The sequence below is a fragment of the Jatropha curcas genome, chromosome 3, assembly GCF_041381405.1.
Source record: "Jatropha curcas cultivar XTBG-Jc1 chromosome 3, XTBG_Jcur_1.0, whole genome shotgun sequence".
Classification (NCBI taxonomy): Eukaryota; Viridiplantae; Streptophyta; class Magnoliopsida; order Malpighiales; family Euphorbiaceae; genus Jatropha; species Jatropha curcas.
Window position 1 is genome coordinate 25,868,462 of NC_143153.1, and position 71,280 is coordinate 25,939,741.

At 31.8% G+C, this 71,280-nt stretch overlaps 6 protein-coding genes across 8 annotated transcripts; 3 read left to right on the forward strand and 3 right to left on the reverse strand.

Annotated features, from left to right (window-relative positions):
- Positions 1-2,083: 2,083 nt before the first annotated feature.
- On the forward strand, positions 2,084-3,727 carry LOC105636551 (alkane hydroxylase MAH1). The gene has a single exon (XM_012219851.4). It carries the CDS (start codon positions 2,181-2,183, stop codon positions 3,654-3,656), a length of 1,476 nt encoding a protein of 491 aa, XP_012075241.1. The 5' UTR covers positions 2,084-2,180; the 3' UTR covers positions 3,657-3,727.
- Positions 3,728-16,965: 13,238 nt separating this feature from the next.
- Positions 16,966-18,638, forward strand: LOC105636550 (alkane hydroxylase MAH1). The gene has a single exon (XM_012219849.4). It carries the CDS (start codon positions 17,045-17,047, stop codon positions 18,524-18,526), a length of 1,482 nt encoding a protein of 493 aa, XP_012075239.1. The 5' UTR covers positions 16,966-17,044; the 3' UTR covers positions 18,527-18,638.
- Positions 18,639-26,154: 7,516 nt separating this feature from the next.
- On the reverse strand, positions 26,155-32,338 carry LOC149497800 (programmed cell death 2 C-terminal domain-containing protein). Of its 2 annotated transcripts, XM_089718926.1 has the most exons (9): positions 31,638-32,338; positions 31,458-31,560; positions 31,303-31,386; positions 31,123-31,220; positions 30,663-30,955; positions 30,137-30,371; positions 27,103-27,307; positions 26,389-26,537; positions 26,155-26,308 (listed from the first exon to the last, which is right to left on the reverse strand). In XM_089718926.1, the coding sequence occupies exons 2-8, from the start codon at positions 31,551-31,553 to the stop codon at positions 26,412-26,414; spliced, it is 1,137 nt and encodes a 378-aa protein (XP_089575052.1). In that variant the 5' UTR covers positions 31,554-31,560; positions 31,638-32,338; the 3' UTR covers positions 26,155-26,308; positions 26,389-26,411. The 2 variants fall into 2 exon arrangements, with proteins under 2 accessions (XP_089575052.1, XP_089575051.1); XM_089718925.1 differs by having other exon boundaries at positions 26,155-26,537; positions 31,638-32,336.
- A 556-nt stretch (positions 32,339-32,894) lies between these two features.
- ABCF5 (general control non-repressible 5) lies at positions 32,895-40,591 on the reverse strand. The gene is made up of 9 exons (XM_089718924.1): positions 39,480-40,591; positions 38,638-38,979; positions 35,576-35,716; positions 35,296-35,475; positions 35,019-35,174; positions 34,511-34,612; positions 34,305-34,433; positions 33,922-34,026; positions 32,895-33,299 (listed from the first exon to the last, which is right to left on the reverse strand). The coding sequence occupies exons 1-9, from the start codon at positions 40,371-40,373 to the stop codon at positions 33,204-33,206; spliced, it is 2,145 nt and encodes a 714-aa protein (XP_089575050.1). The 5' UTR covers positions 40,374-40,591; the 3' UTR covers positions 32,895-33,203.
- A 2,388-nt stretch (positions 40,592-42,979) lies between these two features.
- Positions 42,980-49,349, reverse strand: LOC149497802 (ras-related protein RABF2b). 2 transcript variants are annotated; one of them, XM_089719383.1, is made up of 7 exons: positions 49,067-49,346; positions 46,902-46,979; positions 46,641-46,808; positions 45,041-45,089; positions 44,683-44,756; positions 43,440-43,533; positions 42,980-43,273 (listed from the first exon to the last, which is right to left on the reverse strand). In XM_089719383.1, the coding sequence occupies exons 1-7, from the start codon at positions 49,103-49,105 to the stop codon at positions 43,173-43,175; spliced, it is 603 nt and encodes a 200-aa protein (XP_089575509.1). In that variant the 5' UTR covers positions 49,106-49,346; the 3' UTR covers positions 42,980-43,172. The 2 variants fall into 2 exon arrangements, with proteins under 2 accessions (XP_089575509.1, XP_089575508.1); XM_089719382.1 differs by lacking the exon at positions 43,440-43,533 and having other exon boundaries at positions 42,980-43,394; positions 49,067-49,349.
- Positions 49,350-55,818: 6,469 nt separating this feature from the next.
- On the forward strand, positions 55,819-58,275 carry LOC105636546 (sorbin/SH3 domain protein). Its single transcript, XM_012219844.4, has 3 exons — positions 55,819-55,970; positions 56,756-57,004; positions 58,141-58,275. Exons 1-3 carry the CDS (start codon positions 55,953-55,955, stop codon positions 58,186-58,188), a joined length of 315 nt encoding a protein of 104 aa, XP_012075234.1. The 5' UTR covers positions 55,819-55,952; the 3' UTR covers positions 58,189-58,275.
- The last annotated feature ends 13,005 nt before the right edge of the window (positions 58,276-71,280 follow it).

Here is a 71,280-nt window from a genome sequence, read left to right on the forward strand (position 1 = left end):
TAAACAGAAAGATACCGTTACTAAAAATTCTTATAAATATAGCAAGCCGTGGCCCCTTGCCCCACATCAATAATGATAGTAATGATGGTAGAGACGGTGGTATGTTAATTACATTATATATCGATTTTCATTTTAACATTTAGTAAGAAAAAATAATAATCCTTACATTAGTCTTTTTATCCATTGCCGTACTAAAAATAAAAAATAAAATGAAGTACCTAAAAATGTATCTTTGGTGACCAAGAACTACGAGATTGCTTTTCACCATATCGAAAGCAGACCAAAAGCATTCCCCTAGAAAAACTAGGCTTCCCTATTACACTGTTTACAAACAAACATAAAAATAGAATGACGATTACATTTTATAAATTTTTTTTTTTATTTCATAACCAAACATAGTAATGGAATATTAATTTACATTCAAGTACAATACATTTCTCACTGCGTTACATATCTAATGACATCTGACCAAACATAGGCTAGGTGTAAATGCTGCAATGAATTGATTCTGCCATTGACAGACACTACACTAATTTTTGGAATGTCATTGCTGGTCTTTGGGCTTAAGTTAATGCAATGCTCTACCATATTTGTCTTGATTACGATACATATTTTATTACATCTCACCAAACATAGTTTAGGTGTAAATGCTGCAATTAATTGATTCTGCCATTGACAGACACTGAACTAGTTTTTGGAATGTCATTGCTGGTATTTGGGCTCAAGTTAATGCAATGTTCTACCATATTTGTCTTGCATGCATGCCATACATTGATTGACAATGAAATTACAGTGATTTTGGAAGTAAGAGAAAGGGGAGAGATTGAGAGGAGGAGGTGGAAAATAAAGAAAACGAATATTGGGAACGGAATAGAAGTTAAACATCTAATTAGCTCCTCTTTCCTATTGAAAGGTTCTAAAAAAGGTTTGTTTAGACTACTAGGAAAGGCAAAAAACTATAGTACTAAATTGACATGGAATTAAAACAATTTATTTATTGCATTTTTTTTGGGTAAAATAAGAGAGTATAGCTCTAAGAAGACACGTACAATTTCCCTATATACGAATGAGTATATGTAGACATGAATTTCACTAAATACAAACCCGATGATGATTTTGTTTTTCTTTTGAAAAGAAATAAGAGTTGATTTTGAAAAAAAAAAAAAAAAACTTAGTACATGTAGTTGAGTGGCAAATTAATACTTGACACTCTATATTTCATAATCAAACATAATTGAAATACAAAATTAAACAAACTGAATAGACCAAATAGCATGGTTGGGTTCAATTATTCGGTTTTTACTTGAATTATGATCAACCCTAATTTCAAGTTTATTCCAAATTACGTAAAAAAAAGTTTAATTCCAATGAAATATTGATGTTATATTCTTTATTAATGAATTAATGAATTAGTATTATTTTTCTTTAAAAAAAACATTGTTAAACATCAATAATTTATAATAAAATAATACTTTCTATTTAAGTAAATTTATTAAATAATCTAATAAATGCAAAGTTAAAAAGTAATAATTTATTACTATGATCATAAAATAGTAAAATATAATTTAATTAGGAATCTTAAAACGTATTCATATTTCTCATCACTTAAATTCAATTTATTCAGAATAAAATTGAAATGTCAAATTTACTATTGAAAGTGCTCATAGTTTTTTAGTTAAGTAGTTATTGTATATCTCATCAAGTCCTAAGGTTTTTAGTATTATAAAAACGATTTATAATATTATAATATAAATAAAAATTTATATATAAAAATTAAATCACAAATAACTACAACAAGTATAAGCACATGAAATAGATCAACTCATGATTCACATTCATGAGTCAATGTATCACTTATAAGTCACGGTAACAATCAATTGTTGACAAGTTTTTCTTTTGTGTTAAATGTTTTTTTAGTGAATAATTAGAAATATCTTCATTTTTTTATCAGTTTAGTCTATGCATGGATTTATAGACCCGGTCTAAATAATTGAATCTCGTCTTTTATTACTTAGTACATCGTCATGTGTGGATGTACTCACATATAATTGCTATATGATCTTAAAACATTTCATATGCAAGGACAGTGCAGTTTAAAACTCCACGTCTATAAAACAGTACTCATTTCATAGTTTAGCTGTCCAATACTACAATCCAAAACAAACTCACTCTTAAAAGCAATGGCATTGATAGGTATCTTTGAAATCCTCTTAGCAACTCTTTGCTACGTAGCCGGTTGCTGGTTACGCAACCGCAGAAAATTAATAAGAAGCTGGCCGTTGATCGGAACGCTGCCATCTCTTTTACGCAACATAAACCGGTTACCGGACTGGATGATCGAGCTTGCCGGTCGAAAAGGCGGCACGACAATCTACAAAGGTTCTTTTACCGGCTTGTACGTAATATGCACTACTGATCCAGAAAATATAAAGCATATTATGAGTACAAACTTTAGCAACTATCCAAAAGGGTCAGAATACAAAGAAATCTACTCCGATGTTCTTGGAGATGGGATTTTTAACTCTGATTCTGAACTTTGGAGGAATCAAAGAAAGAACGCTGTTTCTTTAATCAACCACGAAAAGTTTCGCAAGTTTTTATTCCGCACTGCCAATGTTAAAGTCGAAAAAGGACTTTTTCCTGTTCTTGAGCTTATCTGTAGTGAAAACAAAGAAATAGACTTACAAGATTTGGTTCATAGATTTACTGCTGATATTACTTTCACTTTAGTTACAGGTTATGATCAAGAAACTCTGTCTACTGGTTTACTCGGTGATAAACTTGGAACTGCGCTAGAATATATTGAGGAAGCTTTATTTTATCGCCATATTCAGCCCAAAATGCTGTGGAAGTTTCAAAATTGGTTAGGGTTTGGCACAGAAAGAAAAGTGAAAGATGCTTTAAAAATGGTTGATGACGTAACCGCCAAATATATATCAATGAGACGACAAGGAATAGTAGAAGAAGGAGGAGGAGTCAATTTGTTAACACCATATGTTAATGAAAAATCGGATAAATTTTTAAGAGATACTATTTACAACTTTATGGTTGCAGGCAGAGAGAATTCTTTGAGCTGGTTTTTTTGGCTTCTGTCGAAAAATCCTCGCGTGGAAGCCAAGATAAGAGAGGAGTTGAGTTCTATAGTACCGGAAAGCGAAAGAGGAGAGAAAAAGATTCAGCTTCTTGAGTTAGAAAAGGTAAACAAATTATTATATCTGCATGCAGCTTTATGTGAAACATTAAGGATCTATCCTCCAGTTACATATGAGTACAAGGCACCATTGCAAAATGATATTTTACCAAGTGGGCATTATGTAGATCCAAAAATGAAAATACTTTTATCTTCTTATTTGATGGGGAGATTGAAATCTCTATGGGGAGAAGATTGTTTTGAATTCAAGCCGGAAAGATGGATATCTGAGCAAGGGAGGATTATACATCAATCGCCTTACAAGTTTCTTGCATTCAATGCAGGCCCAAGAACTTGTGTGGGAAAAGATATTGCTTTCGTCCAAATGAAAGCAATGGCAGCTTTTCTACTTCATAATTATAATATCGAGGTAGTTGAAGAACATGCTGTAGTTCCTAAATATACTTCTATTATTCTTCACATGAAGTACGGTTTAAAGGTTAGGATTAGTAGGAGATGGGCTTGACTTGTTACAATGTTTAATGTTTACTGTGTTCTGCATTAAATGACATAAGTTTTTACATGTTATTCTCATTACTCAGCCAGAGTTAAACGATCGGATTCTCCATTATATTTATGGAATTGCTTATTTTAAATTGTGTATTATTTAGAAACTTTGTCTCTCTCGTAATATAGTGTGTGTATATATATATATATATATATAATCAATAAAATCATACTCCTCCGCCCATTGAAATTTGAATATTAATTAAAAAAACTATTGAACTATCTCAATTTTAAAAAAAAAAATACATAATTGGCTAAATTACTATTATTAATTCTCTAAATAGTTAATGCTTATTTAATTGTGAAACACAAAGATAAAGGCAAAGTTAAAAAGCAACAATTGATACTATCTTAATTTTCTAATGTGATAGATGAAATGAAATAAAATAAAAAAATTGAAAAAGTATCAATTTAACGGTTAGGATTAGTAATGCGACATGGAATAACTTGATCGCACATATTACAGATCAATGGGGATATTTAAGTAATATCATCACTATAAAAAACTGTGTTTTGATACTGTCTCCCTTTTAGAATTTTGATTGAGGAAAATTATAGTCTTGTCCAAAAATATTTACTTTGTCTCATCAAATACAAATTTGACATAGAAACCCACCAATCCCATCATTTCTACAAGAAATATGATATTGTTATATTGAATGACAATGGAGGCAAAGGCGGTGGCACAGCGGCTTGTGACGGGAGGTGGCTGCTGGTGGTGTAAAGAAAATTTGATGAGAGGTGGCTGCTTCTTGTGGAGAGCTTGTAAAAGATGAGGGGAAGCATATATCAGATTTAGACAGAGAGAAAAAATAAAAGGAAACAGGAGGATTCAGAGGAAGATAGATACAAGGACAGTAATTCTAGTACTAGTGCATCGTTGAACTACTACATTCTTTAATCTTGCCATGTACAGCAGTACTTAATACATTAAAATAACAATATAAACCTTAAAAATTCAGAAAAATATACATTGTACTTAATAATATATAAAAATAATTATTTTAACAGTGATTTTACATTTTACTAATAATTGCTACTAAAATTTTTACCACCAATTATTCACCATTACCCGTGCGAAAGAATACGGACACTTAGACATGTAGTTCGATGTATAGTCAATACAAGCCTATTAATATTGAAACATTAATAAAATAAAAATGATAATTTTTTTTTTTATAAGACAGATGTCTAAATGCTATTTTATAAGAAAGAAAAATTAATTTTAACAGAATTTGTCTTTTTTATTACTTTATTAAATTTTTTTCACCAAAGATCATTTGAATTTTCTGACAGAGATTAATGCATAAAATTAAGAATGGATATGATACAATTTTATTTTTGTATAAACATAAAAATAGTTTTGTTTGGATAGAAAAGTAATTTTATTACGTCTAACTCCTTTTTAAAAATTTTTGAGGTATTAAAAATTTAAGTTAATATTCCTCAAAAAAAAAAAAATTTAAGTTAATATGAAAATTTAGTCTAGCTAGTTCAATTTAGTTAATTGAATAATCACTATGATAATTAAAATAAAAAACCAACTGGGTAGCAAAAGGGTGTGAACACTCGTTGAAAATTAAAAAAATAAAAATAAAAAGCAACCTAATAAGATATAAATGTCTAAAGTTTTAGATCTCAGTGATATGGGCTTGATTTTTAGATCTCGTAGTAGATGTAGAGAGTGAGAGCTCTCGAGTTCGAGTCCTCTTCATCACAAAGTTATCACAAATTTAGTGAATGTTATTTAAAGGGGAGACTGTTCCCTGCTGTGCAACCCACAATGTTATTAGGATCTATTGAGCCTCGTATGTGTAAAAAAAAAATAGAATTTACTAATTAAATGAGCAATAGCAATTTTTAAAGGATATAATATATATGTCAGTATAAAATAATTTTTTTAAATACAATATAAAATAGTTATTTCAAAATACCAACCTAAAATTAAATTAAATTAAATTATTTAATCAAAGAGTTTAATAGGTGAATTCAAAAGTTGAAGTGTGCATATCTATCGTATTAAACCATCATTTTGGAAGAAACGCGTTGCGAACCGCAAAAATATTAATGCATGTTCTAGAATACTGTTCTGCAGTTATTGCTGCTGCAATTATTTACCTTCTTCTGTTCACTTTTGCAGTCCTTGCTGATTCTTTATTTTACACCTCTGTGGGTCAACTATCCATATTAATTACATCTATCAATCCACTCCCACCTCCTTTCCATTAATTTTTACATTTTTTTGAACTTTTTACAAGAATTAAAAAATAATTAAATCACCTAAAGTTTAGAAAAATAAAAATAATTGAATAAATAACTTTTTAATTAATTTTTCTCATTAAAGAAAATAAAATTCAGTAGAAATATTCAGGTAAGTGTAAAGCTAAAATAAATAATTAATAATATCTTGATTTTTTAGAAATACTCATTTTGTTTCAAAATATAAGTCGTTTGATGATGATTGTTTTATCTTAAGTATGTTCTAAGTATTTTAAGGAGTAATAAATGAATTTTTTTTTAAATAAATCATATTAGAATTTCATTAAGAGAAAACTATATAGAGATATGAGATACATTTCAATATGTTTTTGTATTTTTGTATAAAAAGTCTAATAATAAACTATTTATACAAAGAATAAAAAAAACACAATATTGATTTGAAGTATCTGATCAAGTTGACAAAACATGATATTTGTGTCATTGACGATCACTTGCTCCATTTGGTGGCTATTTATGGCCACTGTTTGACTGTATGGTCTTTCTACAAGTCCGATCTGATCACCTTCAAATTTCTTCCTTCTCTTAGATAAGAGATATGTACTTCTTTCTGTATAACTATCCAAATAACAAAAGACGCTAGACAAAATCACCATCATGATGACAACAATAACTCAAAACTAGAATTGAGAACAAAATTTTAAGATATGAGCAACAATAAATGTCAATATTTGGACGATAATAACTCGAATCTATATGTAGATATGAGGATTATTTGCAAAAAAACAAACAAAAAAAAGGAAAAAGAGTGACCATGGGTGACTGCCTGTGGAAAAAAAGAAAAGAGTTTTTAAGTTTTAGGTCTTTGGAGAGGGAGAGAGCGCTCTTAATTTTGGAGAATCAATTTTGATTTACTCTTATTATATTAGATACAATAATAATTATCTTTACAAGTTAGATATAATAAGATAATTATCTTTGTGTTATTTAAGAGAATCAATTACTTTTTTAATTTTTATGCAAAAACTTTAAAAGATTTAAAATTTGAATAGGAAATAGTAATACAACACTCTAAATAAAGTTGTGTTTAATTCTCATTATATATATTCTAACTAATTGATATTTATTTATATTTTTATTCTATTAACCATATAATATTAATGGTATTCAAATTATTTGTTTTCGAATTAATAATTTTATATGATCATTTTATTTATAATCATTTAAAAATAATAAATAATTATTAAATATTCTTATAAAAATTAATTAATACCTTTTTATTTGTATACAATAAAATGGAAAAATAATATAGTTATCTCAGGAATAAAAAAATATATGAATTTGATAATTCATGAAATAATGATATTATTGATAACTATGTTACATATTTCAACAACAACTGCTATTAAAATTCACTAAACAACTAGCTCTGATTAATAAAATTTACTAAATTCACTGGCATCATTGACTCTATCAGTTAACAGTTAAACATAAACTTAAATCTTACAAGTTCTAACTGCTTGAAAATTTTTACCCTAAAATAGACATAGACCAAGAAAATAGTTGCACTCTTGCCGTAATCTTTTGAACAATTTCTATAAATTTTACTATAATTTAAAAATTGTTATGTATTAAGTTAGTTAAGTAATAGTAAACGACTTAATGCATAAATTTAAATCTGTATTTTCAACAATTATCTCTTAATCCTTAAACTTTACAGGAGCTATCCTAATTTTGCATTTTATATATTTTAATAATAATTATATCTCTGAATAAAAGGTAAAGTCATGGGCTATGATGGGCTTTTCTCCTTGGGAAATCGAAGGGTATACAGCTCTGTAGTCGTTGACAGCTCAGATGCATTATGGAGGCTCCAGGGGTTTTTAAAGCATTTGGTCGAGACAGTTAAGGTACTAGTATTCTCCAATCCTTGGAGGTGCAGTATTTCGCACATATACAGAGAAGCAAATACGTGTGCTGACTGGTTGGCTACTTATGCAGGTATCGTGCCTTTGGGTTCCCATTCCTTATATGAGTGCCCTGCTGATTTGAAGTAATGGATTAGCCACGACACTAGGGGTATTGCCCATTGTAGGCTCTGTGGGTAGCTGTGTTGCTTCTTCATTTTCTTACCCAAAAAGAATAAAATAAAACATAAAAATGTAAAGTCACAATTCAACCTCTCAGCAAAGTTATTTTATTTTGGTGAAGGGTAAAGTTATTATTGAAATATGAAAGCACATCACCGTAAATAGGGATGGAAGCGGGACGAGTATTTTAGATGTTCACCCTTCTCCGATCTGTTTCATAAGGGTACGGTAGTTTTAAACGGATTAAAGATAGATACAGAGAGTGAAATTATCACCCGTAATAAATACGGATAGAGTCCGAGTATAGGTTGGTATCTACTATATTAAATGGGTTTGATCATGGTACCTACAGGTATCCAACCTATTTATTAATAAAAAATATTTTTTTTAAATAAGTATGAATTTTTAGATAGTTTAAAATTCGCAGACATCATACATGTTTAAAGTGTACTTTAAACTGATTTGAAACACAGATGGTTACTGAAATTTTAAACTGGTTCAGATAATGTACTTAAACAGATATTTAAATAGATTTAGAACATATATAGATAGTAAAATTGAAAATAGGTATGAAAACAGTTAGATTAAAATCTATAGATACTCATCTCATTTTCATTCCTAGTCATAATTGAACCCCCACAAAATTTAGAGTAAAAAAGAATCGGCAAAGTTCAACATCAAATTCATGCATCAGAGCTAGTAGTAAACTAATTTGAGAATATCGTAATGTCTAACGTAGAATTACACAATTAATATAATTTATTTATGAATTTTATAATCATGATAAAATAGCTGCGGTCGCTGGGTAAATTATATCGAACACTTAATTTTGCATTTAGTTTTATTTAGATAACATAATTTCAATTTTTCATTCTTTAATCATTTAATTTTAATTTTTATTTCAACGGAGTGTCATTTACTGAAATTCGGTAATCAGAACAATAATATAACATTAAAAATTACATATATCACAAAAATAAAATCATGATTACAAAGGAATAAAATCAGAAGTGACATTATGTGTTAAATAAACTAATAGGTAGATTTCAAATTAATATATTAGGAGAAACTACGAATTTTTTAAAATAAAATTTTTATTTTTATTATCATATTTCAAAATGAAGGTATTCCAGTGAGTGACGTCACGTTGAAATAGTCATCAAAGTTTAACAATTAAAAATGACAAATTAAAATTATATGACCTTATAAAATTAAATATAAAGTTAAGTGACCATTCGTATAATTTCTCTAATAATTTAGCTCACCTAATTAAAAAAAACTCACTGGTTAACTGGTTTATCCATATTAAATTAGGAAAGGTAATTAAATTCTGAAAATAAAACATTAATGGCCAAGATGTGAATATGTTCAATAAATGAATCTTTCAACAAGGCACTATAGCAAACACCTAAGGAAAGAAACGAGGAAAATAGTTGGCATGGTTCCTGTACATTGAATATTATGGTATGGTCATCAATTGAATGGTATGGTCCATGTGTATTGAATTCCATATCTAATTTTCAATTATCCACCCATTCTACCTTGTTCCTCCTGTCAAATTATTCAACGTAAATTACTCAATACAATAAGTGTTGAAATAAATTATTTTTGAGGAAAGTGTTGAAATAAATTAATGAACGTAGAGCTAGACGTCTGGTTCATTGAACCAATAATTCCAGGGTGGCAAGATTTTGAAATTACAATTAATATCAATTCTTTTGCCAAGAATCACCAATTCAACTAGCAAAAATTCTGAAAAATAGAGAAGAAAGAAAATGGTTCCCTCAAATCAGTTCACAATTGCTAGTTAAATTGGTGTTTCTTGGCCAAAAGACATGATGTCAATTCTAATTTCGAATTTTACCTTTCTGTAAATCGGATTAGAAATAAGGAAAGAACTGAAGTCCGTAAACCAGTAATTCCAACTAGGCTCAGAATCGAAATTATTGAACTGGATATGATCGATCCAATCTTTAGTTAAGTCAATTCCAATCCAGATCAGACTGATGGCTAGCTCTACTTCAATGCAATCCACATGCTATTCCCTTTCGTCATACTATTCAATGCATTAAACGTGTTTTTATTTATTATTGCATGAAAAACGCAAAACGAGGTTATTCGTCACAAAAAAAAAAAAAAAAAAGGAAAAATAAGAATTTCTTTAAAGGAAAAAGTAATATATCATAATTAAATTCAATCCAACTCGGTTCTACCTTAACAGGAAACATTTTATCTTTTCATAAAAATTAAGTAAATAATTGGAATAGATTAATTTTCTAAAAATATATAATAGAATGTTTAAATTGTCGCTCTTAAAATTAAATATGGGTAAAATTGGAAATCAACTAGTTTTCCCCAATTAGTTTTACTAAAAAATATCTAATAAATATGGGTAAAATTAGAAAAAAAAAAATTTAATTAGTATACTCTCAAAGTCCTAAATGAGCCCTTAAAATAGAACAAGCTAAAATGTCTCTTTTTGCTATTAAGTGGAGCTAATGGAGTAACTATTGGCACCATTTGCTGAAAAGTGGTTCTTTTATTTGGAAATAAAAACACAAGTTATGTTAAATGATTAATTTGTTATGAACCAACTTTTAAGTTCATAATTTTTTTTTATCAACAAATAGTATTTTAGTTTATTAATATAGTTCAAGAAAAACTTAATATAGCAGAAAATTAAATCTAAGCCGATAGGCTTACCAAATACACCTCGAACTAACTTAGTTATGTTAGATATGCTCAAAATATTCATATATAAATTGAAATCGCATAAAATAATAAAAATAACTTTAAAGTTATCTTGTTAGCTTCCATTGATGCAATCTTGATCCTTAACAATAAATAGAAAGAAGTTAAAATAGCTAGACACAATTGTCCGCGGAATGACTAGGTGCATCCTCTTTATGTCTACAATCTCCAAATGGATAGAGAATAATTTATTATCATAACGGCATAGATTAGAGAAAGATGACATAGCCTATATATATATAGTAGACTATTATCCCATTATAACCCTAATAGAATATACAATCCTAATCCAGATTAAGATTTAACCACATTTAAACCAAACAAATTTAACTGACTAATTAATTCTTTTAATAATCACTTTTTAATAATACACTTCAAATTAGAACTTTTAGACTATTAAACTTAACTCAAATATTTTATAAACCAAAATAGATACAATCAAAAAGCCCAATAGAAATGAAATCTCTAACAAGTTATTCCAAGGGAAAAATCAATTTAAGCTAATAGGTGGAGAGAGACTCAATTATATATGTATAGTGTTAATATTTTTTGTTTTTAATTCATAATCATGTAGAATCTTTAAATTATAATTTAGGTCGTTACACATCACTGAATTAAGAGACATATTAGGTTTTAGAGGCAGAAAAGTAGTGAAATAAGAAGACGGAGCAGATTACTGTAAATGTTAAAGCCCGATTAATCCTAGACATTATGACAGAGCTGAGCCGGCTCTAACATCATATTTGAAATTCTCATACAAAATTGATCCAATAGTGACATATGCAATGTAAAATTAATAGCATTTCATTCAAATATGTTTTTCATATTAATAATGATATGGCTGTAGTCATGGAGTGGTGATAGTGGTAGTGTTCATGGTGATGGTGATGGTTGTGGTGATGGTAGGTGGACTAATGGTGGTGGTGTATTAATTGCATTATATATTTATAAACATATATAAAAATGGAACAATGATTATATTTCATAATTATTTCAATTACATAACCAATTATATTAAAGGAATGTTAATCATTCCATTATAATATATTTTTCATCACATTACATCTTTGATTATGTTACATTACATTATATCCAATCAAACACGGTCTAAGTTAAAATTTTGAAATAAACCATTGAAATCTCATGTTGTGATCGAGCCTACATAATTTTTAAGTGTGTTTACTTTAATTGTTTGAGCCATTTTTAAGAAAACTATTTACTGAAATTATTGATTGAGGATTACAAAAATATTTTGTCGTAAAAATAATTTCAATCTTAATATCTCACCAACTTTAATATCTAATATATATGATATTAGATATATAATTTAGATCTTGAATTGCATATGTATGTCTTCAATCAATGGAGTCTCGAGGTGCGGCTTGTTCTTTTGTTGATGCTATTGATGTATAGTAGCAAGAATTTATCTGTGTACGTCATATGCAACCAGTTTTTGGAAGATTTTGATTTTGTACGTCATCTGAGGTCAGCTAATAGTTTTGCAGACTCTCTAGCTAAACAAGGTAACTCCATATCAGAAGATTTTATGCTAAGCTTTGATTATTTAGATCCTACATGTATCGTTCCCTATTTTACAGCTATTTTTCACATCTCTGCTGAGTTTAGTTCAGAACTTTGCTTAAGTTCTATTTCGAAGAATGCTGCAGATTTTATATACTGACCTGTAATACATCATAGTGCTGCTATTTTCTATTCTCTATTTTTACTTTTAATGTTGTTGCAGCTCAATGGGATTTTTCTCAATCCCAAGTCTATAGGCTTTGGGTGTTTTTGGGTGAGTCCATTTGGCTCAGATGTAGTTGTCTTGGCCACAAGTTGTTTTTCCCTCTTCACGATTAATAAAGTTCTTTGCTTATCAAAAAGACATGTTTTTGAAAATATAATGCAAATATAAAATATCTAAAGAAGTTATTTTGTCGTCCAAACAAATTAAAGAATCAGTTATTACTATAAAGATTTATATCTACTATCAGTGTATCTTTAGGCAAAAAAGTCTAATATTGTATCTTTAATTTTAGTTTATTATTTAAAAGAATAGTTAAAAGATTAAACTCTCTACTTATTATGTCTGATTTAATTTAGTATTTGTAATACTTGATATATAATACTATTGATGAATTACATGTGTCAAAAAAATAATTAAAAATATTATAATAATTTTTAAAGCATTCATCATTGGCACAAAATATAAAACATTGATGTAATATAATATATTTTGATATTTTTAGAATTAAATTTTTTTAAGATTTTATTAATTAAGTAAATGAATAATTAACAAATAATTGATTATAGTATAACTATTTTAAAATTGATACACCATATTAGAGTTGATCTTTTAAGAAAAATTTAGACTACTCATTTATAATTTTTTGACATTTTATTTATTATAATGATACTGATATATTTGGTGTTTGAGCTTTCTAATTTTTTCTATTTTAGTGTAAAAATAAAACATTTGCAACTGAGTATCTGGACTTTTAAGAACAATAATTAGGTGTCTAGGATACCCGAAATTTGACTCACTCAAAATGAGCCCCACATTTGCCCAGTAAGCTGCATAGGTGGACTGCCATGAATGTGTTGACATGGAAAAAGACTTGGATGAAGTGGAAATCACAAGGAAAATATCGTCTCCTTCGACTTAATCTCCATTAATAAGGCTTGTGCTCCCTGTAAATGCATATTAATTAATTAATGTTATTATTATCAAAACAAATAAATTAATAAATAAACAATACAGCGGTAGTAGTTTTTTGTTTACTCTTTTGATTAAGTATACATTATGCTTCAAAATAAATAAGTTTGGTTCGTCTCATTAAATATGACTTTCCTTTGTTATTGCCACTTCATCTAAAATGTTTCCATGTCAGCACCTTCATGGCAGTCCACGTATGCAGCTAACTGGACAAATGTGGGACCCATTTTGAGTGAGTCAGATTTTCAGCATCCTATTCAACAAATAGACTCTTATTATATTTTTTAAAACATTCAAAATTCGATTGCAAATGTTTTCTATTTAGAAATTGCAGACACCAAATTTTATCATTATCCCTTTTTTATATGAAATTGTTTTAAAAAAATAAGTTAGTAGATTAAGTTAATTTTTTAAAGAAAAATTTTTCAGGAAAAAAAGAAGTTGGCAGATTTGAAGATGGGAGTTCTTTAATAAAAAAAAGTGGTGAATTCTAACATTTGAACTCATAACCTTAGAGAATGAATTTTTATGTCTTAATAACTTCCTCTAATTAGTTTATGTAATAAAAAATTAATTTTTCTTTAAAATTAAAGCAGCTTGGTTTGCAATAGAAAACCGGACACAAGCTAACCGGTTTGGTCCAATTTTCAAAATACAAATGCTAATTTATATATAACGTTCATACGCACATTCCACTCCTGATGTGTGAATATAATTTATAAAATAAAGTTTTAAGCATAAGAATTTTTACCAATTTGGTGAATTAAGAGAAGGCTATCATTTATTGTTAGCACATGGTGTTATTCTAGCTCATCTATCCTCTTAAGAAAAAAAAAAACTATTTCTATATCTACCTGTCCGAGTTCATTGATTTGAATTTAAGACCTTTACCTAACCAAAGCAAACCCTAATTGATAACTAGCAGCAGCTTGTTAGATTTAGGAACTAAGTGAAAGGACTACAATTAATTGATTCTGCCATTGACAGATATGCCAACCTGGATGTTATAAAATGAAATTACACTTATTGATTGAAAGTGAAATTGCACTTATATGTTTTAGGAGTAAAAGAGGAGAGGAGGAAGGTCCAAATTAAAGAATGGGAATTAATGGAATAGAAGAAGTTAAACATCTAATTAGCTCCTATTACCTATTGTAAGATTCTAAAAGATTTCCGTAGACTACTAAGAAAGGCAAAATTCCATAGTACTAAATTGACATATTAGAAGCAAATGGATATGTATAATATTGTCGAGACTTGTGAGTTATGCCATAAATCGGTACGAATAATTTTAAATTGTTAATGTTTCGGTGTTTTAATATGTTAGTCTTTTCTTTTGTATTAATTTTCTATTTTCATGGTTGTTTCTTTTTTTTTTTTTTAGTATGTTAATATTTTTCTGCTGCTCTTTTTTTTAGTATTCATTATTTTTTTATCGTTTTTTCTCATTTTGTTATCGTCCATTATTTTTTTATCGTTCTTTCTCTTTTTGCTATTGTTCTTCTCATTATTGGTGTTATTAATATATCTATCAATTTTTTATAAAATCAGTAAATAATGTAGAGACAATATAGGACTCTTGATTCTGTTTAGATTGATACTCGTATAGTATATTATATATATATATATATGTTGCAGTTGTTGCAGTTGCCGGTCCTCAGTTGCCGTCACTGGTTGTCATCATCGTAATTGAAACACATAAGTTGTATAGGGATTTACTCTTACAAATTTTGTATTTCCTTCTTTTAGTGTTTCCTTTTTAGAGTGTTTCCTTTTTTTTCCAGTGTTTCCTTTTATCGTAGTTTCCCTTTTTTATCATTTCCTTTTTTTAGTGTTTTTATTTTTCAGTTTTTCTCGTTTCTCTTGCAAGATCAATTTTGGTATTATTGAAATTTTTTTTACCGAATTTGTTATTATCTTAATATGTATATTTTCTGACATTTTGTTAAAATTTAAACCTCATATATGACATTTGTTAATTGCCACGGGATATTGTACTAAATGTCAATTTTGAAACTTAATTTTAAAAATATTAGTTTGACTTTAAAATTTAAATTATTATCATTTATGATATACTTTTACTATTGTGCCCTTTTTTATTAGAAGAGCATTGGTTTGTTAACATTTCAGTGTTTTAATATGTTAGTATTTCCTTTTGTATTAATTTCCTATTTTCATGGTTATTTCCTTTTTTTTAGTATATTAATATTTTTTCTGCTGCCGTTTTTTTTTGCTCTCATTATTGTCTTATCGTTTTTTTCTCTTTTTGTTGTCGTTTTTCTCATTATTGGTGTTATTCCATAGTTTTGTTTTTTATTCACAAGATATGTTGATTTCTGTTTTTCATCTATTGTTTATTGTTGGAAATATCTCTATCAATTTTTTATACAATCAGTAAATACTATAGAGACAATGTAGGACTCTCGATTCTTTTTGATTGATACTGATACAGTATATATATACACCGTATTTCCTTAGTTTGATCTAATATGTTAATTGGTTTACATATATCTATTTTGTATTTAATTAATTTTACAGTATTTACTAATATAGTACAGTGTATACATATATACACATACACAATGTATTTACTTGGTGATCAAATGTGTTAATTGGTATATATATATTTATTCTGTATTTAATTGATTTTACAATATTTATTGATACAAAATATATATATATATACACCGTATATATCGTATTTACTGTCCTTATTATCGCAGTTGCCGATCGTCAATTGTCGTCACCGGTCGTCATCGCCGTGGTTGAATCACATAAGCTATATAAGGATTTGTTCTATAGATTTCATGTTTCCTTTTTTGAGTGTTCCCTTTTTTTGTGTTCCTTTTGTGTTTTCTATTTTTATCGTTTCTTTTTTTTCAATGTTTCCTTTTTTCAATATTTCCTTTTTCCAACGTTTCTCGTGTTTTTTTGCAAGGTAAATTTTGGTATTATTAAATTTTTTTACCGAATTTATTATTTTTCTTTTATAACATTTTGTTAAAGTTGAAACCTCGTGTATGGCATTTGATAAATTGTCCCTTTAAGTTTTGATTAGAATATTATTCCGGTCTCTAGCAAAATAAATCTAACCTAAGAAGAGGCCAAAGGATCTAGGGCTAAAGATCTCAGGAAATAAATCTAATCTAAGATTTTAATGCTGTACCGGACCTTAAAACTATTTTATTTTTGGCGAATTTAGTCTTATCGGTTCATTTAAATATAAACCAAACTGATAATCAATATTTGAAATTCTATATTTCATAATCAAACATACAAAATTAAACAAACTGAATAGACCAAAAATAGCATGGTTGGGTTCAATTATTTTGGTTTTTACTTGAATTATGCTCCACCCTAATTTCAAGTTTATTCCAAATTACCTCACAAAAAAAAAATAAAAATAAAAGTTTATCCCAAATCAATATGATGCGACATTGTCACATGCACGGAGTACACTTAATAAAACTCCCGACATCTATAAAAGAAGACTAGTTTCGTAGTTTAGATATCCGATTCAAAAAGCCAAAAAACAAAAAACAAAAGCAAAACACTTAAACACTTAAAAAAGCAATGGCATTGGTAGGGATCTTTGGAATCATCTTAGCAACTCTTTGCTTAGTAGTAGCCCGTCGCCGCCTGTCACGCAACCGCAGAAAAGTTATAAGAAGCTGGCCACTAATTGGAATGCTACCATCCCTTTTAAGCAACATGAACCGGTTAGCGGACTGGATGATCGAGGTTGCTGGTCGAAGAGGCGGCACTTTAGTCTTTAAAGGCCCTTGGTTTACCGGCTTGTACGCAATATGCACTACTGATCCAGAAAATATAAAGCACATTATGAGTACAAACTTCTGCAACTATCCAAAAGGTTCGGAATTCAAAGAAATGTACTCCGATATTCTTGGAGATGGGATTTTTAACTCTGATTCTGATTTATGGAAGAATCAAAGAAAGAGTGCTGTTTCTTTAATCAACCATGAAAGGTTTCAGAGGTTCTTATTCCACACAGCTCATGTTAAAGTCGAAAAAGGACTTTTTCCTGTTCTTGAACATATTTGTACAGAAAACAAGGAAATAGACTTACAAGATCTGGTTCATAGATTTACTGCTGATGTTACTTTCATTTTAGTTACAGGTCTTGATCGAGAGACTCTGTCTATTGGTTCACTAGATGATAAACTTGGTTTTGCGCTGGACTGTATGGAGGAAGCTTTATTTTATCGCCATTTCCAGTCCAAAATGCTTTGGAAGTTCCAAAATTGGTTAGGGATTGGCACAGAAAGAAAAGTGAAAGCTGCTTTAAAAACAGTTGATGAAATAACCACCAAATATATATCAATGAGACGACAAGGAAGAGTAGGAGAAGGAGTCGGAGTCGATTTGTTATCATGGTATATTGATAGATCAGATAAATTTTTAAGAGATACTATTCTAAATTTCATGCTTGCAGGCAGAGAAAATTCCTTAACTTGGTTGTTTTGGCTTGTGTCAAAAACGCCAGGCGTGGAAGCGAAGATAAGAGAAGAGTTGAGATCTATAGTCCCGGAAAACAAAAGAGAAGAGAAAAAGGTTCAGCTTCTTGATATAGAAAAGGTAAATAAATTAGTGTATTTGCATGCAGCTATATGTGAAACATTAAGGTTTTATCCTCCAGTTACGTATGAGTATAAGGTACCCTTGCAAAATGATATTTTACCAAGTGGGCATCATGTAGATCCAAGAATGAAAATTATTTTATCTTCTTATTTGATGGGGAGATTGAAATGTATATGGGGAGAAGACTGTTTTGAATTCAAGCCAGAAAGATGGATATCAGAGGAAGGGAGGTTTATACAGAGATCACCATACCAGTTTCTTGCATTTAATGCAGGCCCAAGAATTTGTCTGGGAAAAGAAATTGCGTTCGTTGAAATGAAAGCAATGGCTGCTTTTCTTATTCATAACTATAATATTGAGGTAGTTGAAAAACACCCTGTGCTTCCTAAATATGCTTCTATTATGCTTCATATGAAGTATGGTTTGAAGGTTAGGATTAGTAGGAGATGGGCTTGAAATTGATACAAAAGTAATAATGAGAGTTTGTTGTTTTCTGCATTAATTAATATATGTTTTCTTTTGTTATTCTCTATCAAAATGATATATAATATATGTCTCTTTTCCTAGACATTGTAATTAGTTGTTCTTAAGATATTTGCTTTCCCTCATTAACAAAAAACAAAAATATGTTTGCACCAAAAGAAAAAAAAAAAAAAAAAAAGCTCTTTCTCAATAAAATCTTTATAAAACAGATGTCTTATTAGGTAAATCAGTGTACTGTATTAAATTGAATGAAAGTTATTAGGGTTTTGGTTCAATTAATTGGTATTCCTTCCATCTATTTTTGTTTATTATTTTATTCAAGATATTTTATATTTTTGTGAAAATTAAGTAATAGTGAATAATTTTTTTTTCTAATTTTACCTTTTTCTCTATTTATACATGTAAAATGAAAATTAAGTAAACTGATATTGAATTTATACAATCACAATTACTGATTTTGTATAATATATCAAACAAAAGATACCGCGGCGCTTGTTGAAACACGCTTAAATGAGTCTGTCATTAACTATTAAGAGATTCAATTAATTATTTACAAGCCAAATAAGCCCTTAGAAAGATAATATTATATAACATCAGACATCATAATAGAAACGCAAGTGATATGCATCCAAGTGATGAGATGAGATGAGATGGTAGATGTTCATCTTCTTTTAATCAAAACTCTTGAACTCGAACTTAGATATGTCTGAAGTTCCTTTTAATACTCTGGGAGGAAGTGTTTTATCCTTTTTCATGAGCCTGTCGATGCAGTATCATGATTGGATGAATTATGAATACAAGACAAGTCATATGAGCTTTTTTGATTTGTTGGATATGTTTCCGGACTAAGTTTTTACTTATCATTCTTTAATTCAATTTAATTCGGTTTGAGTATATTGGAATGTCTATTGACTCCATTTAATGCTGGGATGTGATTAATTTTTCTTGATAATTCATCATAAAATAAATTTATTTACTGATTAAAAAAAAAAAAAAAAAAAAAAAAAAAAAAAAAAAAAACAGACAGCATGACACATGAAGGCATGTAGCGAGAGAAAAGAATGATTCTCATTGATAATTGACCAAATACATAAACATATTCCTGTACTTTGTGGAAAAAAATTTTTTGGTACTCCAAACTTTGAAATATGCCCCTGAAGTTATGGATTTTGCTAACTGTGTCCTTCTCTATACTAACAATAACATTTTTTTTTTTTGGTGTGTTTGACATTTATGTGCAAGATATTCGGTTCATGTGTGGTTAGTATAATATTTGGAATAATAATTTTTACTTTTTTCAATTATCTAACAAGTGTTTAATTGATCTAATTTTAGAAGTTTGAATATTTAATAAAATAGTTTTTGCAAGTTGAAGTATGTAATTAGTACAATTTTATAAATTGAAGTGTCAAATAAATCAAAATGAAAGTTGAGGGTGCCACGTGCCAGGAGAATTTTAACATAAAATACAAGGATGAATTTAGACATTTATCCATTGATAATTCATTTCAAACATTACACCAAGCCCTGATGTGCGGCAGGAGAGAAGTGTCATTATAGTTAAGTCATTGCTCCTCTAAAGGCTTGTTTTCACTGAAGGTTCCTCAATTTAGGGATCCTTATTTTACCGTTCCTCATTTTTAATTTCTTCTTAAAATTTAGTTATTTTCTATATTTGTAATACAAAAAGAACTCTTAACTATTTCCAAATATATGATCAGAAATACTTTCATTTCAATAAAATTCATTAATTTTATTAATCTGATTTATAAGTGGGTTCATAGATCTGATTTAGATAAGTTTTTCCAAAATGTAAATGGAAAAAAGATAAAAGTGAAATGGACAAAAGAGGCCATTTGCATATCCATTATCGTAAAGTATAATCATTTAGATCAATGGTAGCCTTTACATATCCTTGCACTTCAAAAATCTCATGCCGTTGCATGGCCTCATTTTTAGGTCAGATTTTGCTATTCTTTGGTGGATATTCTCATTTTAAGTTTTTAAAGATCTGATATGTGATAGACTCGACGAATCTCATATTGATTAAGCATAAAGTGAAAGTTATGTATATAAAGATGAGCAAATTTTAGACTAATAAGACAAGTTTTGACTTATAAAGAGAATGTTACATCATATTTGTTTTATAAATTAAAAGAGGGAAAATTTGTAAAGTTACAATTTTTATTTTATTCAAATGGTGAAAGAAAGGCAGCAACTTTGTCGGGCATTAATGATTGGCATGTGGGTCTGTGATTGTTGTGGAGTAGGTTTAAGATGCAAAGCCAACCATTAATAGTAGTAGCAGATCCTAAACTTTTGTAAAGTTGGAATTAAGAAATTCAAATACATTTCAAATAGGACGCTCAAAGCTTGGATGAGGTGAGGGAGGAGCGTGGAGAGGAATTAGGGCATAGAAATTAATTGTTTAGATGAAGTGAGAGAAAGCAAGCCTGATATTTTATTGCTGAGCTGGTCAAAAATCAATTCTTTATTACCTGACTTGCCATGTCAGCTGTCCGACAATTTTTTCAGACATATTCAGTTTTGTGTTATAAATATAGAAAATGAGACAGTTTTAAGAAACAAAATTAAAATGGAGGAACTCTCTATGAAAATAAGCCCACCTTTTAAAATAGGAAATTTAAATTACAATTTTATACCCTTCACATTACCCAATTCTGTAATTGATTCGTCTGTGATAGCAAAGTGTACCTTAGTTGAGGTTTAATAACAAATTGTAGAATTGCAAAACAAGCCCGCATAGCATTATGAATATTGGTAGGTTATTGGGAAAACAATTCTACAATTTGTAGAATTGTAGAACTACTTTCTATTTAATATATTTCTAATTCTTCTTTTTTAATTTTATTTTCCCTATAAATAGGGTATATACTTTCTATTATTTGATGATGAAGTGAATTAATTTTTGCATTACAATTATAATTCTGTTTTACTTAAAAAATATGTTTTTAACAATTTTAGTATGTAATAACAATAATAACTATATTTAAATTGTAATTTCTTAAACCCTGTTGATATGAATATGAATATATATATATATATATATATAATGAAATGGTTTAATTAATTTTTGTTGTTGAGATAATTTATTGTTGCTCCAACAAACCCTCATTTATTTTGACTGGTCCAGAAGTTTCATAAATTTATGGATACAGTGATTTAATTAAATAAATAATCTGGAATAGCAAAAGAAATACAAAGTCTTTATCAGAGACAAGCAAAAGCATGGAGGCACTGAGCAAAATTAAACATATTGTATAAGTGAAATATACAGAAGAAACATTAATGATATGTTGATATTTTCCAGTCTTTACTCTCTTGTGCATGTGGACAGCAGGATCTGGTTTAAGGCCTGTACCTTCATCAGATCACTTGCATGTCTAGAGATGCAATGGCTGTCAGCTTTTTTTTTCTTTAACAATAAATTTCTTTCCCCATCATATTTAAAGGAAAAAAAAATCTCCTTTTAGCAGGCTCTGAAATCGAAATCAGCGGTGTCAATTTCATTTAAGAAAATACACGTATAACTTTAAAAAAATATTACGCGATTAATTCATTAAATTGATAAAAATTTTTAATATTTAATAAGAATAGATGTTTGCTGACAAAAAAAAAATTAGAGTATTGACTTAAAATTTTAAATTATGGCCACTAAAGTATATTGGAATATTGATTTAAAATTTTAAATTATGGCCATAGAATTGAAGTCAACTCATCAATTAAATAAATAAATAAATATATATATCTATATATATATATATATATATATATATAGTGACAAGTGCTTTTTTTTTTCTTTTATAAATTATTATCATATATTTTTGTTTTTTCCTTTGTTCTATAATAAAAGATTATTTCTTGTAAAATTGAAATGAAAAGAAGAAAAAAATATATATTTTTTGTAATTCTTTTTTAGTTTTGACATGAGAAATAACAAAATAAAATAATTAAAATGATATATATTCCTTGAGATTTGAAAAAGAAAAATCAAATAAATAACCGAGTCCTAAACTCAAAGAATAGCTATAGAGAGTAGACTACCTAAATTTTAGACTTTAAGAATAGTAGAAAAATAATGGATATAGTGTAAAAATAAAATAAAATGTAAAATGCTAACAGAGATATGAAGGCACTGAGCAAAATTAAAGCAAGCACATATATACGTATGGCTAAACATATTGTACAAGTGAAATACACAGAAGAAACATTAATGGCATTTTGATATTTTTCCTCTCTTTATTCTCATCTGCAACTGGGCAACGGTACATGGTTTAAAGCCTAAACGACATTGGCCAGATCACTCATATTCCAATCCAGGGTTGCACTGGACCGTCCATGTCAGGATTTATTTTCAACTGTTTCATATTTATTATTACATGTTCTTTAATCATGGCAGTGGATGCTGCTATTTATCGAATTAGATTTGGTGCTTTTATTGCACCTATCAAATTACAGTAGAAATATTATTGGATACTTGAGCATGGCGGAGATTAATGGAGGTCCAAAGGGGCACGATCCATCCCAAGAAATTTGAAAAAAGAAAAAAATTCCTTATAAAAAATTACATTCTATTCTTAAAAACATAGCAAATTTATATTTGGCTCCCCTAAAAGCTTTAAAAAAAAAAATTTAGAGTTCGGACTAACCCAAGCATGTTATATGCTGAAGGAGTTTATATGCTCGGCTCAATAGGATTTAGCTTGGCTCGAAAATCAACGAATCTAAATATTTTACGTTCGAGTATAGCTCGATGAAAGCTCGAGTTCGGTTTGAGGTTTGAGGTTAGAAGCTCGATTAAGATTAAAATGAATATCATATATATATATATATATATATAGGTTTGTATTTATGTATTCCATTTTTATACCAAGGTAGGTATCATCTCTACAAATGGATTAAATGATCACATGCCTAGTTTCTTGCTGGTAGCTCAAAGTTTTGAATTCTTTTTACATTTGCAGTATTTTTTGACTTCTCACTACTCTTGGTACTACTATGCTTTTAACATTAGATGACTGATAACGATAACCCACCAATATCCATAAATAAACAACAATAAATATGTTTGGCTCAACTTGTGCATCATCATAAATTGCTTGGAAATGCCTATAATAATATCTTTCATATATGATTCCATAAAGGTGAGAAAGTCGAGTGAGAAAAACAAATTCAAATACGCTCTCTCTCTCTCTCTTAATAAAATTAGTCTTTTCTATTACCTGCGGTTATACGTTGTTATCATTCGTTATTTATTCATTGTCATTATTCGTCAATTTATACTTGTATAATATTAAGTATGGTTATAATTTATCTGTTATATTGCCTAAATTTTTATAATATTAAAGCATGATCTATGTAAAATAATTTTAAATTAAAAATTCATCTCTATTTAGATAATATTCATATTATAAGTGAATAATATTATTTTTAAACTAATTTTTATATGATAAGATGATATTAAAAGTCAAATATATTTAATAAAATAATTTTATACGATAAAATAAAAAAAATTGTTAATTATAATATTAGATTTCACTTAGCATCTAAGATTTTATTAAAATAATATTTGATTAGAAATAAATAACTAATGGTGAATTGGATTTTGGCTTTTCATTCATTCTTATGCAATAAAAAGAGTAATAACAGCATAATAAATAGAAATAGAAATATATAAATTAAGCAATGTTAAATATCTATTAGTATTGCATTACAATTTTAAAATATATAAATTAAATAAAAAATTTATGGATGATTTAAAATAAATAGATTAGATTATATAAAGTAATAGATACTAAAATTTTTTTAATCTATACTATATATTCAAATACTTAAAGGTTGTAACCATTTATTTATATATTATTTATTAATTAATTAAAAATAAAATTTTATAAAAAATAATAAAAATTTATATATTTATCTATTTATATATTAACTATTCAAATACTTCATTCATTCTAAAATTTATCCATATTTCTATTTTTAGATGTCCTAAAATAATTATCGAATTAATTTGAGTGATATTTACTTTTTTTTATGCCTCTCATTATAACTCGTGTTGATGCAAATTCTTAAGAATAACCATTTTATTTTAAAAGACAGTTTTAGAAAGTAGAGATATTTTGTATGACGTGTTACTATAACTGTTTTGTTTCTTAAACTTTATGTAAAAATCAACGAGAAAAACATTTTGGAACAGAAGGAATAATATATATGTTGATATTACTGATGATGGGAATCAATACTAATATTCAATAGATTTATGGTAGAAGGCATGCCACAAGTGGTTTATTAGGATATTTAAATGTCTAAATATCCATATATTAGACTGTTAAATCTGATTTAAAAAAAAAAAAAAAAGCTATATCAATATGATTACTGGGATGAACTTCGTTTTGAGTTTGTTGTTGTAATGTCTAAAATATATTTTATTAAATATATCGAGAGCATAAGCTATTAATTAAAATTCCACTAATATTATTAAAATAAAAATTATTACTATTTATAACTTTTAACTATTTATTAATTAAAAATATTAAATGTAGCTGTTATGTTCAATTATTTACTATAATGCTTGAAATTTAATCATTAAAATAATTTTTATTTTAATAAATTTTACTAATTTCAATTCATTTTAATTTACTCTTACTGATTTTTCATTTTAATTTGCATATATTATGTTTAACAAATCTTATTAACTGTGAATTATTTTATTTAGATATGTTTAATTAAATTACAGTTCAATCTTAATTATCCATTTAATCCTTGATCCTCTGTTTTGACTGGTCAATGATTGGGCCGGATATGAAAACTTTGGTTAGGTCTTTTGGTCTTTCATTTTGTAATTTGTTATTTTCAGACTACAATTTGAATTGTATTTGGGAATTTGGACTTTACTATTTTTCTTTATCAGAGATTGAAGTATTATTTTTTAATTTATTAATTTTAAATAGTGTTTATGCATTAAGATGTATTTTTTTTTCTTTTATTAATAATTCAATTGTCATGTTAATAATTTATATTTTTTTCCAAAAATCATATATTAGGATTTTATCAATCGACTTCAAATTAATACAAATAATAAAACATAACGGAATTTATTGATTTAAAAAAACAATCTTAACGGTACATATAAACCTTCAACAAATAATCTTTTGGAATGGGATTGGAAAAATATCGTTCCACTCCAAGTTCCAACTGAATTAAAATCGTACATCCAGCTATTTACTGGGAATTTGAGAGTTGATACCTCCAAGGTCTGATTAAAATCAAGCAATTCAAAACTAGAATTCTGCAAATTTGGACTGGCAATCCACGACCTAGTCCCCCGATTCAAGTATTTGGATTTATACAGTTATAATTTTTGGGATGAAAATGCACATCTTCGATTTAGGGATAAAAGCGAGATGGGTATTTTAGAATCCCGTTCTACTCTAATTGTTTGATAAAGGCACGGATGATTATGAATACCTGTGAATAATATACTCCTTATTAGTAAAAGATTTATTTTTAATAAGTTTAAATTTCAATAGTTTAAAATTTACAAATATCCTATACATTTAAGGGTTCTTTACTCGGAGTTAGGAAAAGTATAGATAATAAGATTTTAATCGAGTTTGCATATGAATATTACAAATACAAATACGAATACGGTAGCTCAAAATTCACAGGTTCCTGCCCTGATTCTCATGGAAAACTCCTGCCTCAGTTTACAATTGTAACTCTACAAAAACTCTGCAGCAACCAGGCCAAGGGATCATATCAATATTTGAAAAAAGCCTTTACATCAAAAACAAAAATATCTGGAAATATACTTTTGATTTCATATTGTCACGGATCATGAGAAATAAGCAAGATGAGCCAACTCATTCAAAGATTTCTCGAATTGTACTAAAACAGCCTCCTCAGCCATTGTCCAGCCACCAGTCCTCGATTTCTCTTCATTTGAAGAGTTGGAACAACTCTGTAAATGACAATTAAATATGAGAGTCTTTGCCCACAAGCACTTAAAAGTAAATAAACAAGGTCTCTAAGCGTATTAAGTATTCAATTTTTCACATACAAATTACTTGATTTTCATTTTTGCTTTAACAAGGTTACCATTGTCATATTATAGTAGAAAATTTTGATATATCTTTTTTCTTCTTTAATGTTATACAATTGTACAGATCACAGAACTTCTCTACTTGGCCACTACATCATAAATCCTGCTGGACTCCAATTGAAATTTAAGTTGTTTACAATTGAATTCCAAAAAGATTGGAATTTCAAGTATCTACGTCTGATATTTATAAAAAATGTTTATTTTATTTCTGAAACTAAATTTTATAGAACTCAGCATAATTGAAACCAAGTGTAAATTATTCTATACCATAGGTTTAGTAGATGACTAAATGCCTCTGGTTGAAATTAACCCAGACTCAGATTAAAGTGGCACCTCCAATGCCTCGAGCCATTTTAGCAATGACACTAGCTTATGCATACGAAACCGGAATTATCACCAGAGCAAGCAAAAATTGAAAGCTCACCTTTGAACAAGTGAAAACAAGGAGTGTCATCCAGTTCCAATTCTCTAGTACATGTTTCTGACATTCATCCACAGCATCTTGTAGAAAATATATTAATGGGGGCATCAGCTGCATCTCATAATGCCTCAAACTACCACATAAACTGCACATCCCTGGGTCTCCCACCTCTGGTGTTGCTAGTAGAGGTTTACCACCATACAAGTACCTGATGTTATGGGAATGCCAAAGACGAACAAAATCAAGCAAAAGAGATGGTCAGGTTAGTTCTGAGATAAATTAAATTCCACACGAGTGCAGGAAAAAAAAAATATATCCTTTAGCATCACAGAACAGTAAAAAACCTGGCTTAATAAGAAACTGATTTATTTCAAAAAAAAAAAAGAAAGCCATTTCTATGTAATGTTTAAATGTGTCTGCAGGGCACAAGTGTGTGCACAAACACATGTGCATATACATTTAGCTATCTAGCGATTCTGAAAATGCATCACAATACACACATCTAAGAATCAGATAAGTGTTTGGAACATACACTCTTGAACCACTTCAAATGAAAAGCCAAATTGATAGATTAGCAGATTAGCTAATTTTTCAAACATCAAGGAGATCTATATCAATTAAAAAATTGCTATGATTATAATAATGAAAATGGTACTAATAACAAGGATAATGATAACGAGTTAAAAAGTTGGGATGGATCAACCATTATCCGTGCATGTTGAAAGTGGAGGCAATGGCTTCACAGGTTCAATACCCAGACCCTAAACCTTTGAATTGAGGAAAGTTAAAAACAGGTAAAATGTAGATGAACTGTCAAAAGAACACTCAGCAACCATGTGCCTAAGCAACCCAGTAATCCTTCATAAGTTGCGATACTGTGTTAGACTTGTGGAGAATTAACTGAGATTGGACATACAAACCCAACATCTACCTCTACAAATTTTCCATTATTTTGGGGTGTCTCACATCCATACACTTGTCCATGAGTAAGTGCTGGACACATATTTTCAAGGTAAGATGAAGGGTCAAAGCAGCAATAAATTGGGGAACTTCCATTGGTAATACAGTGCTAACATTATAAAAAAGAAAAAAGAAAGAATTCCTAGCATTTGGAACAACACAGGGTGAAAACTGGATTTTAAGCCAAAAAATCCAACAACAACTAGGGGCGAGCATTCGATTAATCTGAACCAATTCAAACCGAATTACTCAAGCTGAATATAGCTGAATTTTACAAATCCAGTAACCGCCAAATTGTATTTAATACAAAACCAAAAGTAGCCGAACCAGATTGTATGCTGTTTTATGATGGAAAACCGCAACCACCCGAAAGTCTGGATTTCTATTTTTGGACGGTTAATCCGAACCGATCATAAGGGAATATCCAAACTGAAACTATTTAATAGTTGTATTTCCCATCTCCAATTTTGTATTCCTGAGGCAACTATGGTTCAAGTGTTAATCTGGTTATTTGGGGTATAACAGCTATTTTTTTACAACTAACCACCACTGCAACCAAATAACCAAGTTATTATTTATAAGTAACTAACCCAAGCCAAAAACTTATTTACATGGCAAACAAACCAAACCGAAAATTGTGAGTCTGGTTCGGATATTCAGTTGTACCGCGTTTTGCTTACCCGTAACAACAACTAAGCCTAATCCCAAACTAGGTGGGTCTGTTATAAATCCCTAGCCTCCAGTTTGCTCTGTCCATAGCCAAATCCACACTAATGTCAAGAGATAGAAGATCTTTTGTGACAACCCTACTCCATGTGATTCTGAGTCTACCTCTTCCCGGTTTAGCATTCTCCATCACCAATGTATCACACTTAAGCAAAAAGAAACCCAAATAAAAAAAAGAAATTCATAAGTTTGGTTTTCAATTAATTTCTAGTTTTAGTAATTAAAGGCGCAAGGCACACTAAGGCGCAAAGGGCTGGCTGCTGGAGCCTAGCGCTAGCCTCCAGGGGAAGGCGCGCACCTGAGTGAAGTGAGGTGCAAAAAAAAATAAATAAATAAAAGGATAAAATACATAAATCTGAAAAATATATTTTATGATATCAATAAAAAAAAAAAAGAAAAAAGTAGAAAATATGGAAAGAAACACACATAAATCAGACAAAAACGGCAACATGAAAAGTTATATTTTAAGATATTAAAGTTAAGACAAAAAAGAGTATAATCAAAAAAATGAAAAAAAGAAAAAAAAAATAGAAAGCAAATATAGGAGGAAAAATTGAAAGAGTTATATCTGGATGGAATGGTGCTAAAGACTAGATTGCAAGAGGTGAGTGCTAGATGAAGGAGTGGAGGTTGGATCACAAAGCACATCACCAGTTCTTGTGTTGCATTTTATTTCTTTTATATTTATTTACTTATTTTATGTAAGCTAATGTTGCTAGATAGCTTTATAATGAAAAAAAAAAAAAAAAAAAAAAAAAAAAAAAAAAAAAACTAGGTGATTTGCTCTGGAAAACAAAAAACAGAAAGGCGCGCCTTTCTCGAGCCTTAGGTGCAAAAAAGGCGCACGCCTCTACCCAGAGGCGATAGCCTGAGTGAAGTCACCCGCCTCAAGACTGTTGAGGCGCAAGCCCTTCAGCCTTAAGTAAGGCGCGCCTTTAATAACTATGATTAGCTAATTGATAAAAATACAAGAATTTAATTACGCTCCTAAGCAAGAGACCTAATCCAAGTAGCCCTACTAAATACAGATTATGTGCAATAAAATCCTGGGGAAATATGGAAAAGGAGGGGATGAAAGATAATATTAGTCCATCTGTCCAAGGTTTTCTAAATAAAGCTAGAAAGACCTTAGCAAATTGCTAAGATTCAAGATTTTGATCTTGTTGCAAAAATGCTGGCCACAGCATATACCCTGAGTTTTTTATGTTCAAGGAGCCCTTGAGTGGTTTGAGAAAGACCATAAAATGAAATAACTGTAGAGGAGAACAATCCATCCATAATAATTCCTTTTAAGCTATTATCACATTCAAATATTATGCAACTCAGGAACTATTTTCAAGAGGCTCAATACCTGAAGCATTGCTCTGGGTTAGCATCCAACCTTTTCATGAATTTGAGGTACGTCCTGTCAGCAGTTAAAGCTTTATCATATTCATAAACTTCAGCTCCCCATGATTCTTCTCGTTCTTGATCATCATCATCACTTTGTTTCTCCTTCATCGAAAGACTAGAGTAATTTGAGCACAAAGAAGTAACATCTCCTGATAATGGCTCTTCCTGAGTATAAATGTAAAAACAAGGAACCACTGCAATCACCGAATAAGATGAACAAAAACACAGAAACTATTAACACAATACTATCCATCACTTGTGAAAAATCTAAGGGAATAGTCAAATGCCAATTGACAAGAATTCAAAAAATCGGAAAAGCAAGCAGAAAAATTATATTGCCTTAAGCATGGGCAAGAAGAAAGTCTAAGTAACAACAGCAAACAAGAAGACCACACGGTTCTACACTTAGACAATACATTGTACAAAAAGGAAGAAGCTCAAGCAGATGCCAAATTATTAAAACACAACAAAGAAAAGAACTTTACCAGGTGAGTCCTTGTCTACCATGCTTGTCCTTAGATTTAAAGGCGACGAATTGACAACACCAGGTTGCTCTTTCTTGTGTGATTTCTTGGAATTTGAAGCCAAACTTCCAGCTTCAGAAAGTGCTTTACTCAAAGCCTCAAGATCCATATCCTCATCACTTTCACCATCAAGATCCCCCAGCCAGTTGGTTTTTGAAACTGAAACGGGTGTAGTTACAGATACCACTTCTTGAGAACTTGAAGAGGACTGCTCTCTTTCATCATCCAATTTCTGAAGGCGAACAGCACGCCAGCTGCAGTTCATCAGAAATTCAAGCAAAATATATTAATGAAAAAGAAGGTGAATTTGAAATTTATATGTCAAGCAAAAAATCATTAAAAACCAACATGTTATCAAATTCAAATACCCCATCAATTCAGTACACACATAAAGAAAACATACAATCTGAGATATTAAGACCTTAGTGGAGTACTCTCACATTCTGGCCTTATACAACCGAAAACCAAAACAAGACGATCTTCAATCTTCAAGCTTCCATTAGAAATTGGTGCATAGACCTAGAGAGGGGAAAAAACTATTGCATTCTCAAACAATATATTCTTGAAAAAAAATAAAAAAAGGTTTCAAGAAAGTAAGAACCTGAGCAACGAGACATAGCTTTCTTCCACAAGAACCACAGTTAACCAAATTAGGTGCTAATCCCTCTTGGGAAAAAGGCCAGTCCTATTATCATAAGAAGAATAAATAATATAAAAACAGTTATTTAAAAAAAAAAATCATGAGATTTTACTCACAGGAAGTCCGCCAATTTTTGATGTATAATGATCAGATGGCTCACGATTATTATCAGCCCAAGGTCCAGGCATGCCCAGTAGCCCTCTACCTATCATTTTACAACTGAAACAACACATAACATTGTCAATGAACTGAAAAGAATCAAATGAAGTCATAGGAAAGAGAATTAGATTGTTTACCTTTTGAGAGTAAAGAGCAATCCTTTGAAGATATAATTGAAACTCCAAATTGATACTGGTCTGGCTGCAGGTTACAGCACCAACTACTTCGTCTCAGAAGTGAGAAGTGCGAACGGCGTACTACACAACCGCTTTATTATAGGGAAAAACTGGTCTAGGCTTATTTCCCATGAATTCAAATTTACTGTCTTTATCGGATAATTACTCCAGGGCGCAACTCAACTATTACTTCACTGTTTTAGTAAAGTCTAAATATAGATTAATACAAGGAAGCCTTAAACCCAGAGCTTAACACCAACAATTTACTGATTATCTAATGGGAGGTTTTTAAACGAGCTAAACCTTGCAAAAGAGCGGACTCTACACTAAGAAAAGTTTGCAGAAGCAATGTAATTATGCTCCACACTCTTTCTCCGACTCGAATCGCTCTCTCTTCCCTATTTCTTTGTCGCGTGTGAAGATTAGGTCACATTTAAATCATCGCTTCCCATTTAGCAATTGATCAGCAAATTAATGTTTTATTTGAGTGGGTGCGAAATATGAATGAATGTAAAATAGCGGTGAAAAAATATAAAAATATATTGGAATTCAAAATTCTTTGTTTGGCTTGAATGAAAAATACGAAGGAGTTATTTTACCCTCTTCTGACCTAATTTTCTCTCCATTTTAGAGAAAAATAAATAGTGTCATTTTACATCCTTATTTTCCTTCATCCATCTTCCCAAACATATCATCAGGGTTTGCGATTTCAAATATGAAGTGCTTTGCTTGGCTTTAATGTTTTCTAAATTTGAATTTTTAGAATTGCAAGTGATTATCTCATTGGGTTTTATTTGATTTGTTCTTGTATCGTTTGATTTCTGTATTGACTTGTTTCATTAACTTTTTTTTATGGCCGCGTTACTACTCATTCAATTTTTTTATATAATATTAAATTATAAATTTTTATACAATGAATTTGTATTACATTTTACCTAGCGATGCTATTTTTATATATTTATTTCTATTTTTATATAATGAAATGATCTCAAAATAAAATTCATCCCAATTCCTAAATCTAATTTTTCAGCCCCTAATTTATACATGCAATGTGCAAAAAAGGAAATCCAAGTCAACAAAATTGGCAATTTTACGTAGCAATTATAAACAACGATAAATGGTTTAAAATTTTAGTATTGTTACTGGTACTTACTTTAAATTATAAATGGATATAACTGGAAAATAAATTATAAAAAGCTGTAAATTGAAAATACAGAATTAGATTAAAATATATTTAAATTAATTAAGAATATCAATATATATATAAATACTAAAGAGAAAAGAATCACAGTTTAAATTTTTGATCTTACATTGCAAACTAAGTATATGCTCCAACTAAAATACCACGATGTGGTTACTAAAACCCTCATCAAAACCCGCAATGCTATCATTATTATTTACATTAATGGTCAAGTACCTTGCTGAAAATGGGTCAGAACCAACCTCCTTCTCCTACGCTCTGTACAAGGTAAAAGATTACTTTCAATTGAGTATAACTTTCAGTCAATTTGCAGAATCATTCATTTCTTAGTTCCATCTCTTAGAATTCTTCAGCCCTTTAGATTTTTGTTTTGCAGCCTGAAATGCCTGCACTTTTTGTTTCTTCTTTGCCGCCTTCTCAGCCTGTTCACGAATAAAAAGGTAAGGCTACTCCATGAACAATGTAATTATCCAACCTAGTAGGGCCTCTGCAGTTTGGTTTTGGTCTCGGATTTGAGGACATACTTCAACTGAACCGAATAATTCGGTTTCAAAAAATCAAAAGCAAATCTAACCACCATGTGTATTCAAACCATCCAAACTGTATTACACAGTTGGTTCAGTTTAGGCAATTTGGACAGTTTATTGGATTTCAAAATTTTAGTTTACTATTTATCCAACATCAGGTTTAATTTATAACTTATCGAAAATTAAAAAGGTATTAGTCATTTTAAAACTCAAAATATTAACATCAAAATTGCTTTTCTAATTTTTAATTAATTACACGACAAAATATCAAAAATTCAAAATATTCATATGGAAAAAGCATAATTTTACATGTGTTATATGATGATTTAGTTTGGTTTAGAAGGTAAAATCCATAAATTGACTTTTCAATTTATATAATTACTTAAATTGAATCAAATTGCCATTTACATAAAACTGCAATTTATGATTTCATTAGACAAGGTTCAGATCGAATTGGGCAGTTCCTTAACACCATACCTACTTTGTAATGCAAAAAATCAACATGTATAAAACTTACCTTTGACATCTTTGATTTGGCCTTCACTTTAGGAGCCTTTTCCTCCAGTTCTGCCTCGCGTTCAAGTTCCCTTTCCCTTGCTTCAAGGTTTTTCTCCAAATAATACTGTGATGTGAGAAATTTTGGGTCAAAACACCAGTTAGCAGCACTGTTTTAAGTGATAGAACCAAGTAATGCTCTAGGAAAATAAGTGATTGCCTCATCTCAGGTGCATGCAAATTTTAAAACTAGAAACTCAGACCTACATGAACATATATCCTTTTGTTATAATATCTGGATACATGCCAGAGAATATGTCATCCAGTGAGAAGTATAAATGAATAAAAACAAAATACAAAAGAAAAAGAGAGATGTAACCAGGGAAAGAAGAAGGGCAAGCTTACATTGTAGTCGCCTGCATAATCCTGCAGCTGGCCACCTTTAATTTCAATTACTCTATTAACTATTTGCTTTATGAAGTATCGATCATGAGAGACTGTAATGACAGTGCCCTTATATTCTGATATTGCCTCCTGAAGTGACAATCACACACAAATTGGCCACAGCATTTAAATGTATAATAATAAAAATAAATAAGGAAAAAACAAACCTCAAGCATCTCTTTTGAAGGTATATCCAAATGATTGGTTGGCTCATCCAAAACAAGCAAAGTTGAAGGTTTTACCATGAATTTGCAAAATGCTAGACGTGCCTGAATGGAACAGAAACACTACATTCAAAGTCGAACCCTTATTGAAAGGGGAACATATTAAAGAGTGATAAACAACAATGACAAAGAAATCATTTATTAAAAAAATGAAGATAAAGAATGATTAGAGCCATTAATGCAAATCAATAATAAAAATATTGCTTCTCCGAAAAAATAATAATGTCATTCCATCAATTATTGACAGCATAATCAACATTCAATAGTCTTTAAGCTTCTGATAATGGTCCTGTCAACAATGTAAGTTACACTTGTCTACAAACTGATGTCCAGGAGTTAATATAAGAAAGCTTCAACAAACAGTTCACAGAGTAATTTTGTAAAACCAGAACTTCTAGAGAGTGTGTAACTGAACAGAGATTTGAAATTAAAGTGTGCCAGTTTAGTTTACCTTCTCACCACCACTCAAAAGGGAAACCTTTCTATCAAGCATATCAGCCTTGAAATTACAACGGCCAAGGAGTCCCTTTATATCATCAATTCTCCACTCCTCTGCAACTTCTTCCAATGTTTGAAGCACAGTTTTCTCTAAATCCAGTGCCTCAGCCTTAAAAGAGAAGTAGATCAAACTCAGTTCATATGCATATGATAACAATCAAAATTGACAACAAATAGTGGATAACTGAAATACAAGATTAAATTAAAATCTGATCGGCAACTGTGCAAACCTGGTTCTGCTCAAAATAGTTGGGTAATACATTATGCTCGCCAAGTACAATTTCACCCGCTTGCGGCTTCTCCAAGCCCATTATAAGTTTCAGTAAAGTACTCTTTCCACATCCATTTGGGCCAATAATGGCAATTTTCTCACCTCTTTCAATTGTAAGATTTGTTCTGTTAAACAGTGTCTAGACAAAGAGCACACTGAGATTATCAACAAAGTGCAGAATATTATCAGGAAATAGAAAAATCAATATGCAAAATAACACCACCTGCAATGCAACTAACCTTATCCTCATAACTGAATTCCAAATTCTTAATTGTTACAACAGTTCTTCCACTTCTTCCACGCTCCGGAAACCTGATCTTCATTTGCTTTCGTTGAAATGGCTTCTCTATTTGATCTTCTTCTTGAAGCCTCTCCAGTTTCTATTATTAGTAGACATGTCCAAAAAGTTTTAGAAAAAAAAAACGAAGAAAAAAGGAAGGTAGGTGAAGAATTCAAGCAGCCAGGAATACAATTGCAGTTGCCACATTATTGCAATGAATAAATCACTCCCAGTGGTAATTACAAAGCCAAATCTATAGTTGACAATGTCAAAAGAGGAAAAAGAAAACACACCACAACATATAAGTTTTATTTCACTAATAAGTTACAATTCATTCATACTTCTGTCAAAGGATTTTACCTAGACAAAGATGTTAATATGATCTAGTTGGGAGATGGGCAGGAAGAGCAGCATTTTATTTGAAATTGTCACATTATATTCATCCACTACCAGGCAAACGTAAGTGAAACAAGGAAGGGGTGACCGGAACGAGATACAGCCAAAAGCAACTGAGGACCCCTCATTCTATTCCTATGTGTAAAGTTTTTGGTAAAGAAAATATACTAGAAATATAGTCTATGAGAAAACCAGTAGCCAGTAATGAAATTTGATCCTCATCATATGGAGTTTCTGGACTTGTATCTTAGTTACTGAAGGGTGTGAAATTAAAGGCATCATGCATAAAGACTTTGAAGGTTTAGCAGAAGACCGGTTGCAAAAGATGTTAAGATCAAGATGCTGCCTCTAGAAGATAAATTATTAAATAAAGAAACTGTTATACTAATAGACATAAAGCATAAATGTGCCCCCGCACTTTATAGTTTTAACCATGTGGCCCCCCAAATTTTGCAAGAGAGTAAGTATGCCCCTGAAGTTTTAAGACATAAATTAAAACTTCAGTATCATAATCAAAAGCCAACCATCTTAGCAATAAAATATAGAGCAACTCAGAATGGCAAGGAATAATTGACTAAATCATCCATCAATTCTTCTCAAGAAGATGACCAACGAAAATGCAAGCACAAAGAAGTGCAACAAAAAAAAGTTAAATAATCAACATGGACTACATCAGGTCCTTTTTCTCCATATAGAACTTTTTTAATTCAACAGAATTTCCCTTCAATAGCACTTATGAAAACCCTGGTTTTGAAGAATCCATGTACACTTTCAGCCCCAATAAGCTTGAAACCCATTTCAGTAAAAATTGTAAATATTAATATAAAATATATATAAAAATATATATAGAAAAATCAGAAATAGTAATATAAAAAAAATATAAAAATTTGACCAAAAAACCCATCATCAATCTCTGTTTAAAAGCCACCAAAAATCTATCATCTACAAATTTTAAGTACTTCTCTTGATATATTAAAAAAAAATACGTTTGAAAAAATAAGAAAGTGAAGAATAAATATAAGATCAAGAGTTAAGACTAAGAGAAAGCAGAAGTTTACCTTGAATTTCCACCCAAACATCGTACAAATAGAGGAGAGAAATTGAGGATTTAATTTGCATGACAGAGAGATTTATCCAAAACAACCAACAAGAATTTGATCGAGAGAGAAAGAGCCAATGGATAGAAAGAAGAAGAGAGAAAAGGAGAGATAGAATAGATAGATATAGAAAAGAGACAGAAGAAAGAGAGGGAGAGAGTAAGAGAAGGTAGATATGAAGAAACAATATGCTTTTTGATAATTGACATGATGGCATTCCTTAGGGACTTCACGCGCTTAAGCGTGTTTGAAAGACATGAAAACCATTGCCAACATGGAAGGGCAAGATATCAACAAAATTCGTAATTTCAAGGGAATATCTGGTCTCTCAAAAAGTTTAAGGTGCCACACGGATAAAACTGCAAAGTTCAGGGAATTATGCATTAAGCCTATATTAATACTATAATTGCATCATTTCCATAACTTCAGGAAATCCATCTAATTAAAACCTTCATAAATGCTAACATATATTAGATCAATAAATATTAACTATATACGTTTGAATAATATACAAGACAAGAATATTTCATTTTCAAAGAAATTATGCTGAAAGAAAAGGGGAGAGAGAGTAGATAGATATGAAGAAGAGAGACTAAGAGAAGGAAGATATGAAGAAGCAATATGCTTCTTGATAATTACACGATGGAATTGATTAGGGACTTCACGCACTTAAGCGTGTTTGAAAAACACACTAGCTATTGCCAACATGGAAAGGCACGATGTTGACGAAATTTGTAATTTCAGGGGCATAACTTGTCTCTCACAAAGTTTAAGGTGTCATACAAATAAAATGCAAAGTTCAAGGACATGATTATGGATTAAGCCAACGTTAATACGATAACCGCATCATTTTAGTAACTTCAAGAAGTCCATCTGATTAAAACAAATGCCAACAAAAATTAGCTCAGTAAATATTAACTATATATGTTTGAATAATATCCAACACAAAAAGATTTCATTTTCGAAGAAATGAAACTGACAGAAAAGGAGAAAGAGAGTGTGGATATATATTAAAAAGAGAGAGAAGAAAGAGAGGACATAGTAAGAGAAGGCAGATATGAAGAAGCAATATGCTTCTTGATAATTGACACGAAAGGGCGTTCTTAGGGATTTCACGCACTTAAGCATGTTTTAAAAACATGCAAGCTATTGCCGATGTGGAAGGGCGCAATGTTAACAAAATTTGTAAATTCAAGGGCATAACTGGTCTCTCACAAGTTTAAGGTGCCATACAGATAAAACTGTAAAGTCTATGGACACAATTATGCATTAAGCCTATAGTAAATACTATAATAGCATCATTTCAGTAACTGCAAGAAGTCCATCTGATTAAAACCTTCATGAATGCCAACATATTTAAGCTTACTATAATTGCATCATTTCAGTAGTTCAAGAAAATAAATCTGATTAAAACCTTCACAAACGCTGACATATGTTCGCTCACTAAATATTAACCATATATGTTTGAGTAATATCCAAGAAAAACATATTTCATTTGCAAAGAAATGAAACTAAATGATCCTAGTACCTTCTCAGCAGAAGAAGCGCGACCAGAATTTGCTCCTGCACTCAACCTGCTTATCAAGTCCTTTGTTTGCTCAATTTCCTTTTGCTGCTTCTCCCAAGCAGCGTATTGAGCTTCAATCCATGCTGCCTTGGACACAAGGAACTGAGAATAATTTCCTTCAAATGTCCTAGCCACACCCATCTCAGTCTCCACAATTTTCGTACATAGTTGATCAAGAAAGGCCCTGTCATGAGATATGATGACCATTGGCACATCTTGCTTCTGGAGATAACCTTCAAGCCACTCAATTGTGTCAAGGTCAAGGTGATTTGTAGGTTCATCCAAAAGTAACAAATCGGGGTCCTGCCAAAGAGTAGACGAACACTTAAGTCAACCATCGATCATTAATGTATAAAAAATCAACCACAAGCTATCCTTGTTTTTATCTTTTTTGGTATATATTGAAAAATTCTTAAACAGGATGGGGATTGCTAAGATTTGAACCCTGAGCTCCTGCATTGTGAGGCAACACTACACTAGGTTACTAGGCCAGTAACAGGATATCTTCGTTTGTCACTTCATATCTCAATATGAGTTGCTTAAACCAGATAGTTACAACAAAAAGAAAAGTTGTAGCCTCATTTTCGGTTATAACTATGCTTCATCCATCAACTTAATACTCCTTCCAGATTGAAAGAATTTATGCTAAACACCAATAATAATTGAAGCAAGATAGCCAAACATGGTCCCAAATTGGGGAAAAAAATGCTCAATGACTAACAATCTCATTGAGAGACCATCACCATCATTCAATATTCAACATCTACTATATCATTAAAGATAATAATATATTATTATTATACCTGCAGTATAATCTTTCCAAGTGACATCCTCATCTGCCACCCACTACTGAAAGATGCAACCAACCTATCCGAATCCTCAGGGGCAAATCCAAGCTCAGGCATCAACTTACTAACCTTTGCATCAACTTCATCTAAGTCCACAGCCTGTGCTCTCCTCTGTAATAAATCTAATTCATCTAATAATCTCCCCATTAACTCCAAATCCTCCACTGACCTCTCAATCGCCTTTTCTACCTTCTCCAACCTCCCAGCGATCTCCATTTCTTCTTTAAATGCACTCATGAACTCCTCTTTCACAGTCCTACTCAAAGAAACCTCAAATTCTTGACTCAAAAACGCAATTTTCATATTGGGTTTCGCCCTAATTACATTTCCAGAATCGGGTTCTTCCTGGCCAGTAATAATCCTCAACTGCGTCGTTTTCCCTGCCCCATTTACACCTACCAATCCTACTTTTTCCCCTTTTTTCACTTCCCATGATACATTTTTCAATACGGTAACTCCTTTATAGCTCTTGCTTATGTTTTCAAGCTTAACACCCGAAGAAATGCCCGAAGCCCCGGAATTCGATCGCTTGTCTCCCCATTTCTGATCGAATTGATTATCAGAATTGCTCGAAAACAATGACTCAATATCTGTTTCGGGCTCGACAACCGACGTTTCAACATCAGCAGTGGATAACCGGGCTGTGATTTTAAAACTTCTTCTTCTACAACTAAAAGGAACGGCAAATTTTAAGGAATTAGGATTGTTTTTAATAGGTTTTGTGATTACGGGACCTGAGTTTTTTTTCAAACGGGACGGGAGAGAAGATATTCTGGTATCAAGCAGAGGTGAACCGGTGAAGACAGAAGAGTGGAGGTCTAAGCGGTGGAATTTTGTGGATAATTCCATGTTTGGTTACTGGGAAAAACAAGAAAGTGAAGAAATAGTATAGAAAAATTTGGGCAAGAGATAAGATTATCTCGGAGAGCCTCTGTGAAGTAAACGAAGCAAGCTCAGAGAGTCTCAGCCCATTAACAATGATAACTGTGGAAGAAGAGAAGGTGTTTGATGTAATGGCCAAATGAAATCAACAGGCGTCCATGAAAATTCCTTTTTTTTCCTTTTCCTTATTTATTTATCGGTTTTAAATGTTTTGCATTTTAGAGTCAAATTAATTTATAGCTTTCCTTTTTATTGGTAATTTGACACTATAATTTGCAGTATTATCATTCTTGCCATTATTCCGTTACAAATTACAAGCTATTTAGAAAATTCTAATGTACATATTTTAGTCTCCTCGCTTTGAAATTTGGCACAATTTGTAACAATAACATAGCTCAATTGTTGAATTAGTGATTTATTGGTCAACTGCCTAGCTTGTGGTATAGGACGTTAAAATTTTATTTATGATATTCATACTATTAAAAATTGACAGGACTGATTTAATTGTAAAGTATTTTACTTTATTTTTTTATTAAAATTAGACTATCCTCAAATATATAATATGAGTTTGAATAATTATTTTAATTAACAAAAATTAATTTTAATAAATGTGTAAAATAGTGTGAAATTGCTCAATTAATCACAAGTTAAACAAAATAAAATTTGCAGTTCCATTTAGATCTTTTTACTTCTAAAATTAGAAAATGAATTACTCTATATTAAAAATCTAAAATTTTAGATAAATTGAATTTAATCGTATTTTATTTCACAAATTTTTTTATATTTAGAATGAAAATTAATTTTTAGAATTTCAGTATTAAAAAATAAAATACTATTTGTCACTTAAAAAATAAAATGTCTGAATATTATCGTTTATGATAACAAATAATGAAATTTTTGTTGAAATATATGAATAATTTTTTACTCTTTTTATGAAAATTGAATTTAATTGATTCAAAAATAAAATTCAACAACTAAAGAATAATACAAAAAAATGTCAATTTTTTTTATATAACTAGGAGGAGGTGCAGTGTTATCCTCCTCAAGTTATAAAACATCAACAAAGTCCGTTTTTTTGAGAATTATTATTGTTATAGAGATTGATATTAATTACCATTTATCCAATACTTTATTGGTAAAATTAAATTAAATTTAAATTTAATTGGATGAATTTAAAAAAAAAATTAAATATTCCCGGACCTAAAATTAATTTTAGATAATTAGATCTTGTTGAACACAATTGAAAAAATAAAAATAAAAATAAAAACCAATTTTAAATTTTCGTGTTTTTTTTTTTCTACATCCTCAATTAAACCTTTCAATACTAGAGCGATGGCATTTTCGTTATTTAGGCCAAATTGGTGTCTTATGAAGCAAAAGCTAATGATCTTTTCTTTCTGTTTCTGAATATTTTGTGGCCACGGAAACAGATAACGCCTCTTGAAAATTATAATTCTGTGGTGCATATTCAGGTGGCCGAAATTCTAGCCTATCGTCCAATGCCATGTGTAATAAAAAAACTTGACTGTGGCTCGACCACGTGTCTGTGGACCATATACAACTTTTTCTTTCTACTGCATCCAAGACAATATTTTTATAACATTGTATAAGTCGTGTCCAGTATATTTTGAGACATATAATCTGATTGTGCAAAAAATATATATATATATATATATATATTATTTTTAAATTATTTATAATTTTATATTTTGTAATGGAGAATTATTGGTTTGAAGAGTGTAAATTAAAAACTATGAAATTTAAAGGGATAGAAAAGAAGAAAAAGAAAACTGAAATAAAAGATCATAAGTTAATTACTTAGCACACAGAGAGATGGAGGAGATAAATTATATTATTATATTTCAATATATAACTAAACGTAATCATAGCATTACATTCATACCAAGCATTTAGCATTTAATTAAATATCTCTATTATTCTCGCTGTCCGAAATTATGGCAAGCTTATATGCATTAACCAAAGTAAAACTTAAACCAGCAAATCTAACACATAAATTTATACCTGAATTTACATAATTATACCCATCGCTAAAATAAAATGTAAAAGCTCATGATTATTATTAAATTCTTCTAAAGTTATTTCATTTAAGCGAAGAATATAATTATTATTAAAATGTGAAATATAGAATCAGGATAGAGGCATATAATATATATCATCACCATAATCTTCAATAGTCTGGCCAACTTTCCCTTTTAAAAACAAAAATGTGGTAAGTTTTGAAATTGAACCGGGAACCAAACCAGTTAGAATTAAACAAAAGGATGAAAAAGAACTACAACCAAAACCAAACCCCCGGATTGTACCTGAGGGTTCATTTCCGATTCTGATACCCGGTTAAGAAAAAAAAAGGAAGGAATTTGATATTGAAAACTGGCATGAACCAGTTAGAAAACCGGTGGCTCTTGTTTGGTTCAAACCCTAGGCCACCCCGAAATTTTCATGTCTGGATTCTCATACAAGAATTTTATTAATCAGCTTGTACTTGTAAATAAATATTGCAATAACAGCCAATACCAGTAGCACCTGCATCAATGTGTAATAAAAAACTGAAATTGAAAATCAAACAATTGCATTACATAAGCAGCCACTCCAATTCCATTTCACTGGTTGAAAAGGATGCATATACAGGTCTCGACGAGTCATAATACACAAATGAAAACGGTGAGTATAAACAAGTATTTCCACTGAACATCACAAGGGCCTTTTAGAGGATACAGAAGTGCAGGAATAAGAGTACTGAAGCACTTAAGAGCAACAGGATGTACTTGCTGTCCTTTCTGCAGGTCTATCCATAAGAACCATTCCGGATGGATTCTGCGCTGGCTGCACTCGAGGTAGTCTTTTTGCTGTAACCAAAATATGCAGGAGCAGAACAGTCGTGATCAATTTATTCAAGTAGACATAATACAAGGAGCAACAAGAACACGATCTTATTTGCATATACATATCACATAGACTCGAAATCTCCTGCAAAATATGTGTCACGTTTGGTGAAAAATGTTAAAAACGCACCTATTTCATAGAAAATATCATTGACATTTGTAGCAGTTTTAGCTGAAGTTTCCATAAAGAAAAGACCATTCTCCTGAGCATATACTTGAGCTTCCTGAAATATTAATAAAATAACTAGATAAATAAAATGTTTCCATATTTACATTGTGTTTCGAACAAATCCATATGAATTTATTTCTCTAAAAAGAACTCATTTGAAAATGAACTCTCATGTTGTGATTAACTATAGAATATAGAATTTGTTTTAAACATTAATATTTAACTTTATTAGCTTTGCAGCTTGTTCCATTGTTTAATTATAGTGTTCATGCAATTCTATCAATTTTGGTAGATTATGGTTCTATAATAACCAATTTCAAACTATTAAAAATGTAAAATTCTAAAATGAATTTTTATTTATACCAAAAATGAAAATATGCTTTGTAAATGACCCGAACTACTTCGACTCGTCCAGTGAGCAGACTGGACTGAAGACATGGATAATGCATTAGCACAAATACCATTAAATTTTATGTAATTCGTCAAATTAATCAAGCTCTTAGTGTCTTTCCTCCCTTTAGGTCATTATCCTTTGGCAATTATTACATATCTTAATCACATAGAGAATAAACAGAGGGCTAATGTTAGCAACGCCCTGTTCTGACCACAAAATCAGCTCCTTACTATCAAAAGGGGAAGAGGTGAGGAAGGAGGGTAACTGTGGGAGAGGAACAAGAGTCTACACATGAGATTTTTTTCAAACACGCAAAAACATTAAAAAATTATAGGTAAGTAAATATATCTTTTGGGTGAAACTAGAAAAAAAAAATGCTTTTGAATGGAAAATGCAAAATGAACAATCAAGGAAAACTATATAACACTAATCATTCTATGATAGTTTCTCCCAATTTAAAAAACCATCTCAAACGGCACTTTTAATAGGAGAGAATGGCGAGAGATTGTATGGAGCTTAAAACAATGGAACTGAGGCTTAATTGATTTTAGTCTAGAAAACTACATTTGACAACTCATTGAGAAGGGATCTTGTTGTCTATTCAATCAACTTCGCCTTTCTCCTCAAATAAAAGAGATTCTACCCATTTTCTAACAGTCTCAAACAGCTCCGATGTCAAAGACCTCTTCAGTTTCTTTTCAAACTCCTAGGTCTTTGGCATGTTTTAGCATCTTTATTGGTTTAATTGATCTTTTCAGAGAGAGATATAATCAATTAGTCATTAAAATTGGCAGAAACAAAGATGCTTACTTCTGCTGCTACCTTCCTTGAATCTAGCAAATCAGACTTATTCCCAGCAAGTGCCATAACCATATTTGGGTTGCCTTGTCAAAACAAGCAGAATTTAATGGTTAAGTAATTTCAGAAAATAATAATAATAACAATAATAACAATGATATATAATAAGTAAAAGTACAATAATATTAAACATATAATAATAACAATAATAATAAGATTAAGTATTAATATAATGAGTAAAAGTAACATAAATGAACAAAAATATATCAAATAGCCAAGAAGCCAATAAAACCAAGCTTTATCAAATTCCAAATAATATTGTGTAAAATGAATCACAAATAAATTACAGCCAATTTGAAATGCAAGTCACCTTGTGCCTGAAGTTCTTGGACCCATTTTTTCGCCCGCTCAAATGAGGACTACAAGAGAATATAACATTAGAACCTTTAGCAAGCAAATGACCAACTCAGCGCAGCAAACAACATATAAACACGAGACTGGGTAAACAATATAAATAAAAGTGATTGTTATACAGAAATCTGAAATCAATGCTCTGCATTTCTTCTTCAGATAAATTACCTTTACACAGATCACTATTTTCTCGAGACTTCTAAAATATTTCAGAGCACGAATACAACCCCTTCATATTCAGAGCCTGTTTGGCCTTGCAATTGTTAAAACCAGGCACTTAACAATCACCCAAGATCACTTTCGTTTGGGACAGAATTTTGTTGATTAAGATCAAACTTCCACGTTTACCAACAAAACAAATATCAATTTATTACTTTATGACCATTAAAATATCAGAAGAGCATATAACTGAAACCAGCTAGTTTGAGGTTGAGGCCTATTTGAGTTGAGCATGAAAAACAATTCCAAGTTCAAAGAGGATCAAGACAAAATTACAAAGAGAGGTATCTATAGAAGAGGTAGCCTTGTCAAAGACTTTCTTGTAGCTAATAACTTACTGTTTAGCAGCTCAAACCTATACAGATATGCAGCCTAAATAACATGGAAAAAAGGTTCACAAGATCAACCCCCAACTAAAGACTCAGTTCAGTGAGTTGAGTTTGAAATTGAATGACTCAACCATACAACCAAGTGAAGAAAAAATAATTTCTGGAAACTACTGAGGATTACATACTTAGCCAACTGTCTGGTTAAGAATAAAAGAAAATGTAGCAGAGTAATTAGTAAACAAGTAATCCAATTTTCAACACTCTTCAAGATACTGTCATATGCATTTGAACTTGAAGGCCTTTAACTATTTTGGTCAATTCTTTCAATCAGTGATTTAAACTTAATTTTTCATCACAACTTTGGCCTCCACCAATCTTTCATCCAAAGTGTAGTGTGCTGATGTTGCAGTTAATCCAGAATAGGGACCTAGGTCCCATGACACAATACACGAACATTGAGTGGTTAAGAGACTACCCATTGAATTGAACGACAATTTTTTTTTTGTTTTCTTATTTTGTTTTACCCTTGCTCTTCTCTCTATTCTCTCCTGATTTATTCTCTAGAAAACAGAGAATATTCCAGTTTACAACTGAAGCTTTAGGGTTCTTTGATGCAGAACACATGCAATACAGAAACACAACTAATACAATGATTTAAGGCTATGCAGTAATGCTGGAAGCTTTTGTCACTGTTTCTATTGTCCATGAAGCATGAGGCAATTAACTCTAGACCTCAAAGAATTCTAAAAATAACTATAAAAGAAAATAATTGAATATATAGCAAATTGCTTCATCCATGCACACTCACTGAAAAGTAATAAAAGGAGACAACCTGAAAAGCCCCAGACCTCAAGGCAAACACTACATACTGCTAAAGTTGCAATCCCTCATTTATAAATTTGAATGAATACCGCAAGTTAACCATAAGAAACATACAAAAACCATAGTTTACTTTAATCAATGTTGTAAAGAAGGAAAAAAGGTATAATAAATATGTCAGCCATATTTTACCTGATTCGTTATATCATACACAATAATTGCTGCAGCAGCTCCCCTGTAGTACATTGGAGCCAAGCTATGATACCTCTCTTGACCGGCTGTGTCCCAAATTTCAAATTTTACAGTTGCATCGTTCACAGCCAATGTTTGTGAGAAAAAGGCAGCACCTATTGTTGATTCCTAAACAGCATTACATATCAAGAGTCAAACTCCAACAATAATATTGTAAAATCCAGCCCTAACCCTTTTTTCTCAAGTCCACATTGTACCAACCTGAAATTCAACAAACTGTCCCTTGACAAAACGCAACACAAGACTAGACTTTCCAGCACCAACATCACCAAGAAGCACCTGAAGCACAGAACAAACATCACTGTAAGAAACAAGTGTATTGTATTCGAACTGAAAACTACAACCAAAAAAAAAAAAAAAAAAAAAAAAAAGCTAAATTTACACCAAAGAAAGAGAGGGGACTGCTAAGATAATTTGCAGTCAACAGGAAAAAAAAGGTATGGCTCAAAATTTTATATAAAAATAAAAATATAACCCATATGCTGAACAAGTTCCTAAAACCAGAAAACAAGTTCTGAGTGATCAAGCAAATATTGGGGTATAATAAACTTCATATGAAAATGACAGCACTGGGTAAGCTGTTCATTAACCATTAAATTTTCGTAAGAAACTGCATGATCTTACAAACAATAAAATATTTATTTAAGTAAAGAGCAAAAGAACAATATAATTAATACAAGCAAAGGCAGTACTGGTCAGAAAATATTTTATAAAAGATTTTTATTTTTATTTTTATTTTTATTTATTTTTATTTATTATTTTTTTTGCGAAAGATGGAGATTTAAATGTCACAAAAATATCGATGGTTATTGCTTAGTTTGCAAAAAAGAAGTTGAGACAAGAGATCCACGATTTCAGTTACTGTGAACATGTTTTGCATGCCCTACACTTATTTCCCCATATATAGGGGGGAGAAAAAAATTGCATATATAGCAGCCATTACCATTGTACAGGGAGCCCTTTTGTTCAACTTAGATCCCACCAAATTCTTTCTACATAAAGGGGATTCTTATTTTTTTAACTTGATTCCAAGCTCAGTCTCATGCTTTATACTATTGTTGAAGTTAACCAGTAGTAATGGAAATAAATACTGGGGGCAACATCTTTATTTCACTAGTTGCATTTTTCTTTTATTTTCAGGCAACTTATTGAATATTTATGCAACAAATACAGTTTGCAGTCTTTTAAAAAAAATTGCAGAGCAAGTGGTCATTTATTTTGGTTGCAATCATGTGCCCATAGCCAGAATACCATGAAGAATAATTTCAGTAAACAATAAAAAGATAATAAGGAAAATGTCAGACAAAACAAGGGACCTGTTTTTTCCAAGTTTATCCAGGACTGGCGACATATATTATACCAAGAGACTGACAAATCAGGGAACTCTTCCGGACAAATTTGAATGCTAGTAACATAGTCTAAATTACATTAAAAAGAAAGGAATGCTTCTGTGGTGTGTATGGAATAAATAAATCATCCCTTTTAACTTAAAGTTATATAAATGGAACACTCTACATGATTACCAAATTCAAGAAAAAAGAAAATTCTTAAAAGCTAAATCTAAAGACGACCTAATACATGGGATAACATGACATCCACAATCACAAAGTAAGTACAGTATATGAAATTCCGTCCATTTCCATTTGACAAGAAAAAAAAATTGAAAAAAAAAATGATTGAGCAAGCAAACTTCTAGAAGATAAAATAATCTAAAATTACAGAAATGCACAATCATCCAATGTCAAAACTCATTTCATTCATTTCAATCTAGTCGCAGCAGTTTACAAATATGGTAATTCATCTCATTATGTAGTTCAGTTGCACATAATAGAAGATTAGGCAATCCAGGAGTACCAAGAGACAAAAGTAGGTAGCTTAAACAATGATTTTAGAGCAGTTCACCAAATACAAACCCACAACTCCCCTATGTTTAAAAAGGAAAAATATACAATCCCCATGAGATCCTTGAAAGTTAAGGCAAACCCACATCAGAAGTTACATAACAGTAAGCAAAAACATCTAAAATCGCAGAGCCCATTTGAAGGGGTAAAGACACAATATCAGCTCTATCACTAATATGATACCGACATATCAAACAACTTTTTTGAGAATTGAAAAAAACCCATATCAGAGATGACATAAATTTCATACAAAATGGAAACGAGATAGATAATAACAAGAAATAAAAGAAACGCATATCTGAATTTTGCACGAAAACACAAGCCCAGTCAAAATTATTGAAAAATAGGTAATCCACATCAAATAAACGCATACTTAATTACACAGCAATATTCTTATTACCAAATTACGAAAACAAGCATAAAAAACAGTTTAAAATCAAAACCAGAAAGCAAACATAAACTCACCAATTTTGCATTTATGTTCTTGTTCCCAGCAGTGGCCATGACCGTAAATAGTCGTCGAGATCAGATCAAGAGATCTAAAAGCGGTTTTCCGATTGTAATTCTGATTTGAAGATGAGCGATGACAAAGAGGGATTAAGGCTAGAAGAAGGAAAAAGGCAAAGGGAAGAACTTTGATCAAACCCTCCCTCTTAGTCTTGACACGCCTTTTTCTTTCCCTCTAAGGAAGACTCGCAGGTGCAAGAAAGCGATTGCTATTTAGCTTCTACGAAAATTAGTTGGACATTGCAATTTTGTTTTGTAGTTTTTGACGAAACCAATCCTGTCATCTTTTCGGGTTGGAAGCGGGGCGGGTCAAGCCTGTATATAAATAGTTACGATTAGACTTAATTCGAATTATTTTGATCTAATCAATTTAATTATCGGGTTTGAAAATATAATGAACTAAATTAAGTCAAATTATTTAATTTAATCCTTTGTACCTTTGACGGGTTTTGACCTTCACAATAATTAAGAAAAAAATTGAATCACTTCAATTCTTAAAAATAAAAAATAAAAAACAAAGAATAACTGATGATTAAGGACTCGTTTTGTTCAGCAGTCCATACTGACTCATAACTGATAACAATTGTTTATACTAGATGGTTGATGACCGATAGTGGTTAGTTGTTTGGTAAAATATAAAATGACCATTAAATGCATAATTGCTTTTATGTATTATGATGTAGTTATTGTTGTTATAATGTAGTTATTGTTGTTCGGAACAACTATCAACTGTATAAGTAAGCTAAACCAAATGCCATTTTCCTTTAATTAATGTTCATTTAATTGAGACAAATTTAGTGTAAATATCTAAATAAGGGTAAAGTAGAAATAAATAATTTAATAGAACGTAGAGAATAGTAACTTAAGTTGGGTCAATTATCTTTGAGTTCACGAGTTGAATTAAATTACACATTCACTAAATATTAAATCCACATATCTAATAAATATATTTAAATATTCTCTCTGTCTAGTAATTTTTGTATTAGTTTAAATTGCATATAGATTGACAAAATTTAATTAACATAGTTAAATTATATTTTTTGCTTTTTTTTAAATATACCTTTCTTTTAATATTTATTGAAATTAAATCATCCATATTAAATTGTTCTTAAAATTAATCAAAATATAGTCAAATATTTGATTGGATAGGGTTTTATTGAAAGATCAAATTTTATATTTTAATTTTGTTTATATTAAAATTTAATTAATAATAATATAACAATTTGAGTATTATATTTGTTGATAAAGAAACATATTAAATAAGCATAAAAATAATAAATTTTAAATATTATTCACTTTAAAAAAAATATGACAACAATTTGGAATGAACGAAAAAATGAAATAAGATAAAAATTATCAAATGGAGGAAGTATATAATTATGCATCTGTGGATTTTTTTTTTTTTTTTTTTTAAACAGGAGGAGAAATTACAAAGCTCAATGAGGATAGAAATTATATCTAACAATACTATATGAGAAATGGTGGTGGAGGTGGGAATTAAACCAGTGACCTTTAGTCATGAGTACATCCATCTAAGAGTGTCAAATTGAATTATAATACAAGAACACGATTCGCTTAACATATAAATTAAATGAGTTATGATTGTCTAAATAGATTCATGTCATAAACCAAGTGATACGAATATGATATTTTATGGCACAAGTTTAAATAAATTGTGTCACATGTTAACTCATATAACTCGTCTAACCTTTTTAATTAAAGGTGAAGTAATAATTTCATATATAATATACATATAAAGTGGATTACATGTGTTATATGTGTCTGATTTTTAATCTATATATGGTCTTTTTAATTAAACAAATTTGATTTGTTTATCCATATATGACCTCTTTAATTGAACGAGTATACATGTCATACTCATATTACGCATTTAATTTTCATGTCATGTTTTTATTTAAATATTTGACAAATTATTAAATGGGTCATATTCGTGTTGACTCTATCTAATCCTATCGCACATTAGGCAGATTTATATTAAAGTCGACAGTCAATCTGTTTTGATTCATGTACCTTCACCTTAACCTCTAGAGTAAGGCTTCATTAACATTTTTTGATAATTTTTTAAAAAATATTTATGAGTTAATTTAGGTTAATTCGTATAAAGTATAATTAGTAGGTCTAGGCCATTAAGTACTATTATCTAATTATTACCTATATATCAATTTATAGGATTGGTGTAATTTAATTTTGAAGTTTATGGTTTTTTTTTTTTTCTAACTATAGTTCACTGGTTCTCCTATACTTTAGTTTTAATAACTGGAATTCAATTGGAGAGATTTTACGTATTAATAATTCTCTCTGAATTCTCTGTATTATGATTGAATATCTGTTACTTAGTTAATTTCTTTCTAGTTATGTTTTCTTAGTTTTTTGGATTTTCTATTCGTTTTATATTGTAAATGAAAAGTTTTTTATTGTAAAAATTATGAGGTTAAATTAGTAATCGAATATAATTCAGTTGTATATATATATTTTATTTATATATGTTTTAAGTGCTACAACTAAGATACATCGGAAACAACTAATCTATGAATATATAGTGAGATATTATAAAAAAATTGATATAAAAATAGCATATATATGCTTTAATTTGTTATTCGTCTATAGATTTTCAAGGTATATAATTATGTTTTTGTTGTTGTAGTTCACTTATTGTCATAAAATATTGTAAATGGTCTTTCAATACCTTCCATAGTTGCAGCCTAGTGATAAATTTCGCAGTCATAGTTCATAGTTAGGTGCTTAAATGCATGTTATAAACTCAATTGCCACGGTGAAAGAAGTAATAAGTGTTTGCTTAGCACTTTTCCGGGAGACAACTCTTCCAACAAGCAAACAAATATAACGTGACATAGATTTCATACTATCTTGGTATCCAGCAAAGTCATATACCTAATGGTCTCTAACTTATTCGACCTCCTATATGTGAGCACGTAATTTTCATTCTCTGTAAATATTGGTATGACTCGTTTAGCTGCTTTCCAATTATCTATTCCTAGATTACTTAAATATTTGCCCAACACTTGAACTATGTACACAATATTTGGACACATATAAATTTGAGTGTGCATTAGATTTTTCCTATTACTGATGCATAAGAAATTTTTTATGACTTCTCGACCGGCTAAACGGTCTGAAGAGGACAAATAAAGCAAAACTTTTGGCAGGCTTCTAGGATGACGAGGCTAACTAGGATAGTGGATTGCAGGACATGAAAATGAATCGAATCATACATTGGAAATGGATAAACTAATCATCAGATGTGATTTTTGATGGAATGACTTGGAGAGTTGGAAGAATTTCGAGATTAAGCGTGCCTATTTAAGGGGAAATCTTAGGATGAGTGACCTCTTAGGAAGTTTCTTATTTTACTTGTAGGACAAAACCATGCAGATTCCAAAGCAAAAAATTCCTTTGGGGTTGGAGTAAGGGCATGACAATTGGTATTAGAGTCGAATCCCCTCTAGTAAACGTATGGTTTGAGGACGAACTAAGTGGAAGCTGGTGGGCCTGTGACATCTCGACCTAGATAAAGAGGATAGGTAGAGCAAAGCTCTTTGTAGGGTTCTACGATGGCAAGGTTAGCTAGGATAATGGAATGCGGGACACGAGAATGAATCGAATTATACATTAAAAAGGGAAAAACTAATCATTAAAGGCGCTTTTTGGTGAAATGGCCTAAAGAGTTTAAAGAACTCCGAGAAATTTTCAATTTCACCTGCGGGACAAAACCTTTTCGATATAGGTCTTTGTGATAATCCAAGGATACATCGAGTATGATCTCGAGGTATTTGGATTGCTAATACAAATGTTGCATCACCAAATCTTCATCTCAAAATTCATTGCTATGAACCTCTTGGTTTCGTGCAACAAGCATACATCATTACTAGCAACAATACGTCATTGATATATAAAATCAAGAAAATATGTTTATTCCATTGAATTTGTGGTACATACAATCATTAATCAAATTCATCTCAAAACCAAATGAGACAATAACTTGATAAAATTTGCGAACCATTTATTTTGGATCACCTAATATATAGTTTTCTATTTGCATCATATAAATTGTCTCCATCAATGGCGCCCTTGAGAAACGTAGTTTTTGACATTCATCCGGTATAACTCAAGATAAAAAAATATGTCACTAATGCCATTATAATTAAAAAAGAGTCTTTCAATCAAACGCGAAACAAAGTCTCTTTATAATCAATGTGTTCCTTTTGTGTAAAGCCTTTAACAACAAGATGTGCCTTGTACCTTATCATCTTTTGAACCCTTCTTGGTTAAATACTCACTTACAACCAATGGGTTTCACACCTTCAGGCAATGAAATAATTTTGTGTATGTCATTTTCTTTCATAGACTTAATTTCGTCATCCATGAATCTATCCACTTTTGAGAGTTAGAACTTTTCGTGGCTTGTTGAAAATTAATTGAATCATTTTCCATCAAATTGATGTTGGAAATTAACATGCGATTGTTTGGTTCACAAAATCAGTTAGCAAATTATACAATTCTAGATTTTACCTAGCTAAAATACATCTTGTTGATTCATCAAGAAATTAAGTGCAAAAGTATACATGGATCCATGATATTGATGAAATCTCTGTGTGCTATGGTTATTGATCTTTCACATTGATACATATGATCAAAAAGAGAAAAACCCTGTATTTTCTAATAATTGAATATTAGAAATAACCTACGTATAACTTTGAGACCATACCCTAATATATCTACACACATATTCATTCTTCCCTAATTTTGGCCATCCATCAAAAAATCAAAAATTATATTTAGAGTATCTATACATTTAAACCCATACGCTATAATATAATTTAGACCCATATTAATTTGAATCAAATTATATCACCTCTAATATAAAAGCCTGAACCTTTTATAATATACAGAATAATGTACAGCTAGGATTAATCTTAACACCTTTCTATATACGTGCATAAATCCTAACACATTTTTCATTTTTGCAGTGACATGCCTGATGTACCTGGCACACTCGTAATTCACGTACTCCAAACTTCCAGACAAAACAGATTGCTCTTTCACTTTTAGAAGAAATCTCTTTTAAAAATAAAATAAGCTGGAAGCATTTTAAGGTTAATACGTAGACTTATGCAGTTTCTAAAGTTTTGACTGGTGCCAATTTTGGTGGGCTGCAGTGACATTAACGAATATCATCCAATTCATCCCACTGTGATGCATGTGGGGCTGCTCTTACCTATATCCAAGTTTATCTGTAAACGATCATCAAGTAAAATAAGGGTTTAGTCTCTTTCATTACATTAGTTAAAAAAAATGATAAAACAATAATATATTGTCAACATCTTTTATATGACAAAGAAGTAATTGATTTTGTATATGCTGCCGCATCTAGTTTAATTGATTTTTTCAGTAATGAATTTAAGAGCGAGAAGTTTCAAATTCGATTCGAACTCATTAATTTAATAAATTAAAGAGAGAGTTATCTTTATTGTATAATTTATATTATATTATTTCATCCCATTGACGTGTAAATAAATAAAAAAAAAAATAAAAATTTATCTACATACGGTGTATGAAATATTGTTTTGATTTAGATGAGAATATTTTTTATCACACACCGAAAAAAAGGACAAGATAATAATATTTAAATTTTTTTAATTGATTTAATACATGAGACCATCTTCTCAAAATTTTCGTTATTTTATATATAAATGAATTCTTATATTAGGACGTAGGCAAGCGTTTTCGCCATCCAAGCAATGAGCGGGCCGAGGGCATTAAAGAAAGAAAAGAGACAAATGCAAATAATATGATACGACACCGTGTATAAAGTAACCTCAAACCGCGTTGCAGTTGTGTGCGAGAATCGAAGGGAACCTGAAAATTAATAATTTCTCTATCGTGTTTCGATGGAAAGTGGCAAACACCAAAAAAGAAAAGTAAAATTACTATTTTATCTTTTTATTTTGTTGAAATACATTAATCTGCTTTATATTTTAAAACATATTAATGTTTTTCTATGTTTAGTTGTTTCTATCTTTTACGCTATTTCGTCATTTTTTTATGTTTTTCCTGTCAATATTCATAATATTATTTTAAAAAATTAATTATTTCAGCTCATATTTTTTTTCTAAAAATAATTAATTCGTCCTTGTATTCTTTATAATGTTTTATATATTTTAATAAAAATTTAATAGAAATAGTATAATAAATTCTTTCTATTTGGTCAAAACCTTTTAAAATAATTAAAAAAATGATTTGATGTTTCAATTTAGAAAAAAAAAACGTACGATTGTTTAATTTATCTTTTTAATTAATAATCGTCCAATTGAAATAAAGTTAATATAAATATTTATAAATAGATAAAATTAAAATAAAATAATTACAACTACTTTAATTTTGTGACATATAAATAAAAAAATTATAAATTAAAAAATTTAAGGAAAGCTGAGATTAACTCATTAACATATTTTGACAAAATTTTTCTTTTACCAAAAAAAAAACAAAAAAAAAAAAAAAAAAAACAAAGCGTGTTGGTGAATGGCATTTTCGCAAAAGAAGAAAAGTAGAAATCCAAATTGGTCCAAAAATAGTACGTGTCAGATAGGTGTTTCCATGAAAGCTACTGTAATCGAGCTGTCGAGCTGCATAAAATCTCCACACAATAAATTCAACGAGACAGAAATAAAGAAAGCTCAAGCAAATTTTGCTATAAAGCTGCAATCTTCACTTCTTTTTTCCATCTAAGCTTGATCACTTACACTAGTTTTCTAACAAATTTCAAAGCTTTTCTGTTTCTTTGAAGATCTCTTGTCGCTCTTTAATGGAGGATCGTAAGGAGGTACTTTCTCTCTCTTTCTCTTGTGTCTGTATGTCTCAGTGTTTGTTTGTTCGTTTCTCGAGATAACTCTGGAAACGGAAAGTGTTTTTTTTTTTCAGTGGATTTCAGCTTTTGAATGGATTTTTGCTCTGGTTTAAGCAAATCCAAGAATGAAATTTGTTTATTAGGAAAGTAGTTTTTATAATTTACTTTACCTGTTCTTCATCTCTACATTTTCTCGCGTTTTCTTTATAACCAAACGCTGAAAGTTTTCAAGCTTATGTTTTTAGATTCTTTTTCTCCTACTTTTGACAGATTGGAATAAAATTGTGATTGAGATCTGGTAGGATGATTTATGTTATTTGGTAATTTTTGGTCTCAACAGTTACTTTACCTATCAAGAAACATTCAAACTAACAATCATTCAGTTTGTCAAACATCAGAAACAGTCAAAGTTCTTCCCTATTTTAAAAAATAAAAAAAGTTCTGAATTTCAATAGTAACCACAATCATTATTTTTTTCTTTCCATGTTATTTGCTTTCTTGTATACTATTCAAATAAGCTTTTATATGCATTTTTTGACTTGCTTATTCAAAGAGGATGAATATGGTTTTGAATATCATAATCAATCTGTCACTATAATATGCTGAACGAAAGAAAGTTGAAAGGCGAATTTAGTTTTAAGTTATGGCCTTTTGCTTTCATCAATTGTAAATTTTATATCTTGCAAGTTTCAATCAATCTTGAAAAACGGTGTGGATTCTTTTATGGTAATTAAACACTAATTAATTCATCTCTTGTGAAGAAAAATGCACCATGGTTATCAGTACCCCAATTTGGCGATTGGGATCAGAAGGGCGAATTGCCAGACTATTCCATGGATTTCACAAAAATTAGAGAAATGAGGAAGCAGAACAAGAGGGATGTGTCAAGAGCCAGTCTTGGCAATGAAGAAGACCTCATTAACCCAACAGCAACCAGTGCAAAAGTTGCTCATGATGATCATCATCAACACGAAGACCATTACCAGCAAAGCCATCACAGTTCCACTAATGTAAGATTCTTTAACCAGTTTTATCTTGCTTGGAAGATTATATATTTAGTAGTACAGTACAGTCACAACCAAAGAGAATAACATAATAAAGAATATAAATCTTACTTCCAGAAAAAAAAAATAAATAAAAGGAAGATAAAGCTTAGCCAACTAGCCCCACTCAAAGCGGGAGGCTAGAAAAGTTGGGATAGCCGACCAGTTTGATGCTTTAGGGCCAGTTTGGCACAGGACAATCACTTATATTTAATTAGATAATGTGAATGTATTGCATTAAAATAATTGTCCTCTGTGGTGTGTCCAAGGCGAATAGGAATATACGGAAATACTATACTAATAATGGGGAGGCAGAATAAAGTATAAATAGACTTAATAATATCAATAGTTTACACTATATATAAATGCACATTTGTGTGTATGCATGAATGTAAATTCATGCCACTAGACTTTTAGATTAAAGAGCCGTTTAGATTTAGAACTTGGAGAATAGCAAGTATATAGTTTTTCTCTTGTTGGAAGTGCAAACAAGTTATTTTATTACATTTTTCAAATAGTAGTAGATCAACCAGACCAAGCATTTGAACTACAAAGATAAATATAAAATAATCTTTGTTGAACGGCGAGTTGTCGGACAATGGTCTTATGTGATTTTAGTGTAATGTCTCATCAGATTTAAGATCTAGGATCAACAGAAATATTTAAATTAATTAATAAGTTAGTTACGGTATAGAGATATATGCCTACCAAGGGAAGTGAGGATGATCTTCTACATACCTGGGTTATACGGAATCGCAAGTTTTGCACATGCAAAAGATGTTTTGGACCATTCAATATGTGGTCATCTTTTGGATTTTTTTCCTAATTTGTAAAGTATTTGGTTTTCTATCTGGAAAGTATCACTACAGGATAACTAACTAATTGGTTGAGCACATTCGAGTGTTTAGGTGATATACCAACTAAAGAAATCAATTATTTTCATACTATCTGTCTGTAGCATTTAGAGATGCGAGCTAATTTATTTGTTGGGAATGTTCATAAACAGACAAGGAGAATTTTATTGTTGCTATACATAAAATAATATATGACTAATTCTGCTGATACAAATCTTAATTATATCCATTATTGATTTTCTTAAACAGACAAGGAGAAGTATTTTCAGCTACTTCAACTGCTGTGTTAAAGCTTGATATTCTTCGCACAATGACTGTTTGCTAGACCACCTGTAATGATATGTAATTTGGAGACCATTATTTATTTAGTACCCTTTTATGTTTTTTGGTTTTTCTTCTCCATTTTTAAGTTGGTTCTCTTTTTTTTTTTTGGGTTCATCATCTCTATTTTCGGACGAAAACAATGATGTGTTTTGTAAATTGGTGATGATTAAGGCATGCTTGATTATGAGCAGAGGAGAGGAGAGGAGGGATCATGATGCTCTAGTGGACCTTATTGATAAAAGTCATGGGGGTGTCATGGTCTGTGGGTGCATGGAGCACGTAGGGCCAGTGATTTGATTTAGAATTTGGAAAGGCAATTGTGAGGTTTTAGTTCGTGCTTCTAGTGAAATCATTTTGGCTATCAATTTTTAAGTCTGGCCTCAACGGGCAAATTGTTTCTGAGATAGGGACCAGTTGAAGGTGCAAAAGCATGGGACCAATTATGGGCAGTTATAGCCTTTCCCTTTGGTTGCTTCTTTTCTATTTCTTTCTATTTTGTTCTGTTCTGTCATTAGTGATAGGGATGATCATGGTTCGGTTCCAAATCAGAATCGAATTGAAACCGAATTGGTTAAAACTGACATTAAATTATGGTCAACGGTTTTGGTTCTAAACCATAATTGAAATCGTGCACTTAAAAATTTGGTTCCGATTTCTCATTTTTTAAACTGAAACCAATGATTTTTATTTAAAACTGGCGATTCTGATTTGAAATTATTAAAAACATGGTCTTAAAGAAATTCTCAATTTATTTATTTATTTTATTTTATTAGTTTTTAAAGTAATTTTTAAGAATTTTTATTAAATTGGTTGGTTTAATTTTTTTAATAGTAATATTTATAATTATTTTTTATTTAAGCTGTAAATCTAAAATATTATTTTAAAAATTTTAAAATATGTTATCTAATCGTGGTTCAAAATCTGAATAAAATTAAAGCCTGCAGTTCCAGAATTGTCTTAGAAATCGCATTTTAAGCAGTTTGGTTTCCATTCCATTTCTTTTATAATTGAAACTGGCGGTGATAAAATTGAAGCAGACAGTTTTAAAACTATGTTCATGTCTATTTTTTATTCCAGTATTGGAAATCTGCATACAAAACATTAATAATTAAACTAGGATAGACAGGACTTCACTCTTTCCGGTCAGACGCATTTATCGCTAGCAAGCGGGCAACACCATTTGCTGACCGTTTCACAAAACAAATTGAACTATTCGCTAATTCTTTAAGAGACTTTTGACAATTAAAAATAATACTACTAAAATAAGAGTTATCTAAGTAAGGTTTCTGCATGGCTTGAGTCAGAGATAAGCAACCAGTTTCAAAGACCACCTTTTCAAGTCCCTTGTTTTTAACCCAACTCAGTGCCTCCCTAAAGGGTATAACTTCTGCTAGTTGTGGATCCGTTGGCCTCGGTAAAAGCTTTTCACATGCAAATTACATATGGCTTGCAGAATTTCTAAACGCCCAACCAGCTCCCATTTGATTGATGTTAGGACACCATGAGGCATCAATTGCATTTGAGAAAGTCATCAGATTTGTTTTTTTTTTTGGGGGGGGGGGGGGGGGGGGGGGAGTGTCTAGCTGAGAGACCCAGACACATTGTTTGCTGATTGTGTGACAGTGTTCAACTGAGGTTTACGCCAGGACTCCTGGCATGCCTTTGCTGACGCTACCTGCACCTGAACTGCAGTTGATATGCTCTGCATAATACACGGTTTTTGTTCTGCCATATTACCCACAAAGACAGGCAAAATAGCTGCAAGTTCGGTTCTGTCAGCATTCTTACTGCTTTCAAAAGCCAATCTTGCAAAGTAATCTCAGGATACAAATCATAAATATCTACTATTCCTAGGACTGAACAAGCCCAACAGGCTCGCGCAAAAACACAGTCAGCTAGAAGATGCAAGAAAGTTTCAGAAGGGAGACCGCAAACAGGGCAGTGGTCATCTACCTCCATTCTCCGGGCTCATAAGCGTGACTGGACAGGCAAGCATTCATTACCAATCCTCCAAATCAGATTTTTAATTTTTGGAGGAATGTTGAGCCCCCACAAAATATGCCAAAAAGGTTTCATCTCCGCCGGTGTTATTGATTCCTTTCCTCTGGTAATATGCCTGTGTGCGCTTCGCATAGTGTAACTTCCACTTTTATCTTCCAACCATAGCCAACCATCTTCTTTATTATCAGCACTCAAAGGAATTGCTAGAATTTGTTGAACATCTCGGTCCCCAAAGAGATTAGAAATTACCTCTCTTTTCCATGTAGTCCCATTCTCTAATATGAGAGAATAGACATAATGATAGCTGCAGCTCGCTGGAACAGTACTTGTTATTCTTGGATGCTCTACATCTAGAAGCCATGCATCCTCCCAAATAGAGATGGAACTGCCATTACCTACTTTCTTCACAATTCTGTCCTTGATGAATGGAATTACTGCATGAATACTACTCCAAACGCTACTGGGGTTAGATCCCTTTCTTGAGTCAAGAACAGAGGAATCAGGACAGTACCTTGCCTTGAACAATTTGGTCACCAGAGAATCCGGATAAATGAGCATTCGCAAGATTTGCTTCCCCAGCAGTGCTATGTTAAAATCTTGCATTTTACGCAAATTCAAGCCTCCAGACAATTTAGAACAACATAGCAATTCGCATCCCTTTCAGACCATTCCTCCCCGATCATTATCATTTTCCCAAAAGCACTTGTTCATCATTCTTTGGATTTCTGACCTACAGAGATGAGGGCAACCGGAAAATACCCATTACATACGTTGGAATGGCCTGTAAAACAGATTTTATCAAAACTTCTTTTCCGGCTCGAGATAAGAATAGCTTTTTCCAGCCGAAAATTAGCCTCCAGATTTTATCCTTCACATAAGCAAAAATGGCCTTCTTGTTCCTACCCATCTGGTGTTGGGTTTGGGTTCCCTTCCTATGTGGTAAAAGCCCATATTTTGAAGTCCACTAACTAATTATTGTTTTACAATTATGCCCCTCAACTAATAGCCATATTCCTAATATTTTTTGGCTCTCATTTGATCGACACACAACCAGAAATCGTGTGAGAAAAACAGAGGAGAGGAGAGGGTTTTTCTGCACAGCCCCATCCAGCACCAGCCACCGTGTTCTGGAGATTCCTGGAGTTTCAACCGTTGGATCGTTGTGATTTTTGGATATGTTTTACTTTGCTCTCTGTTCTTGATTCTCACCGTAGGGATTTTCATTTAGAGGTTCAGAGATTGAGTTCTGGGTCTGAATCCGAAGCTGTCCTGTTCTGCTTCTAGCTCTGCATAGCTTCATCTTCTTCAGCGTTTTCGGCAGTCATCCTTTGTCGAATTGAGCTGATTTTTGGTGAGCTTGTTCCTAACATCCAACTCTTGATTCTGGCTGATCAGTTTAATTTTTGGATGAGTAGAACATTTTTAAATGTATTGAGAACAGCAGCTGTGTTTTGTGATCACTCTATTGTGTTCCCACACATTTATTTGTGGTTGTTTGTGGTATAGCTACATATTTTGATGGTTGTAGCTTGCTGTAAGTTGTAAGACAATATTTGTGATAGTGAACTTTATTTCCTTGGACCGGAGGAGAGGTCCCGTGGTTTTTATCCTTCACACCGGAGGAGTTTTCCACGTAAAAAGATTTGTGTTCATGTGGTGAATGTTATTTTTGATTGTGTATGATTTGGGACAGCTTGTGTTGCTTGAATTTGTTGCTCATTGTTACTCCTAATAGATTCATTCAAGTGGGGAAGTTTTTGTTGTGAGGTCAGATTTTGTGTTACTTCCCATCACAGTGGTATCAGAGCTGCAGTTATTTTGTTGATTGAGCATTTTTTGCTTGTTTGAATTATGGAGGTAAATATGAGTAAAATGATTTGTTTGGATGGCACAAACTATCACACTTGGAAAGGAAAGATGAAAGACCTTTTGTTTTTAAAGAAACTACATTTGCCTGTATTTGCTACTAGTAAGCCTGAGTCTAAGTCTGATGAAGAATGGGAGTTTGAGCATCAGCAAGTATGTGGTTTTCTTAGGCAATGGGTTGAGGATAATGTATATAATCATATTGTTAATGATACAAATGCCAAAACTTTGTGGGAAAAGCTAGAATCTTTGTATGCTTCTAAAACTGGTAACAACAAGTTGTTCTTACTTAAGCAAGCCATACGCCTGCAGTACAAAGAAGGGAGCTCAGTACTTGACCATGTAAATGAATTTCAGGGTATCTTTGATCAGTTATCCAATATGGGTGTCAAGTTTGATGAGGACATTATGGGACTTTGGTTGTTGAATACACTTCCTGACTCTTGGGAAAACTTTAGGGTATCTTTGACAAATTCTGCTCCTGATGGTGTTGTAACTATGCAGTATGTGAAGAGTGGTGTTCTGAATGAAGAAGTAAGAAGGAGAACTCAGGGCGCTTCCACATCACAGTCAGATATTTTGGTTACTGAAAACAGGGGGAGAAGCAAGAGTAGAAGTCATGATCACAACAGTAGAAGCAAGAGTAGGAGTAAATCAAAGTCAAGGTATAAGAGCCTTGAATGTCATTATTGTGGTAAATCTGGGCATATCAAACGGTACTGTTACAAGTGGAAAAAGGATAACAAAACCAATAAAGGCAAGCAAGAAAAGAATGGCAATGATGAAAATGGTGATCGTGTCAGTGTTGCTACTTCAGTTGATTTGGCTGTTGTTCATGATGGAAGTATGATTAATGTTGCCAGCAATGAGGTTCTTTGGGTACTTGATAGTGGAGCTGCACACCATGTTGCTACAAAGAAAGAATTCTTCACATCTTACACTCCTGGTGATTTTGGAACTTTACGGATGGGAAATGGATCTGTATCCGAAGTAGTGGGCATTGGCAATGTAACTGTGGTGACCAACCTTGGTATGAAGTTGATACTTAAGAATGTTAAACATGCGCCAGATGTGAGGTTGAATTTGATATCCTGTGACGCTTTATATAATGATGGATATGGCACCAATTTGTTTAATCATGACATTGTTTATAAAGGCTCTTTGGTTGTGGCTAAAGGGTTTAGAGGTTCAGGTTTGTATTGGCTACTGACTACTATCCCTACAGATCTTGTGAATGCAGTTGAAAATGATAGTTCAACAGAATTATGGCACAAGAGATTGAGTCACATCAGTGAAAAGGGTCTGAATATTCTAGCTAAGAAGAATTTGCTTTCTGGTTTGCAAGGTGGAGAGTTAGACACTTGTGAGCATTGTTTGGCTGGAAAACAGAAACGGGTCTCCTTTAAACATCATCCTCCTTCTAGAAAAGAAGAGTTGTTAGAGCTAGTACACTCAGATGTATGTGGTCCTTTGAAGGATAAGTCATTTGGTGGTGCACAGTACTTTGTGACTTTTATTGATGATCACTCAAGAAAGCTTTGGGTTCGTGTGTTAAAGTCAAAGGATCAGGTACTCGGTGCATTTAGAGAATTTCACACTTATGCTGAGAGAGAAACAGGTAAAAAGTTGAAATGTGTTCGTACTGATAATGGAGGTGAATATTGTGGGCCATTTGATTCTTATTGTCGAGAGCATGGTATCAGACATCAGAAGACACCTCCTAAGACTCCACAGTTGAATGGCTTGGCAGAAAGGATGAACAGAACCTTGATGGAGAGAGTTAGATGTACGCTTTCAGATGCAAAACTACCTAATTCTTTTTGGGGTGAGGCATTGTATGCAGTTGCACATGTCATCAATCTTACTCCTACCGTTCCTTTGAATAATGATGTTCCTGATAGTTTTTGGTATGGTAAGAAGCCTTCATATGATCATCTACGGGTATTTGGGTGCAAATGTTTTGTTCATGTTCCTAAAGATGAAAGGTCCAAGCTAGATGCCAAGACAAGACAGTGTATCTTCATTGGCTACGGTCAAGATGAGTTTGGCTATAGGTGTTATGATCCTATTGAGAAGAAAGTTTATAGAAGCCGTGATGTGGTCTTTATTGAAAATCAGACTATTGAAGATATTGGCAAAGTGGAGAAACCAAAACCTCAAAATAACAGCTTGGTTGATGTAGATCCAGTTCCGTCAGCTTCAACACCTGCTGCAGTTGATGTTAGAAATCAGGTTGATCTTCAGGATAATACTGAAGAGGCAGATGAGGTTGATATTCCTATAGATGGTGCAACTGATGATCAGTATGAGACACTTGAGGGACAACAAGAGGCTCCAGTCAGAAGGTCTACCAGAAATCATATTCCATCTACAAGGTATTCTCCTAATGAGTATGTATTGTTGACAGATGCAGATGAGCCAGAATGCTACCAAGAAGCTGTTGAGAGTGAGGAAAAGACAAAATGGATTATTGCTATGAAAGATGAAATGCAATCCTTATATGACAATGATACTTTTGAACTGGTGAAGCTTCCTAAAGATAGAAAAGCCTTGAAGAATAGGTGGATCTATAAGGTGAAGCATGAAGAGAATTCATCATCCCCTCGGTATAAAGCGAGATAAGTTGTCAAGGGCTTTAGTCAGAGAAAGGGGATTGATTTTGAAGAAATTTTCTCACCAGTGGTTAAGATGTCTTCCATCAGGGTTATCTTGGGTTTAGCTGCTACACTTGATTTAGAGATTGAGCAGATGGATGTGAAAACTGCATTTCTTCATGGTGACTTAGAAGAGGAAATTTATATGGAGCAGCCTGAAGGTTTTGTGGTGAAGGGCAAAGAAAATTATGTTTGCAAGTTGAAAAAGAGCTTGTATGGTTTAAAACAAGCACCAAGGCAGTGGTATAAGAAGTTTGAGTCTGTTATGGTTCAGCAAGGCTACAAAAAGACTACTTCTGATCATTGTGTTTTTATGCAAAGTTTTTCTGACAATGACTTTATCATTTTGCTGTTGTATGTTGATGATATGCTTATTGTAGGTCCTAACTCCTCCAGAATTATGAATTTGAAGAAAGACTTGAGCAAGTCTTTTTCTATGAAGGATTTAGGCCCGGCAAAGCAGATTCTTGGCATAAAGGTCATTCGTGACAGAAGATGCAAGAAATTATGGCTTTCACAAGAGAAGTATATTGAGAAGGTACTACAACGGTTCAATATGGCTAAGGCTAAGGCTGTAAGTACACCTCTCCCTACATCTATTAGATTGAGTGTGAAGCAGTCTCCTTCCAATGAGCAAGAGAAAGAATTCATGCAAAAGGTTCCTTATGCATCTGCAGTAGGAAGTTTGATGTATGCTATGGTTTGTACTAGACCAGATATAGCTCATGCAGTTGGTACAGTTAGTAGATTTCTTTCTAATCCAGGTAAGGAGCATTGGAATGCAGTTAAATGGATATTGAGATATCTCCGCGGTACTTCAGGTTTGAAGTTGTGTTTTGGGTCTGAAAAGCTTATGCTTTGTGGTTACACTGATTCTGATATGGCTGGGGATATTGATTCTAGAAAGTCTACTTCTGGGTACTTGATTACATTTGCAGGGGGAGCTGTGGCATGGCAATCCAGGTTGCAAAAATGTATTGCTTTATCTACTACAGAGGCTGAGTTCATTGCAGCTACTGAAGCATGCAAGGAGTTGCTATGGATGAAAAAATTTGTGAATGAGCTTGGTTTTACTCAGGAAAGGTATGTTTTATTTTGCGATAGCCAGAGTGCTATTCATCTTGGTAAGAATTCAACTTTTCATGGTAGATCTAAACATATTGATGTGAGATATCATTGGATCCGTGATGTTTTGGATTCTAAGTCAATTGAGCTTGAGAAGATTCATACGGATGATAATGGTGCTGATATGTGCACAAAGTCTCTACCAAGAATGAAGTTTGAAATATGCCGTTTAAGTGCCGGTTTGGGCACCTCTTCCACATAGTCGGGAAGGGGGAGAATTGTTGGGTTTGGGTTCCCTTCCTATGTGGTAAAAGCCCATATTTTGAAGTCCACTAACTAATTATTGTTTTACAATTATGCCCCTCAACTAATAGCCATATTCCTAATATTTTTTGGCTCTCATTTGATCGACACACAACCAGAAATCGTGTGAGAAAAACAGAGGAGAGGAGAGGGTTTTTCTGCACAGCCCCATCCAGCACCAGCCACCGTGTTCTGGAGATTCCTGGAGTTTCAACCGTTGGATCGTTGTGATTTTTGGATATGTTTTTCTTTGCTCTCTGTTCTTGATTCTCACCGTAGGGATTTTCATTTAGAGGTTCAGAGATTGAGTTCTGGGTCTGAATCCGAAGCTGTCTTGTTCTGCTTCGAGCTCTGCATAGCTTCATCTTCTTCAGCGTTTTCGGCAGTCATCCTTTGTCGAATTGAGCTGATTTTTGGTGAGCTTGTTCCTAACATCCAACTCTTGATTCTGGCTGATCAGTTTAATTTTTGGATGAGTAGAACATTTTTAAATGTATTGAGAACAGCAGCTGTGTTTTGTGATCACTCTATTGTGTTCCCACACATTTATTTGTGGTTGTTTGTGGTATAGCTACATATTTTGATGGTTGTAGCTTGCTGTAAGTTGTAAGACAATATTTGTGATAGTGAACTTTATTTCCTTGGACCGGAGGAGAGGTCCCGTGGTTTTTATCCTTCACACCGGAGGAGTTTTCCACGTAAAAAGATTTGTGTTCATGTGGTGAATGTTATTTTTGATTGTGTATGATTTGGGACAGCTTGTGTTGCTTGAATTTGTTGCTCATTGTTACTCCTAATAGATTCATTCAAGTGGGGAAGTTTTTGTTGTGAGGTCAGATTTTGTGTTACTTCCCATCATCTGGGAGGGGATCCCCAAGTAAATTCCAAGATCGGATGACTCCATTATTGAAAACAGATTCGATACTGTAGCTCTTTGCTGAAAACTTGTATTGTGACTAAATATGAGAGATGATTTCTGATAGTTGATTACTTACCCCGAAGCCTTCTCATATATATCCATATAGTTCTTTACCTGAGTTCCTTCGTTCCCCCTCAACATTAAAGAAAAACAGACTGTCATCAGCGAAGAATAGCTGTGAGATCCTGGGTGCTCCCGAATAATACTGCATCCATGGATTAAATTTCATTTTTCCCTGTAATTTGTCAAAGCAGATAAACCTTAAGCACACAGAATAAACAAATAGGGAGATAGAGGACATCCCTGTCGCAATCCTCTTTCCGGGAAGATCGGACCTATTTCGTTACCGTCATGGAGAACCGAGTATGTGACCGAGGAAACACAGTGCATAACTAATCCAATCAGACGATGACAGAAGAACCCATCCGTTCCATAATTCCCCGCAAATGTAACCATTCAATCCGGTTATATGCCTTGCTCATGTCAAGCCTCATAGCAGCCACTCCCACTGGCCCTGGACGTTTCCCTTTCAGTTCTGTAGCACATCATGAGCTACCATGATGTTATCTGAGATTAATCATCCAGGAATGAAAGCGCTTTGAGACTGAGAGACCAAATCTGACAAGATATGTTTCATCCTGTTTGCCAGAATTTTGGAGAGAATCTTGTACAACATATTGCACAGCGCAATTAGCCTTAAATCTGCCATTGCTGATGGATCCTTTTTCTTCGGGGATGAGAGCAATGAGTTTGATTCATAACACTAGAAAATCTCTAGAATTCAGATAATCTGAACAGGCGGAAGTAACATCAGGTCCAACTATAGCCCAATACTTCTGAAAAAAAAAATGCAAGATTCAAGCCGTCTGGCCCCCGGGGACTTACCTGGATGCATTGAGAAAATAGCATCTTTAATTTCCTCTGCAGCGAAGTCACGCCCCAATTCCCTATTCTTCTGTAACAGACGTCCTTATACATTCAAAAATAGGCTCTCCCTGACAACCACTTGAAGCCAATAGGCCAGAGAAATAGCTCGAAATCACCTCTTCTAACCCCTTTCCCTTTTCTCTCCATACCACGGATGAAGCTTTCAGGCGGATGACGGAGTTTTTCTTTTTTCTTGAAGTTGCCTGTGCATGGAAACATTTGGAATTAGAATCTCCACCTTTCAGCCAACAATGCTTAGCTCGTTGCTTCCAATAGGATTCCATAGCTTCAAGCCCTTGATCATATTGAAGCTCAAGATCTGAATACAGTCTTACAGAAGCAACATCTCGTTGGGATCGAAGGGAGATCATTTTCTTTTTTTTTTTTTTTTCATTAGTTGCTGCCTGTCGGACTTCAGTATACCACCAACCCAGCTTGCTAGAAATGACCCACATGCCATTATTCTCTCCAGGATCGGAGCTGTCTATGTTAACGCCCATCCTTTTTCCACCATGGATCGACAGTCAGGATCCTCCATCCAAATGTTTTCAAACCGAAAGCGGGATGGACTATAGAAATTCGTACCTGCCGATTTTAAGAATATAGGAGAGTGATCTGATCTGGATACAGGGATATTGATCACATTCCAGTTTTTGAAATTCTCCAGCCATGTAGCGGATGCCAAAGCTCGGTCAAGTTTCTCTTCAACCCAATTCTCCGTTCCTCTTCCCCTTTCCCAAGTAAACTGATGTCCGACTAAACCCAAATCAAATAAAACACTATCAGTAACTGCAGTTCTGAAGCCGTCAATCATTCACTGTGGTTGTGAAAGCCATCCCCTTTTCTCATCTGAACTTAGGATGTTATTAAAGTCTCCAATAACACACCAGGGAGGGGTAGATTTGTGTTTTAGATTTCTGAGAAGATCCCAAGATTCTCTGCTCACGCTTCTTTCTGGCCTCAGTAAAGCGCCATGGTGGTTGGGAAGAGAGTGATATAGCCACATCTATATGGTATTGCGAAAAACTGAGCAAATTGGTCAAGTTTTTATGCTTCCAAAAAAGAGCTAGACCACCACTAAGGCCGATACTATCAATAGCGAAACCGCTCTCATAATCCGAGGCCCTGCGAACTCCTTCAACTCTTTCTTTATTAATTTTTATGTCTATTAAAAATATGAAATTGGGCCTATGAGAAGAGACTAGGTCCTTGAGGACCCGAATTGTGCGTGGATTGTCCAATTCACGACAGTTCCAAGATAGGCAGCTCATTGACCTCGGTGGACCTGGACACCAGGACCCACCGGAACAATTTCAGAAGAAACAAAGACAGGTTGAGATTGATTGGTGGCGAACTCTACCCATGACTTGTTGTGGCCCCCTTCCTCAAACCTGCGTCGTTTAGCCTCTCCCACCACTAGGAGATCAGAATCAAACCTCTCACTCATCACGTTGACATGTCCTGCATGGGACTGTTCCTTACTAACTATCATACACGAAACTTTGTGGGTAGTTATTTTTTCTTTCCCACAATTCAGTTGCAATCCTTATTTTGCGGGATTCTTCCTGAGTAACTACTCCCCCATAACCCCACTCGTCACAACTGTCTCCTCCTCCTCCCTTCTCCTGTCACCGGAACACTGTCCTACAGCCACCTTTCCCCCACAGCCCATGTGTTGTGGCGGGAGCCTGCCCTTAGATCCGCTGAGTACAAACGTTCCTTGCTTAGGTCAGAGAACTAATGGGCATGTGGGCAAAATCTCTCCGAATGACCCATGATTCCACATAGGAAGCAGAAATTGGGCAATCTTTCGTAGCTAAAGGAGACCCAGATCCAGTTTTCGTCTGGCTTACGAATCCTCATTCTCCTCTTCAATGGCTGTCTAACATCAAACAAAATTCGAATTCGCATGTAGCTTTTCCAAAGACTAATAAAATTTTCATTATTTGCTTCAACAAAAGAACCCACATAGTTTCCAATAGACTGAGCTACTTTCAAGGACCAAAATCCATGGGGAAGAGCATGCACATGCAGCCAAAGATAAGTTTGCTGAAGGGAAGGGATTGTGGTTGATCATCTTCGCGTAAAAGCTGGAAAAGCAGAAGATGTTGGAAGGTAAAAAGAACAGGGGCTTATCTGAATTATTCGTTGAAGATCAACTTCGAGAAAAAAATTGGAAGGTAAAAAGATTCCGTTCCACTTCCTTGATGCTGACTCCCTTTTGTTGGTCTCTATAAAGATGCTATGGTTTTTTCATGCCATTGAAGTTGATGCTACAGTCTGTGAGAAACTTCCCTACTAGAGTTAAGATTACTGGTTTTCTTGCGCTTGGTACATCATCGGATTCCAAAATCAAACCCCCAATTTCCTCTCCCTCTCTAATTTGCAGAAGCATGAGAACTTGAGAGATGTCTCTATGCATATCTGATTCGATATCCATGAATGAGAAAGAAAGCAGTAAAAAAACTGAAAGAACTTGCTACTAAAGAGCAAGACTATCCCTTGCAAAAGAGCAAGACGTTGCACCAATACTATACTTATGTTCATGCCTAATCAGCGAAGCTTGACCAAGCTGAGTTGATAATAGTTATGTCATTGATTTGAAAAGATAGCCTAATTGTTACATACTCAATCCAATTTTTTAATTTCTTCTTTATTATTGTTATTATCTTTTATAACATCAGTTGAACTATATATTACCCGCATATAAATTATTATATTTGAAGAAAAAAGATTTAAGTATATGTAAACTTTATTTTTTTGGTCATTGTTTAGTACATGTTATGTATTATTATTATCATTGCACATATTTTTTTTCTTTACATTATTAATATTGCATTTTTAAAGCGATTTCTGTTTTATATTTGATTATTATCATTTAACTTCGTAAATTTTTAGAATTTTACTGGAATTACACTTTCCAATTTTTCTTAATTTTGAATGTTTATACTAAAATAATATTTTCATATTATTATTGTAACAAGTGATGAAGCGCAAATAAAAAAAAAGTTCAGACTGATGATAGGTCAATAGTATTGAATTTATTATTTAATAATCTATTTTTATTTTTTCGAATAAATAACATATAAAAATTCATATGTATCAACGTGATACGTTTGGCAGGACATCAGAATTATTGTTGTCATGTTTGGTATTATAAGTCAATATTTTACAAGAATATATATATATATATATATATATATATATATATATATATATATATATATATATATATATATATATATTGCCTCATTTGATTAAAGGTATTGTAATATTGGAGGCCATGAGGTCTTCATATTTAAGATATAAATAAAAGGATCACTTTCATTA

What these genes read in the sequence shown, in the direction of transcription:
- ABCF5 (XM_089718924.1), bottom strand. Translation starts at nt 40,373, where the DNA reads ATGGAATTATCCACAAAATTCCACCGCTTAGACCTCCACTCTTCTGTC. An exon ending in GCGCTTCTTCTGCTGAGAAG is followed by an intron (nt 35,717 to 38,637) that starts GTACTAGGATCA and finishes TACTAATAATAG; the next exon opens with AAACTGGAGAGGCTTCAAGA. An exon ending in ATTATGCAGGCGACTACAAT is followed by an intron (nt 34,027 to 34,304) that starts GTAAGCTTGCCC and finishes CTCACATCACAG; the next exon opens with TATTATTTGGAGAAAAACCT.
- LOC149497800 (XM_089718926.1), bottom strand. Translation starts at nt 31,553, where the DNA reads ATGATAGGTAGAGGGCTACTGGGCATGCCTGGACCTTGGGCTGATAAT. An exon ending in TGTGAGAGTACTCCACTAAG is followed by an intron (nt 30,956 to 31,122) that starts GTCTTAATATCT and finishes GATGAACTGCAG; the next exon opens with CTGGCGTGCTGTTCGCCTTC. An exon ending in GGTAGACAAGGACTCACCTG is followed by an intron (nt 30,372 to 30,662) that starts GTAAAGTTCTTT and finishes CGGTGATTGCAG; the next exon opens with TGGTTCCTTGTTTTTACATT.
- LOC105636546 (XM_012219844.4), top strand. An exon ending in GCCATCACAGTTCCACTAAT is followed by an intron (nt 57,005 to 58,140) that starts GTAAGATTCTTT and finishes TTTCTTAAACAG; the next exon opens with ACAAGGAGAAGTATTTTCAG.
- LOC105636550 (XM_012219849.4), top strand. Translation starts at nt 17,045, where the DNA reads ATGGCATTGGTAGGGATCTTTGGAATCATCTTAGCAACTCTTTGCTTA.
- LOC149497802 (XM_089719382.1), bottom strand. Translation starts at nt 49,105, where the DNA reads ATGGCCACTGCTGGGAACAAGAACATAAATGCAAAATTG. An exon ending in AGAACATAAATGCAAAATTG is followed by an intron (nt 46,980 to 49,066) that starts GTGAGTTTATGT and finishes TCTGTGCTTCAG; the next exon opens with GTGCTTCTTGGTGATGTTGG. An exon ending in TGTATGATATAACGAATCAG is followed by an intron (nt 45,090 to 46,640) that starts GTAAAATATGGC and finishes ATTCTCTTGTAG; the next exon opens with TCCTCATTTGAGCGGGCGAA.
- LOC105636551 (XM_012219851.4), top strand. Translation starts at nt 2,181, where the DNA reads ATGGCATTGATAGGTATCTTTGAAATCCTCTTAGCAACTCTTTGCTAC.